Consider the following 72,089-nt stretch of genomic DNA (forward strand, 5'->3'; position numbering starts at 1 on the left):
TGGATTAAACGCACGCCGGAGAATGGCTGATGGATGGCCGATGGATTAAACGCACGCCAGAGGATGGCCGGTGGAATAAACGCACGCCGGAGGATGGCCGATGGATTAAACGCACGCCGGAGGATGGCTGATGGATGGCCGATGGATTAAACGCACGCCGGAGGATGGCCGGTGGATTGAACGCACGCCGGAGGATGGCTGGTGGATGGCCGATGGATTAAACGCTCGCCGGAGGATGGCCGGTGGATTAAACGCACGCCAGAGGATGGCTGGTGGATGGCCGATGGATTAAACGCACGCCGGAGGATGGCCGGTGGATTAAACGCACGCCGGTGGATGGCTGGTGGATGGCCGATGGATTAAACGCACGCCGGTGGATGGCTGGTGGATGGCCGGTGAATTAAACGCACGCCGGAGGATGGCCGGTGGATTAAACGCACCCTGGAGGATGGCTGATGGCCGACTTATTAAGATAATCTGCTTCTTTATTAGATGCCTATTATGAAAAAATAAAACTAAACATGAGAATCTAACCTATATATATCATAAAAATAATAATTTTATATTTGGTGATTAATATAGAAGCTGTTGCAAATATAAACTATGTAAGACTTATATATACTAGGTTTAATTACAATATTAAGCCTAGATTTTGTAAATCTAGATACTGTAAATTACCTAGACTAGGTATTGCTTAGATATATAGTTTATAAAAACTGTAATAAAAGTTATATATAGCTTAATGGATAAAATTCATATACACTAATCTTTTTTATTGTATTAAAAGTATAAATTAATTTTATATAGCATATAATCAAATGAAACCGAAGTATGGATATATTATTAAAAAATATATTTAATTATATTTCTCATTTTATATAAAAACAATGTCACTCAACTGGACAATAAGTTTTACTAGAATAAAAATATTTGTTAAAATATGATCTAATCTAAAACGTCGTTTAATGTTAATAAATAAAATATAAAAATAATCTAACCTGCTCATTTCTAATATTCAGGGGAACCATTTTGTGGATCATATATATTAAAAATTCCTCAGGAGATTGCTGCTTGTCTGCGAGATATTCAGCAACACCTCTAAAACTTTGAAGAGTCGGATCCAGAAGTGCTTTGCAAACATGAGTTTCATAAAATAGTTTCTTTAAGTTGTTTTACTACGAATAAATCGTATTCATTTACACACATACTACTCTCAACTTCTGCCCCGAAAATATTAAAGAAGTAATTGATACAGCAGCATCTATTAACTCAGCTTTTCAAATTTGGCGGCGCAGGGGTCTACGAAACGCTACGCTAAAGCGATTTCACGATGACGCTCGACGCTGGATTCGAGCGTCAAATCTGGTCACGTGATTAGATTCAGAGGGACGCGAAATATAACCTAACCACTGGATTGGCTGAAATCTATCACGTGACCAGATTTGACGCTCGAATCCAGCGTCGAGCGTCATCGTGAAATCGTACCTTAAGGCTACGTTCGGAAACGTCACCCGAGTGCACACGAGTATACGCCTTTCTCTTTCTATCTCAAGCCTTGTGTACATACACTTTAGTGTACACGATACTAGAAATCGGTCCGAGTTTTAGTTTAAGCCAATAAAACTGCTGCTTTTCTGTAAGAGCTGCAAGTTGATTGGCTTAAACCGAAACTCGGACCGATTTCTAGTATCGTATACACAAGGCTTCAGCGAGTTAGAAGGAGAAGGGAGTATACCCATGTGTACCCGGGTGACGTTTCCGAACGCAGCCTAGTGGCAGCAAGTGACAGTGGAAATTGCATGTCTTTAGAGGAAATATCAATTTTGCATGTAACATCCTCAAACACAATTCAAAACTCTGAAGAGATTATTAATTCCACTTCCAGATTAGCACGATTAAGCGACGAATTGGAAGATCACAATAATAATAATGAATCTATTTCACTATCTCATGATCATGCCTATATGAACGATATCAGACAAATAACAGAATTGTCAACCAATATTATAGAATACCATGATGTAATAAAGAAGGTGTGTTCTTGCGCAGCCATTTTTTTCAGCCAATGAACAGAGGTCCCAACCCTGCGCCATTTTCTCGCGCAAATTTTGAATACGACTAAGTTCAAACATATATAAAGCAGACGTAAAAATAGAAAATAGACGTTCGCTAGCTACTGCGATGTAATATTATTATTTTTGAATATTATTATAGCTATTATATATTAACGTTTATTAAATGTTTGTAATTGTATAATTATTATTCTTATTTTAGATATGTTATAAGTAAATATTGAAAACACTATACGTTTACATTACTACAATAAATGGTTATAAAAATGTAATAAATAGTAAATAAGTAATTGTAAGTAATAATAAATAAGTAAATAAATAAACGATAATAATGGAAACACATGAAATACACAATGTTTGCAATCGAATCCTTACATTTTGGTTTTTAATGATGGTAACAATTAATTCAATAATATCAATAATAATAATAATGTAATAATAATATCATATTATGTACAAAGTAGTAAAAAGAGTCCAAGGCTTACTAGCTTATCTAAAAAGCTGGCAAGTAAGAAAGAAGCAGTAACGCGAGAAGAACAGTCACTATCTGACAGTATGGATGAAGAAGCAAGCATTGAAGATCTAGATACTGAAGAGAAGTATGATGGCGAATCTGTGGCTGATGAAAAAGATACTACCATTCTAAATAGTATGAATGAAAAAGAAGAAGAGGCTAAGAGAGCGATAACATACCAAATGGCAAAGAACAGAGGTCTTACGCCTTATCGGAAGAAGGAACTGCGCAATCCGCGTGTAAAGCACAGAAATAAATATCATAAAGCCAAGATTCGCAGAAAGGGCGCGGTATGTATAAAACAAAGATTAAAAACGTTTATTTTATTATACTGACATACGAGAGCTCTTGGGATGTGAGATAAAAATAATTATTTGTTGCAGGTGAGAGAAGTGAGAAAGGAATTGACTCGTTATGCGGGAGAGATCTCGGGTATCAAGGCAGGTGTGAAGAAAGGCATTAAATTAAAATAATTCACAGATTTTGTCCAAAATAAATTACTTGGATATTTTTTCAAATATATGAATATATATTGTATTTAATTGTGTGCTCTAACTGGATATTAATCTCTTATTAATGTACAATTTCTGAGATTAACCATCCAGTATTTATTAACCAGTATATTTCTGAGAGTCCAGTATCGCAAAAAGTAGATTTTCAAACTGTTAGAAAATTATCAGCGGCGATTAATCGCCACATAATTGCAAAGCGCTATTAGGTGTACGAAAATAACGACATAAATACAATAGACAAACGCTTTATTTTATCAGAAAAATGTATGTACATGTACAGTAAGAAACAATGGCATTTTAGCAGCAACAGATTCTTTGAAAAAATTAGGTCTTTATTGAGCTAAACGAATAACTTTCAATTATATTATGTAAAACATATACTCTGTATACATATTTTTTGCTGCTAGTTCGTGAAGTTCTAGAAGAACTTATATAGCATTTATACAAAACTGGAAACGTAACTTAAATTCAACGAGTTAAACCTCTACTTTGGCTAATATATCCGACTCGCGGAACAAGTGGTATTCCTTGTTGAAACATTGCTTATTTACGGAAAAACCTCGTTCTATAGAAAATTTTTTAAGTTTAATACATTCTATTATCGACATATTATTTACTTCCAGCTGAAGCAGATGACAGTCTCACAGTAGTATTGCAAGCAAGAAACTCTTCACACATAGAGATAGTGTTTGTTACATAATCTTGTATTTTTTTTGTATTATCTAATATATTGGCTACTGCAGTCTGAAATAAAAAATAGAAAGTGTGCAAATAGAAACTTGCATATTGCTTCCTTACAATTTTTAAGTGTGCAAGTAGATATATGCACATTGCTTCCTCATAGTTTTTAAGTGTGCAAGTAGAAACCTGCACATTGCTTTAGTTTTTAAGTGGGCAAGTAGAAACTTGCATATTACTTCCTTACAATTTTTAAGTATGTAAATTATAAAGCAAAAGTTCCGGAGAAGAATTAACGGTTGATTTTTATGAATATTGCCCATAGTGACTTTTGATCAGCATCACATAAACTATTTATTTCCAAAGTTTCAGCTAATTTCGCCGAAACCCAAAATACGTATGATTATGGCGAGGTCCTTTGCAAAAGTTCCGGAGAAGAATTAACTAACTGATAAAACAAAATGGAAATAATAAGTATCCACAATTAGTAGAAATCATTTTAGTAAAAACATTAATTATTTAATTGATTTTTGTAATAGTATAACAGATATTAGTATAACATAACGGATATTAGTCGCAACAAAACTTATCACAATAAAAAAAAATGTGCAAGTAGAAACTTGCACATTGCTTCCTCAAAGTTCTTAAGTGTGCAAGTAGAAACTTGTACATTGCTTTCTCATAGTTCTTAAGTGTGCAAGTAGAAACCTTTTTATTGTGATAAATTTTATTGTGACTAATATCTGTTATACTAATTTATGATATACTAGCTGGTTACCCGGGCTTCGCCGGGAGTCGTTTTTTCTTCAAACGACTTCATTTGTGTTTCAATATTCTTAATCGAAAAAAATTCCTTTATCAGTTCAGATACCGATTCCCAAAAAGATCGGTAACGAAAAACTATACAGTTTATAGCACTCCCCGGGAAATTCTACTCCTATTTTATATACAATTCTTTAAGATTCAATCAATTATTTCCCAAAAAATTCGAAAAAATTTTGATACCGGTTTCCAAATAGATCGGTAACGAAAAATTATACACTTTATGGCACTCCCCGGGAAATTCTACCCCTGTTTTATATACAATTCTTTAAAATTCGGTCAACTATTTCCCCAAAAAATTGAAAAAAATTTCGGATACCGGTTCCCAAAAAGATCGGTAACGAAATACTATTCACTCTATAACACTCCCCGGAAAATTCTACCCCTATTCCCTATTTTATATACTTTTGGTAAAAATTCGGTCAAATAGTTTAAGAGTGTATAAAAAACATACATACATACATACATACATACATACATACATTCTATTTTATACATATAGACTATTACAAAAATTAATTAAATAAGTAATGTTTTTACTAAAATGATCTCTACTAATTGCGGATATTTTTTATTTCTATTAAAATAGTTTAATCGGTTAGTTAATTCTTCCATGGAAGTAATGTGCAACTTTCTAATTTGCACACTTTTAAATTATTTTTTCTTATTTTGTATCGCGTTGTATTTTTCACTCAAGTAAGGTAGTACAATTTTTTTATTTAGGGGAGACCGGGGCTAAGCCGACAACGGGGCAAACTTGACACTAGGCTTTTTGCCAATTTAAATCTATCGTAGAAACTTGCCTTTCCTACTGTAAATGCGTCTTTATGTGCCAGTATTATCAACGGAATTTGGTAACATTCTGAGTTATAGTGTAATTTTTAACGCGACATAAGCGTTTTTGATAGTGAAAAGTAATTTTTCTGATCTCTCGAAAATGTCTACTCTTTCATCGAGCTTTACTCTTGCGAATCTACCGGTAAGTGATTTTGATGGGAAATTTGATGCTCTATATGAATCCGATAATCGTTTTTGCATATTTTCAAAATTTTCATGTTTTTGAAGTGACAAAAGTGAAAAACGACGTCCGGGGCAAAGTCAACACCACGCCGTTTTGTCGGCTCCCAGTAACAAACGATGCTTGTCATGCAGCCGTATGGCTCATGACAAATGTATGCGCACGTCCGATCGCGAGTTTACCTGCATTAATTGTTTTTCAGACATGAGTTTAGATGAAGATAATTGAAAGTTCAACAATTTTTGTTCTCATTATTTTAAATGATTGTTCTAGCTACTTTATTCCGAATTTTTGTACTTTTTAAATACACAATAAACAATGTATTTTCATTTTCAGACAGTAAAAAATAAGTTCCAGATCAAATTGTGTCGATCAGACAAAGTGTTGAGTTTGCCCCGGCGGGGTGTCGAGTTTGCCCCGGCATTTTTCAATTCGAAAATTTGTCTTCGCGTCACTTTTTCTTTCCTGGCGGCAAAACAAAGCGACGTACAGCAAAACTTCCTGAATCAATTTTGTACCTGAAGAAACACTCTTTAAATATGTACCATTGAATTTGCCTAAAAATTTTAATTAAATATTAAAAATTGCCTTTGAAAAAATAGTGTCGGCTTAGCCCCGGTCTCCCCTACTCTCATTTTGATAAAAATTTATATATTGCTCAACTTTCTTTAATTATACTTTTTTGTTTATATTAATTTTGTTTTTGATCGCATATAAAGCTGGGTCTGATCAACCAAATCTTAAAAAATTATATATGAAATAGGGGGGCGAGAAAAGACTGAAAAATATAATAAAATTAGAAATAAATCGATATCTCAAGCGGAAGTTAGAGCAACCACGGACATTTCTAAAAAAATTCAAAATTTTTTTAAAAAATAACCCCTTTACCGATTATCGCCAAATTCAATCCCAACCTTTCTTACATAATACTCTATCGATTAAAAAAAAAAACATCTTAATATCTCAAAAATTACGGAAGTTAGAGCACATATATACGGACAACACACACACACACACACACACACACACACACACACACACACACACACACACACACACACGGACATTTTGTGCAAAAGTGATTTTTCGACGTTTCAGAACATTCTAAACACGTTGCCAAAGACATCTAAAAAAATTATTTTTCACGAAAACAAAGCTTTTATGAGGAAGCAATATAAATAAAAAAAACTAGCATGTAGATTTAAAAAAAATATATAAAGAAATTAACATTCTGTGAGAGATTATCTCTCGTAATTCCAAATCATTAATATGAACTATATTGTCATATAAATAATACTCACATTTCGCGTGTCGGATACCAGATGTAACTGTTTATTTTCTTCAGTTAGTTGTACATTGCGCTTAGTTAGTTCTGCATTGCGCGTGACCAGTGACTGACAGATCCGTTTTCTATTCAAAAGTTCTGTGGCCAAGCAACTATTGTTTAATGTCAATTTCTGGCACACTAAGAAGAAATAATTTTGTCAAAACAACAACGGCAACATGTCGAAGAGAATACAAAATAAAGCTAGAAAATTCTAATTTTCTCACGTGATTTATTGGATATCTGTTTGACGGACTTCTTCAAGCCCTGCTTATCTTTAGCCGACACATCAGCCCTCTTGGCTTTTTGAATCGGCGTTTTTGGCATGTTGTACTTATTTAACTTCCTGCCCAACGAATCTACATACAGACAATAGGACAATCGATAATGCTTAAAATTTTACATATTATATTGAAAATTCGGTAATTATGCAGTAATACGGACCACCCTCCGATAACATTGAACTTGACATATGTTGTCAAGGTCTTGCCCTCCTGAGTGACCTTCAGAAGGTTTTAGCCGTCGCTCGTGTTTTATTAAAAAGTTATTAACAAAAAAAGTATCGAAAATATAGCAGTTATTTTAAGTATTGAGAGGCATAAACAACTAATATCACGTCTTTTTTTTTAAGTAGAGAATATCTTGTTTCGCGTGAAAGTCGCTGCTTTACCAAAACACAACATTTAAATTGTTGATAAATTGAATTCTTTTTGTTAAAGCAGAGAATACTTTATTTCGCGAGAAAGTCGCTGCTTTACCAAAACAAGTAAATTTTCTTCTGAGGTTATACTTTATTCACTGCTTTAAATGTTGTGTTTTGGTAAAGTAGCGACTTTCACGCGAAACGAGGTATTCTCTGGTTTAAAAAAAAGATGTAATATTGGTCGTTTATGCCTCTCAATACTTAAAACTTTTTAGACACAAAAAATAGTCTTTTTTTTAGGAAAGAGAATACCTCGTTTTGCGTGAAAGTCGCTACTTTACCAAAACACAACATTTAAAGCAGTGAATAAAGTATAACTTCAGAAGAAAATTTACTTGTTTTGGTAAAGCAGCGACTTTCTCGCGAAATAAAGTAATCTCTGCTTTAACAAAAAGAATTCAATTTATCAACAATTTACTGCTTTAAATGTTGTTTTGGTAAAGCAGCAACTTTCACGCGCAACAAGATATTCTCTACTTAAAAAAAAAAGACGTGATATTAGTCATTTGTGCCTCTCAATACTTAAAATAACTGCTATATTTTCGAAACTTTTTTTGTTAATAACTTTTTAATAAAAAACGAGCGACGACTAAAACCTTCTGAAGGTCACTCAGGAGGGCAAGACCTTGACAACATATGTCAAGGTCAATGTTATCGGAGGGTGGTCCGTATTACTGCATAATTACCGAAAATTCTCTATCTCATTTTTCAATATTTCTTCCGATCCCACGGAACAAACATTTCGTGACAAAACAATCGTTTATTACCGAAACGTAACCTGCGTCTAATATTAATGAGGATACAAACTTCCCTTTCCACTTATCGAAGAAAAAAATGTACCTCGTAACGTATAATCATAATATCGACTTACAAACTTATTGATAACATGTACCAATATTTAACACAAAAACATTCGCCTGCTTCGTCATGTACTGTAATAACGAATGCAGATAAACGCACATCATGAGCAACTGAACACCCGATAGTGACTTATTGTTAATTCAATATGGCCGCACCCTTCACTAACACTTGCACCTTGCGCTCGCATCAGCTTTTCGGCAGTGCGTCCATAGATGTTAGTGGTCTAGTATAAAAGTCTGTGGATATTATATATTTATAATATATATATATATATATAATATTATTATATATTAATTATAAAAGAGCTATATACATATATACAAAACGATTTATTTTAGCTTAACAAATATGTTTGTTTTATGTATGTATGTGTGTGTGTGTGTGTGTGTGTGTAAACAATTTACTTTAATTTTTAGATAAAATATCTCAAACTTGCTTCTGGAGAAACGGTGAAGGAATTAGTGCCATATCAGTAATGAAGTTGCTTTTGAAAAAAACTGTTTCAATATATTTTAGTGGATGTGGAAAGCAAAAGAAGCGTGATTTTTCTGCAACCAAGGTTGCTGCTGCAGTATTTGGTAAGTCATTTTTGTATTAGTAAAAATTTTTTTGTTTCAAAGTATACTGAATAAAAGTACTAACAAAATTAAAAAAATATTTCTTTAAATTATACATAAGAGATGCAACAATTAGATATATATTAAACATGAAAGTCTTCTTTTTTGTTCAAATATATATAGCTATAATATATTAATCAAATTTGTGTAGTTATATGTACGTGTTGATATATATGTTTATAGCTTACTGTAAGATGTAAGATGTACTTTACTGGATATAATTTTTAAATTTTATAAATATTATACTTCTTTATGTTTAGTTTTTAGTACAAAACACATAAATTTTTTATATTACTAAAAAAAAAAGGACCGGTTGTTCTAACCTGTTGATAAACTAACTAATAGTTAAGTCATATGTCTATCTTTGTCTAATGTGAAGGAAAAAAACATAATTTAATTATTAGTTTATCAACAGGTTATAACAACCAGCCCCAAGTAATTAAGAATCAAGTTTGGAATAAAAAAACTTATATACAGTTCAGTAATAAACTTATTTATATATTTTTCTGTTTGTAGAGATTGTTTCGAATAAGATACCAATATATCAAAAAGCAAAATTCTAAAAAAATTATCGAAGTTTCTTGCTGTGAGAGTGGAGACAGAGAAGGAAGAAGAAAAAAGAGGGCACAGGAAGAAGAGAAGAACGCGCAAAATCAAGACTAAACTTTCTTTAAAAATGTATAAGAGCAGTATATTATTACTTATTAAGGTTTAATTCATTTATATATTCATTATATTCTATATATTTTCAAAACTTATTTTAAAGTAAAATATAATGCCATAAAGGTAATTTATTATTCTATAACTTACATTACATGTAAGTATAAGGTATTTCTTACATTATTAATATTATTCTTTTATATAATATAATCTTTTATATGTACATGTTTAAAACTTTATGCAGAAAACAAGCTCTGAATAAAACTAGAAAGTTATCATAAATTAATATTATTTGTATGTTTATTTTTTGTTTTAAATTGTTTAAAATTAAATAACAGCAGGTTCTACATTTATTTTTAGCCAATAATGAACTCTATGTTATAAATTAATGCATTAACTACTTTTTTAATCAATATTGGCAAAAATTATTTTTTTGTCATGATTTATCAATGTCTCTATTAATATTGATAGAGACATTAGTGTACCATAATAAAAATTAATTTTTGCCAATATATTGAAAAGAAGTCGATGCATTGGCTTATTAATAAAATTCAATATTGGCTATATATAAAGAAATAAAATTGTTTTTACAATATTGATTCAAAATATTAGAAATTGATCTGTACCCAATATAAAGGAATTGGATACGTATTATTAACCAATCTTGGTTAAAGATGAAATCAATATGTTGATCCAATATTTATAGAATTCAATATTGGCTCAAGAAGAAAGAGCGTCTACTTTACGATATTGGACCAATGTGAAAAATTAATATTGGACCAATATGAAAAATTGGATATATATTGTTAGCCAATATTGCGCATAATGTATAATGCTACTAGGGGCGTGTATTGTAGACGAGGCTTTATAGGCCCAAGGAATTGCGCGGATCACTTCCCCCTGCGGGGCCGAAGACAAGAGACGCGAATTTCGAGGTTATCGTCTCACTGTGTGACACGCGGGACGACGATTCTTCTTCTTTGTGATATGGCCTTTGAGCAATACTGCTCTTAATATGGCCAGGACGAACCAATTGTCGTACGAGCCGTAAGGCGTGTCTTAATTTTCAGTTGCACTGACGCAATGAATTTAATTGGACTCACAATGCATACAGTAACAGTCGCAATACTTAAAAAATTTTTCCGGGCAAAACACGTCCGAAATGGTCCGTGCCCGTTGCGGCTCATGTTATGATTACTTTATGATAGGATAGAATATCGACGACGATTCTATTAAGACTCGAATATATCGCGCTTCGAAACACTTATTATTCCTCACGTAAAATTCACTCACCAATCACGGAACACCGCAGCAGGAGACCCGCCAAATCACAGCCGGGATCGGAGGCTGGCACGTGGCCACGTGCGGCGGTCGGCGTCGGCACGTTTATCTTCTCGTCCAGCGTCCTGCGACAGCAACCCACTCGTTTCAGCTGGCCTTAGGACACAAGAAGGAACAGATTATTCGGCGCACGTTCACTTTGCAGCACTCCGTAACCGCGCGGATCTCTTTTCGTTCACGATCACGAGAATTTACGCGAGCGACAACGTTTCGTACCGTCGTTGAAGTCGTTGAACGTATCACGTATTACTTGCGTGTACGCCGCGTGCCGCGCGCCGCGCGCCTGCTTCGTCGCCGCCGCCGCACAGTCGGGCGAGAGGTCGAACGCGATTGGCTCGCGAGTCGAGCCCCCGAATCCGGCCAATCACGTTCGGCCGCTCCGAGCCGCCGGCGCGACGCAGCGGCGCGCGGCGTACCTGGTGGCGCACTGTACTAGGCGCGACGTGGGCGCGACCGTTGAAAGATACAATAGGTGTTTTAAGGGGATCCTGCAGTGACAGGCAAACTTCCTCGATGTCGATAATGTCAACCTTTCTAATTTTGTTTTCCCTATATCTGTCTTTGTCTAACGAAATGACATCTGTCCTTGTTTGATTGCTCGCCATCTCTCGCAATATTCGGCAACTACTGTTGCTGCTCTTCTTGTCATTCTGCATCCGTATTTGCATTACTAAAATAAAATTCACATTTTTCTTTTATTGTACGCATTGAATCTTACTTCTACTTGCACGATATTATTCCTACATGTTTTCCTAAGGATAGGAGACAAACATTATGTATGTATAAACTGCAGAATTTTTGTTTTAACCAAATATTGTCGTCAGGTGACAGCTGTATGTGCCCAAATAAGTAACATTTTTAATTTTTTGGTGTTTTTTATATAAAATCGCGTTTGCTAGCCTAGATTTTTGTGCGTACTTTAATTCTGTAAAAGATTTTTGCAATTCTATAAAGCCAGTTAAAAGATTTATGTGAAAACGATAATGTCGGTAAATCATACGGCTGCAGGATCCCCTTAAGTCGACTTGAAGTCGACTTCTACCGAAACTGACTTGGCAGAGAAGTCGACATTTTTACCCCTGGTTTCCATGCACGCGTTGACATGCGTTATAGCGCGCGTTTGACGCGCGCGTTTGAGCTGATAGTGTTTCCATGCGCGCGTTATATAAATGTGACAGCTCCCAATTTGATTATAAAAATACATGCGTATATATATGTAATATTTAATAATAAAAAATAATATAAACAATTGTAAAAGGAAGAGAGAAAAGAAGAATATTAAAAAGTAAATAATCTATTAACTAGCTTTTAGTAAAAAAATATCACGTATACAATTTTCTAAAAAAAAAATATTTTACGCTTTCTCAGTAAAGTTAAAATAAATATAATTTATTATTTAAAAGATATTACTAAAAATGTATAATATCGTAATATTTGTTTTCTAACAATGAGGTTATTTTATATAATATGTATGAAATTAATTTCTATATAATAGATGGATGATGAAGAATTTAAAATATTTCTTCTATTATGGTTGTGGAGAAAACGACAACAAAGAATACGACATCGAAGATCAGCTCCACGTTGGTGGGTTCGACCTATTTTAACCAATAGACTTGAGCAGGGAGCTTACAGTAATCTTGTTGCCGAACTATGCAATGATGTTGAGCTCTTTTTTAATTACCACAGAATGACACCAAACCAATTTGATACCCTACTACATAAAATAGAGCCCCGAATTTCTAAATTATATTTAACTAGAGAACCTTTACCACCTGGATTACGATTATCTTTAACCTTACGATATATTGCTGCTGGAGACAGTATGGCTAGCTTACATTATCAGTATCGAATTGGACGAGCTACTACGTCAAAAATTATTGCGGAAACTACAAAAGTGATATGGGATATTCTACATCCGGAAGTATTACCTGTATTAAAAGAAGAGGAATGGGCTAGCATAGCTCAAGACTTTGGGGATATTTGGAATTTCCCAAATTGTGTTGGAGCTATCGACGGCAAACATGTAGTTGTACAGTGTTTCAAGAATACAGGCTCTACTTTTTATAATTATAAAGGAACATTTAGGCTGCGTTCGGGGAGCGCGCTATTAGCGCTATTTGCTTATTCTATCCTTGTTCTACACTTGATGAGCGATAAAGATAGAATAATGCAATAGCGCTAATAGCGCGCTCCCCGAACGCAGCCTTAGTATAGTACTTCTCGCAGCCTGTGATGCGCAATATAGATTTACATATGTAAGCATTGGATCAGCCGGAAAAGAGAGCGATGGTGGTATTTTTCAATCATCAGATTTTGGAAAAGATATAATTGAACAAAAATTACCCTTGCCTCCACCAACTGTTCTTCATGTATCAAATACTAGAGTTCCTTTCGTATTTGTCGGAGACGCAGCATTCCCATTATTGGAAAATTTAATGCGGCCTTATCCCGGTGTTAATTTAACACCAGATCAAATAATTTTTAATTATAGAGAAAGCAGAGCTCGAATGTGTATTGAAAATGCGTTTGGAGTAATGACGTCAAGATTTCGTATCTTCAGAAAACCAATAATTGCATCTCTTGAAACTGTACAAAGTATTGTACAATGTTGTGTTGTTTTGCACAATTGGCTTCGGGACAGTGAGCTTCATCTTGCACCAGGACAAAGAAGATATCTTCCACCATGTTTTGTTGACAGAGAAGATCGAAGTGGAAATTTACAAATTGGACAATGGCGTGAAGAAAATGAATTTCTCGGACTACGAAACCTTAATCCAAACGCAGCCAGGAATTCAACGCAAGTGGCCAAAGAAGTTCGGGAAATTTATAAAAATTATTTTATGGCGGAAGGCAGTGTCCACTGGCAGTGGGATAAATTACCAGAACACCAAAAGAACTGGTATTTGCAACAAGCAAATAATTAAGGTATGTTTACAATAATATAAAGTGTACAATAAACTGAGTCAATAAACTGAGTAAATAATATTTTATTTTAACATTGAACATTTAACTATTTTATTTTAACATTTTAATATTAATATAACTTAATTAATATATAAACAATGTAAAATTAATAACTTTAATTAATGTCTTCATTTTCTAAAATTTCTTCAAATGCGCTTAAAACTTTTTGCCTCATATATAACCGCGATGATAAACTAAAATTTTGTACATCGCGAGCAATTGATAAATAAAAATATTCTTCAGCAGAATGTTCTCGATTTAATGAAGACCTTGAAGTCGGTTTATTTTTTATATAATCTAATATAACTTCTTCCACCGGATCACACTCATGATTAGCTAAATTTGGAATTAAAATATTTTTAATTATATATACTATATATATATATATATATATTATATATATATATAATTTCTTAAATAATATTTTATATAAATAACCTTTTGTTTTTTTAATAAATTTAGTAGATGTAGAAGATTTTTCTATAAAGAGTGAAGGGCGCTTAAGGGGACTTTGTCGTGGTGTGGCATCTCTTTCACGAGAATTTGAAGAACAAGATTGTGAAGATGGGCCTTCAATATTTGATTTTAATAGTTCTTCAGCTGTACATATAGAGACTTGTAATTTTATTAAACTGTTAAGTGATTGTTATTATTAATATTAAATGTACGTTTTAATTTTGGTTTTGTTTTAATTATTTTTATTGTTCAGATTATTATGTTATAAAAATATTATATTATAAAAATTTTTACTTTGACTTGGATTTCGATTATTTGGGACATCAATAAGGTTAATAAATTGCGAATTTTCTTGTGATGCAAATGATTCATTATGACTCGTTTCTTTTATCGGTGAGACAGACTTTCTTATATTGCTTTCGGTTTCATGTGACATATTCGTTATTGTTCTAATAGAAAAAAATGAATTAAATTACAAATTATATATTATATGTATGTAGTAAAGATACTCAATTAATTATTGTTTCTCAAATGATTTCATTATTAAAGATAATTATAATATAAAAAATAATATGCTTACGGCCGCGGTTGCGACACTTGTTTTAAAAATGCCATGCTCTCCCATAAGGGCCAAGTTGAGATTTGTGTAGCTGCTTGTCCACTTCTCGTTATTAATTTTTTATTCTCCCGGAAATATCTGTCCCGAAGAGATTTCCATCGGGTTTTTACAAAATCCTCTATAAAATTATAGTTTTTGTTATAAATTGTTGTATATATATAATATATATATTATTTTTTATATTATTTTTATAATATTATTTAAATTATTTATCTTAATTATATATTTTATTTTTTCCTACCAGTTACATGTAATTCATAGGCTATTTCAGCCCATAATTTCCTTTTATGTACATTATCTTTATAAAATTTGCTATTTAAATCCCACAAAGCACTGCGAAGACGAACTGAGTTTATAATTAATTCATTTACTGATTCGTCGTTTTCGCAAGAATTATTAATGTTTATTGACATTATGTATGATTAAATATGACAAGCTGTCATTAATGCCGAAATTCGACTGAAATTAGCCGAGTTCAACAAAACGCGACGCGATCGTCGCGCGTCTGAAAGGGTTAAAAATTTTTAATTTCAACGCGCTATGACGCGCTATCGCGCGCGTCAAGAAAAGCACGCATTTAATTGGTGGAACGCGTGCAGATGCGCGTCAAACGCGCATTATAACGCAAGGCAACGCGTGCATGGAAACCAATTTGATTGGTGAAACGCGTGGAGACGCGCATCAAACGCGCGCTAAGCGCATGGCAACGCGTGCATGGAAACCAGGGGTTAAGGACGAAAGTCGACTTGAAGTCGACTTGAAGTCGGCGAATGTCGCAAAAACCACCGACTTAAAGTCGACTTCCCGTCATGATGAAAAGTCGACTTCCCGTCATGACGAAAAGTCGACTTCCCGCCAACTTTTAAAGTCGATAAAATAAACCGCCGCGTACGTCTGGAGGTCGATTGTGTATCTTGAAACGAGGTAAAAATAACAAAAGTTAACAGATTTTATTAGATTTTGATCAATAAAATCGTAGATACGCTAATGAATTTTCTCACTTTTGTAATTTTTACCTCATTATTTCAAGATACACAATCGACCCCTTGCTGGAGGGCTAAAACTGATGCATTTCGATTTTTTTTCATATATAAAATAATTTAATTATCTAAAAAACTGTATAATTACAATCCTAATGTTTTATTCTTAATTACAAAGGCGGCCATATCTGTGCCACTTCTGCGTGCGCGGATTCCGGCAGCCACTTCTGGTAAGCTGACAATAACAGAACTAAAATTAAAACATTCCAGCGTTAATCGCGAAACAATATGCAAAATTAGCTATATAAATATATATCATATTATTATCATAATGTTGTAAATATATAATAATATTGTTTTATATAATATATATATATTATTATAAATATATAATATCCACAGACTTTTATACTAGACCACTAACATCTATGGACGCACTGCCGAAAAGCTGATGCGAGTGCAAGGTGCAAGTGTTAGTGAAGGGTGCGGCCATATTGAATTAACAATAAGTCACTATCGGGTGTTCAGTTGCTCATGATGTGCGTTTATCTGCATTCGTTATTACAGTACATAACGAAGCAGGCGAATGTTTTTGTGTTAAATATTGGTACATGTTATCAATAAGTTTGTAAGTCATGCCTTCGACGTGTAGCGTACTTGGATGCCTAAATCGAACCACTACTCCTGTAGTATTAAACCCTTTCTTTTGGACATTCTGTATATGCCAGACTATTGTATAGAAATCTTGTATAAAACCACTTGTATAGAATAGTAATATAGCATATCTTGACTAAAATCAACATGGCGGCAAGCATCACGGGCGAGATGTCTGTCAGCGGTCTAGTATTGTATAGAAGTCTATGATAATATCTAAATATTATTTTATAAATTAAAATCTCACATTTTTTATCCGAACCCCAGATTTCTAGCAGTTTGTGTTTGGACACGACTCCCTGCGACTGCAGCGTTTGTACTATTGCTTGAGTGCGTGGTATCAACCTGAAAAAATCGTATTGAATTGATATAATCTATTCGATGAATCAACGTGAAATCAAAAGGAGATAGAATAACGATTTACCTGGCCCATGACTTGGTGATGCTCCCAGGTGTCGTCAGCAGCGACGGGACAAATCGTTTCAGCTTAGGGCACACTTGACCTTCCAAGAAGAAATACGCTAACCACTTGACACCGTCCACGGATGCTCTATATCCATCGATGGTAGTGCCCATTCGGCCTTTCCGAATGTACTAGACACGCGGCAAATGATCTTCCCGGTTCATTGATTATATCTATAAATATCTTTATAAATAAGTAGGAAAAACATTATAAAGCAACAATTGTGATAAAAATACCTTGGCGGTGGATCAACCAATGGTTCACTAAGATGGCATAGCATGGGCGAATTTCGGCAATCATTCGGGTTCTATCACCGTGACACCTCGCATGTACATCTTATTCGTTTCGTACACCTCTTTATAAACCACCTATTCCGGACTGATTTTCCGTAGAACGCACGAAGAATGCATGAACACAGGTTCCTTCATTTCTGGTGTTCTGAAAGATGATACAGAATGGAGAGGTCGCATTCAATAGGTCTTAATTATCGATGATAATTAATAACACACCATACCTAACCTGTAAGCATGTTTCCACTTGGCCTTATCCTGATCCTCTTTTACCTCGTCGGGCAAAACCTTTCTCGCGACTTGATCCGCCATATCTGCAAGAACTATCTGGCGTCGTATCGTGTCCTGTCTCGCGGCACGTATTCCTCGCACTCGCGTAAACTCTGGTCCACTCATCTGGTCCTCCAGCCTCCTCGAGATTCGCCGCCATATTGATGATGCATGACGCGCCGCTTGACTGTTTTCCGTCTTTTTATAAGTCGACTATTTAGAAGTCGACTTTTAGTCGACTTTCCGCCATTTTTAGAAGTCGACTATTTAGAAGTCGACTTTTAGTCGACTTTCCGCCATTTTTAGAAGTCGACTAGAAGTCGACTTATAAAAGTCGACTTGCCGTCGACTTTCCGTCAACTGTGCTCTTAGGCCCAGTTTCACAGTGGCCAGTTAGCTTAACTAGTAGTTAATTCTCACTCTCTGTCTCTTTCTAACCTAAAGGTTAGAAAGAGACGGAGAGTGAGAATTAACTACTAGTTAAGCTAACTGGCCACTGTGAAACTGGGCCTTAGGGAATCTCAATCCCAATCCGTAGTCTGATACGGGCTTTAGCATTACTACCTACTCTAAAACAAAGAAAGCTCGCTACTGCGAGGGATCACGGGGAATCTTTTGTGAACGCTTTCCAATACTGTGTTCTGATAGGCTGTTCTATGCCAGTCGCTGGTTGTGGTTGGGCGTGTTTATGCGACTGTAGCCACACATTGCACCAGTGTGCACTCCACTAGTTCAGCAGTGCAGCAAAGCAATAGAAAACATACTTATTTCTATACAGACTGATTATTGTAACGCGCAAATTATATGTATACGTGTATTATTTATCGTTTTCGCAGTATCGTTACGGCAATCGACAATGTTAACCCTTTGTGTTATATTGTTATTAAAAAAAAAAGAAATGTATTTTCATCAAAATTTTAAGTGAAAAACAAATTGGGTTAGGTTATTTTAGGTTGAATATTTACCGTATATTGTTTTAATCCTTTCTGTCACGCTTATCTCTTCTTATAACAATTATAAAATATAATAATGCACATTCCTTTAAGCAATTAAATCATAAACAAATGTAAAATGCATAGTGAAAGCGAAGAAGAAATTGTATCGGACTTTGAAGAAGATTTTGCAAAAGAATTACATAGTTTGCCTCATGTTTTAAAATTCATACGTAAACTGCATGACTGTATTAGAAAACAACGCAAGAAAATTGACAAACTACGAAAGAGACTAAGTGAGCAGGTATATATTTTCACTAAAATTGATATCCTTGTTTTCATCTAATCAACTTCATTTAATGTATGTGTACATATTTTTTTTGTTCTTTCTTAATCTTGTTAAAAATCATGACACGGTATTTTATTGTTCACAGAAACAACAAAACTTGCTCTATACGAAACCATATATATCCCACTGTGGGATTCAGACGGATCCTTTAGATTTTAATAAATCATTACCACAGGATTGGAGTGTTAGTCATGATGACGAGTCACTTGGTATAGTAGATCAAGTAAAGCAAGTCGCAGAATCAGCTTTATTACAGACTGGTTTTGTTTATGAGCAAACATCAGGAATGTATTATGATTATAATACTGGATATTATTATGATACGGTACGTTATATAGCGTGTACATACATACTTGATAAACATTATAACTTTATGATATAGTTTTTTGTATGTAGTATGTGTGTGTAAAAAAGAAAAGAATGACAAGCCCAGAACTCTATTATCATTTTAGAGGCAAGGTTTATATTACGATGGAAACACTGGAATATATTACTACTATGATAAAGCTAGTAATACGTACCAATTCCACAGTCGAGTCTATATAAACGAGACTACTCCTGTAAATCTTCCAACTTGCCAAAAAAAGGAAGAACAAGAAATTGGGAAAGCGTATAAGGTAAAATAACATATATCTAATTTTTCAAATATTTTGTAAAAAAATATTTGAAATTTTATCTTAAATTACAGGTTTTGAATGAAATAGATGAATTGATAAAAGGCCTTTCAAATATAACGATTGAAAGATACAAGCGACAAGCTTTAGGTAACTATGCTTTTAATATGTATACGTATCTCTCTCTCTCTGTCCTTGTAGGATGACGTAAAAAAGCGAAAATTTTCAAGCGATGAAGACAATTTGGAAAATAAAGAAGAAAAAAATCAAGAACCCGAAGAGGGCGAATGTTCGGAAAGTGAAAATGACGATATTTCTGACGAAATTATTCCCGAGGTGTCCACAAATAGCGAAAGTGACGGTGAAGAACAAGGTTTATTATTCGTTTATTATTCAATATTTTCTCAATTTTGTTCCTTATGTTACCGTAATTATTTTACCTTACGTATACGTATCTTTCCATTTTGTGGCGTAACTCATAAAGCAGGCTAAAAAAAATTAATAATATAAACTTCAACGAATTTTCTTGTAATATTTTTTATTACGATATATTTCAGTCCGGTATAACATATATTTGTATTAGTACATACACATTCTTTTCATATTATTAATGTTAATTTAAAAGTAATATCAACATTCGTTGACAATCGTAATGTATGTTGAAAGCCAAGTGATTAATAAAACAGTGTTTAACGTAAATATTTCAATACGTGTGAGGCAAATCGATAAATCTATCTGCCTGCTGCTAACTTTACGTGAGAAATCCAAACTTGTCATAAAATTCCAACTATGAAACGTCTACGTAACTTTACGAGACTCGTACAGTCTTGTTGAAATTTTTCAACGGATTCAAAATTCATCTTATTGAAACTTTACTCTCGAGACTTGAGTAATTGAAGGGAAAAAAAGAAAAAAACATGCAACGTTACGTTCAATTCTCGTCGAGCTAAAATTGATACCGTTAATTATTTAGTGCAAAAAAACGCTGCGCGATTCGAAAAATCATATTTATTTCAGATTTAGCGAAAGGTTATCCACCATGTATGAGAATTATCGTCAAGGAAACAGATTTGGCAGAGTTAAAATTGGGCTCCCTTTTTCTCGTGACGTGTACGGGAGGTTCCCTAGGTCGACAGGGAGATCATTCGGTGCTGATACCGGATATAAATATTAGCAAGGTATATCGATGAAAGATCAAGTCCAAAGTTTCTTCATCCATGTACTTGAATTCATTTTTTATCACAATGTGTTTATTATAATTGTATAATTGTACTTGCAGTATCACGCACGTTTTGTGTACGATGAAACTGAAAAACAGTATCGAGTAATAGATTCTGGTTCGAGAAACGGTACATTTATAAATGGCGGAAGATTGTCGGTAGCTAAACAGGAATCTGAGCCTCACGGAATAACGCATGGATCAGTTATAAAAGTTGGCGGGACGAAATTACTGTGCCACATTCATGATGGAAACGAAACGTGTGGCCATTGCGAACCAGGTCTCGTTCAACGAAACATCAATCTCAATGAAAATAAAACTTCGAAGACTCAACTTCATAAGGAAGAGTTGCGACGTCTGAAACATAAATTTGGAATTGAAAAGGATAACGTTGTATCTAGCAGTCAATTAGCTTCAGGTTATCGAGATAGAGCGCAAGCTAGGCGGCAGCATGTAGGTTCCTCGGATCCTTATGCTAAGACGCAACAAAGTTCTGTTCACACGTAAGTATTACGTGCTTCTAAATGTAAACGAGAGAGCGCACGCGCGTCCCGAAGAAACAAAGTAGACAGCGCGCGTCTTGTGTAAATAAATTAAATTCTAATGAGATCAACAACTTGTTCATAGATCAATAACTAAGGACAATAAAGGATTCAAGTTGCTCTCGAAGATGGGTTGGTCCGAAGGTCGCTCCTTGGGCAAAGATGGAGATGGAAGGACAGAGCCCGTAAGTTTCTTCTTACATTATTACATTATTATACTTGACTTGATTCAATTATCGCAATATGTGATACGTGCAACGATTATAAAAGATTTAAAATCTTTTTGCGTTCGTAATCTTAAATAGAATTTTATATTTTTCTTGCAAAAGAGCTGAAACTAAAAATTTCACTTAAAAAAAATTTGACACGAAATTTCTTACCAACGTGAAGAATCATGATAACGAAATCCAAAGCTTACGATTAGATATCACACAGTATAATAATACGCAATAATTTGGCCAAGAAACGAAAAGTACAGCGGTAGATCGATAGGGCCACAAGTTTCATTTCCATCGTGAATCGGTCGTTATTGGATGTATACTCGATTCATTAGTCAATCTTTCCTATGGCTGGGGTCTGGGTCTGGTCGCACCGCACCGTATATCGTACCGATTTAGGCCCTCCGCGGGTTCCTACCCGTCGTATCGCATTTCAACGGCGACGAAATGAGCGCCGTCGGTACGAGTCACTACGAGTAGAGCATTCGTATGATAACGAGAGTCGCTCTGCGAAATGCGAAATGGCGAGAGAAGAGACCGCGCGCGGATCGCGGACCGTGAACAGGAGAGTAGCGCTCTTGAGTAGCGCTGAGAGTAGCGCCCCGGGGTAATGAATGCAAATGTATTGAAATCCAAATCATTATTTTGTCTAGACGCATCGTATGCCCCATTGCATATACCAGGATACGCCGGGATACATCGAAATACATGTTGGCGGTAGTGCCTGTGCACGTAAAAGGATTAAAGGGTGGGATATAAGGGGAGACTGTGTTATTTTCTCTCGTCTGCACTTGTGTGTGTCGCTTTCGCTGTCGCGCCTCACTATCCATTTGCTCGTTCTCTTGTCCCAACACAGTCTCCTCCCCATCCGCCTTTTTCCCCAAATTTATCTGCCGTTTTAACCGTTATTTCCGCTAGATATGTAATATATGTATAGTCGCTTACACTTTTTGCTCGTAAAGCAAAACAGCCACTGTAGGAGAACCAGAGTTGGAGATTATATTTTCTACACGGAGAAAATTTTTTGTTATATTTTACCCTTAAATTCACTACAAACTTGGGACAACTTGGCAACCAAGGAATTTTTAAAATATACAAAAGACATTTTACAAACAACGTGATAAAAATTACCAAGCAGATTGGTAAATTTTGAAAAATTATTGAAATTTCCTAGATATATTTTAGTCAAATTAATCAAACATATTTTATATTTTAATGTAATAAATATTAATATTTTTTATCATGGTAGATATTAATCAGAATAACTCGCATAAAATTCTTGGTGCTCCATGTTGTCCCACAACTACCATGATTTCAGGGTAAATTTTAAGAGAAAATTCTCTCCGTGTATATAGAACGTGAATATAATTAATTCTGTAATAGAGGTATCCCTTAAATATGAAAGGCACAAAATACAAGACGTGTTCAAAAAATAGAGATATTGGATAGTTGCAAAGCTTGGAACATTACAAAAGCGTTGGAATGAGTTTCAAAATTAACCTCCGATCGTTCGCCAATCTTAACCGCAAGTACTTGTCGCATTCAGTATTATATATGTATTGTATAATTATTCTACTTTTACATTGAATTCGTTCTTCTTTTTTTACATTACTTTTTCTCTTAACTCGTACCGCTCACCGCTCGTTGTAAGTTGCAGCCGCAGCCGCGTAATACACGGCATGGCAGCATCTTTGAGTGCGTTTCACAATGATATGACCTATATCGTAAACGATAGAGACAGAGAAGGCATACGAACACAAAATACGGAAGAAAAACATTCGTTGGGATGATGCGCCTCTCCTCTCCTCTCCTCTCCTCTCCTCTCCTCTCCTCTCCTCTCCTCTCCTCTCCTCTCCTCTCCTCGTTGAAAGCCCGTAAACCAGACATTGTTAAGTTCGCGAATGTCGATTGCTAGTAAACCACCAGGTATAAAACCGTCGCGGAACCGTGAGCTGTGTAGTCTACGTACGCAAAGCTATACTATACCCACTTTAACGACTAAAATCTCGACGGATTCATTTATCTAAGTGCTTTACCGAGCGCTAGTTTATTCGACATGTGCGCGCGCGGATCACCGCAAGTTACAATTCTTCACCATCTTCACATCTCGAACGAAATGTAAAATCATTTATGAGTTTAATATTGCCAAAACGTTGTCGCGACAACTTTATCGTGATGAAATCGATAATAAAAATCCGTCAAATACGTTGATTAAGAAACGCGAGAAGATGGATGGTAATTTAAAAGTGTTTCAAGTTGGACAAAAAAAATGTGTTGGATAATGTTGGATAATAATCGCAAAGTAGTTGTTATTTATCAAGTAATAGGTGCATGCTACGGTTTTGAAATATTTTACATAGACAGATTTAAACATTGCTGTACAAGCGAGGAACATTTGTTTGCGAACGCACGGATCGCAAAGTAATCGCAGACTGCATTTAGAAACTGCAACTATTTCATTTTATAGACTTCCCTGAATATCGACTGCCGTAAGCCATTTTACGGACAGAGTGCAAACGTACATCTCAGTGATTTCTTTTACGATTTACGTCCATTTCAATATTACATCTGTTTGCGGTTTACAATCCTCGGAGAAAAAACTCGTTTATTGACAAATGACGCGATGAATAATTTCAAATTGCTGATTAAGGACTTTTCGTATTTCCACCAAGTGGCAAAGTACATTTATGAAACAAGTACGTATTCCTTTTCAACTCAAAATGAACGATTTGTTTATGTATCGATGCAAACATGACGTAACATACATATAATATAACTATAAAATAACACTAAATGAGACGATACGAACAAACTTGTCTGCGATCAGTGAACATAATTAGAGCAGCGCACCATTCTCTGCACTGTATCGCGAGAGAAATGTGCGCTGCTCTATAATGAATCGGAGATCCGAGTTCTAATTCAACCAAAAATCGTTGGTTTTTTATTCGATCGCCACCTCTCGTCGGAAAGTGATGGCGATCCACCGAGAGTATCTTACCGCGAAAATTCTTCTGTATTTGGAGACAAAAACCGGTCGACCCAGGTTGGGCAGTTGGGCAGTTGGAAGTAGGCTCTGACAACCTACTCTCTAGACTCCCAGAAAACAAATTTTGTTTCGGAACCTCAAAATTCTGAGGAAGCTCGACGGCCGACTTGGACTGCACAGTGCCGCTGGATGGATGGATGGATGGATAGCGAGAATGTAAAAGCTATCCGTAAAGAGATCTTTTTACAAAACAATTGAATCAATGTTAAGTCTGCGTTAAACAAAATAGTAGATATCAATCGATTGACTTAATATTCAATTTGAATTGTATCATTTGTATGTTTGAGCTCGAGCGCATCGTGGAATTGCGACTGCGTTTATATAACTTTTATAGCCGAAATGTCTGACGTTAATCGAAATGAAGAGTTGTTTTGAAAGCATATCGCATCTACACTCGCGCAAAAACAACATAGTCACGCACACAAATAATTCGTATCGACTATCCTTTGATACGGATTTATTCGCGAAAACTCTCTCTCTCTCTCTCTCTCTCTCTCTCTCTCTCTCTCTCTCTCTCTCTCTCTCTCTCTCTCTCTCTCTCTCTCTCTCTCTCTCTCTCTCTCTCTCTCTCTCTCTCTCTCTCTCTCTCTCTCTCTCTCTCTCTCTCTCTCTCTCTCTCTCTCTCTCTCTCTCTCTCTCTCTCTCTCTCTCTCTCTCTCTCGCGTTGCCATTCTTCCTCTTGTTTTCTCTCTGTTTATTTTCTTACTACAACACCGTATCGTTCTTTTCCGACGAAAACAAGTAGCGGTAGAAAGAAGGAAAGAAAAGGAAGAAGGGTTTGCTTTGCATGGCAGAAACGGAATACGAGATATATGCGAATTTACGTACGCGTCTCTACCGCGGGTGTCACATTTAGAAGACGGTAGCAAAGTCGTTTCGATATTACATTCGATAATAGAATATTACGCGATGCAGCAAGGATTATACAGACATATAGAATAGACGGTACAAATAGTACAATTATACACTGTGCATTGTCTTCTTTATGACGATTACGTCGAGAATTCAGCATTGTCACTGGAAAGTCGAAATGATTATGGCTTATTTTTAATGAATAACGGATAAAAGAAACAGATTTCGTTGCAAACATTAAGATTCTTTTCACCTTTTGTCGCACTTTTTATCAAGTCATTTTGTCACAAACTTGGTTCATATTTGTTGTATTATGGAACATGTTATGTGTTATGTACTACGATACATAAAAAATTTAACGCCATTTCGAAAAACTTTATTCTCTTATCTCTTCACTTTAACGCAATATCAATATATTTATATCGTACCTATACTTACACACTTTCCAATCGATATAAAATCCACTATAATCCCAGTGGGGGAGAATGTTTTGAAGGCCGTGCTCGTGTGAAAACAAGGTAGGCACATATAAAAGCAAATAGCGAATGTTGACTTAAATTCCATGCCTTCTTCATGATTACGCGATAACTTGTTGTTCCCATCCATCTTTCGTTCTTTCTCATCTTTTTCGCGCTATTTATTCACTGTGTTCTTTTATTTGAGAGACGACACGAAAACAGTACAAAACAAAAGGAAAAAAAAGTACAAACGCGTGCGCGCATGCCTATTACAATGCGTACGAATCGGTCCACGAACCACACAAGACAAACAAATTTTCCTTTTTCTACATTCTCTAATACACCTTATAATTTACATAATATATCGAGGTGAAATTTTACACATTAGAGTCCAATCTAATTTTGACAACACCCCAAGACTCATATAAAAAAGTGTTCAACAGTTTATTTACTTGTAATGCATATTGATATATTACAGATGTGTTTACAGATCGCTCGCCATCTAAATTTTAAATTGCAATTCGATACAAGTTGTATATTCATATGCCAGCACTTGCCAATATTTTCCCTGCGTGATATTTCGAAAATGTTGACAAAAATCGACCGAGTGACCGAATATTGTATAATATATCTATATAGTTTATGACACGTTAAAGAGATAAAAGATCAAGATAAAAAGACAGGATTAAAAAAGGGATCAAAGAAAGAAAAATTCAAACAACACAAACACAGAAACAGAAGAAAAAGCGGAAAGGACAAAACTTTGTAGTAACGTGTTCGGAAGAGAGACAAGAGGCAACAGGTGGGAACTTACAGTCACAAATAAATCCAACATCCCAATATCGCTGTCTAAACAGCTGTTGGTTGACTAACTAAAGACAATGAATAGATTAACGCGATCTCTTACTCTTATTCATTTGTCTCCATTCTTACTGTTTTTTTTTACATCTCTGTTTATATACGTCGGGTGCGCGCGCGCGTTTTTTCTCGCAGGTTTCACGATATATTAAGTGAGGCAAAGGTACTTGCGAGATATTTTCAAGTTTGACGGTTCAAAAGTCAGAGAGAGAGAGAGAGAGAGAGAGAGAGAGAGAGAGAGAGAGAGAGAGAGAGAGAGAGAGGGAGAGGGAGAGAGATAAAGACGAAACGAAATTAACCAGAACTCAACCAGGAGGAAGCAGACGCGAATGCATAATTCTGTGCACATACGAGATCCATACACGCGCGCATGCACATGTCAGCTTAACAGTCGGCGTTCACGCGTATACGTTTGTTTGTACGTCGGTTGTCCGTAACGTTAGTTAGCTAGGAATACAATTCAGTCAGAAGCGGTCGATTGGTCCAGACGAGATGTATGTATATGCTCGCGCAATACAAACGTGTTGAATAATCGCCCGGTATCGACATACAAATATGTACAATGAGATTTATTAATTACAACGCACCGGCAATGCAATTGCCAATGTTCAATGCATATGTCTTGCGGTCAACATAAACCGTATACAATAAACGTTATCGGATCAAACGCGATACAACGCAACGCGATATGATGTGATGTGATGTGATGTGACGTGACGTGACGTGACGTGATGTGACGTAATGAAGAGAATGTATAATTCATTTCGCACATACGTTTTTTATTAACTCATTTTTTACAAGATACGTTCTTTACGTTACTTCCTTTATGTTTTCTTCTTGATTAATTGTAATTGCATTTCATGTAACATTTTTTCGTGATATTCTAAACGCGAGACACAAAGGTATAACGCGTAAAATAATTGCGCTATACATTATCTCATTGCCAAAACAATTTTTTATTACCGAGCAATGATTCGTTTGCTTTTATAATCGAATATTATTAATTGCTGTTTTATGTGTGTATATTCTTTAATGATCAAATCGAACCAATGTCTCTAGTACGCGATCGCGTACTAGAGACATCGGTTGCCCTATCATCTCGCCAGACAGCTTCCGTCTGGGTAAACACATGTCGATATAGACCCAACAGTCTGGCCGGTAGGGCTTACCGACCACCTATATAGGAACATCTATCACAGGATTATCGCGGAAGATCCGCTCTGTCTTTATTTATATCTAGTTTAACCTAGAAAATATAGTTTGTAAATGGCCATATGCATATACGCTAATTCTTCCTACATAAGCATTTGCAATTTACATAAAATTAATAATTGGTGAGATTGTTGACTTCTCCAAGTCTAAGTGATCGGCTATTACCCAACAATTACCCAAATTTAAATACTCTTGCTCCAAATTTTTCTATCCTTAAATTCTCTCCTCTCGCGTATATCTCGCTTATATAATATACACCAAAATTTGCAACGACACGATACGCTGGATAATTTGTAGATTAAATGTCAGATTAAGTATAATTCGACAAATTGTTTCCAATTGCAATTAAAGTCATTGTGTCTAAAATTTTCTAAATATTTTTTTCCAACGATTTAGAATAGAAATTTCTCACTAGAACTACGTCACCTTTCTAAACATATATCTCGACATACGACAACATCTGGATATGAGAAAGAGGAGGCAGAAAAGGGTTAAAGAACAATTGAGATAAAAAGAAGCTTGAAGTTGAGTCGCGGTATGATGCACAGTCAACGTGTATTCAGTATGGTGACATTGGTAGATGAGAAGCAAGGGAAAGAGGGAAACGGAAAAAAAAAGAGAAAGAGAAAGAAGAGGAGGTGATGCTGATGACGATGGTAGTGGCGATGGTGGTATAGTGATGGCGACGGCGGGCGCGGCGGTCGATGGTCGATGGTCGACGGTCGACGGTCGACAGTGGTAGACGTACAGACTACAGCGTTGTAAACGAGCAAAGTTTCAAACCCAATATGCGCTGTCCAGCACGGGGTGCTTGGAGCCCATATTCAAGCTGTCAAGGTGCGGCGCACGTGCGTCCACATCGCTTCCCGGTATGCCAGACGGGTAAACCGGGACAAACTTTCCAACTGGCACAGACCGTCTGTGGCACCCTACCACCGCGTCTCAGAGAACCCGCGAATTCCTAATATGTTATTGTACGTCGGCATCGTTTTGTTCGCACGATCGACCACACAGGTGTCTAGGTGTCTAGGTTTTCGCGACCTAGGAATTTCCTTCCTCTCTATTAAGCGTATCAAAAGTTTCCGCACTAAACGCCAACTGGAACTAAGATTAATTGCATATAGTTGTTTATTCTTCCTTAAAACACGAAATCTCTCATTAAATAGCCTCTAACAAATGTTTGCGACACTTTCTCTATTCGCAACTATCGTTCGCATATTTTCACACAAGCCCAATTAATAATAAGCGCTGCTCTCGACATATCGGTCCCCGCGGTCCCTCGGACCATGCGATCAAAAGTTTCACGCTTCACGCACGTTGAATAGTACGTATATACATACGTACACGTATACACAATCGCGGTGCATCTCGCGATGAGTTAGCGTATGCATACGCATTACAAGTGTCTGGGCTTGAATGATGAATTAAGAGAGAAGAGTGGAAAGGGCCGGGGACGTGACAGACGTCGCGACATGTCTACACCGTCTAATCGGTAATCATGATGCATTGTGTCTTCGATCGTTTGGCCATGTTGTTCGATCAGTCGATGTGACCTATTTGTCTATTTTCTACCTTTATTCAGCTTTCGCTTTCACGCTAGATAAGATTCTATCGATTTTTTTTTTCACTCAATTGGGAAATTGATCTTATGCTAAATTATAAAATTCAATTTTACATGCATTTCTTGAAGCCGATTTATCTAAACTTTTCACGTTAATTCACGCAAGATATTCGATAAATCCGAAAGAAAAACGGAGCGTACTCTCTCATTTTATTAATCTTATTTTTTACCTCGATTTTAATGTGTGTAAATAGATTTGTACAAATATTATATGTACTCACATTATTGTTAAACTGTTTTAACCTCCCTCTTCTAATAAATCTACGAAATCTATGTAGGTCGTAGCGACTGCGACTGGACAAAATAATTTAACAATCCGACGATGATATGCGACGAGACGCTGTTTAATGATTATTTTACACTGTTCGTCTCTTCGACATAGTTTGCTGTAGACTTCTCCCTCCCCCTCTCTCTCTCTCATCCGTGATATCGATCAATCTACGCGTTAACTCTAATTGTAAGACTAGTAAATATCCCACTTAATAGTTTCGAAATAACTGTAATTTAAACGCGATAAGCATTTAAAAAATATAGAAATATCTTTATTTGAAAATCAATGAACCAAAAACAAGGTGTCAGTTGTATATAATGACTAGACTCCATGCTCACGATGAGCTGTTGATAGCTAATTATAGAGAATTGAATTAGAACATTGAAATAAATATTGGTAGATATTTGTTAATTGACGACTGCTTATCAAAAATAATGAGGCAAAAGGTAAACGATCCTAATGAAATTAATAATATTAATAATAAACGCCACTCTCTTTCTACGAGTCTTCTTTAGACTTGCGTCCTGGGACGCAAGCGGAAAGAGAAAATGAACTGGAGCGAGTATCATTGTGTACGTGCGCGCGCGCGCGCTATCATCAACGAGTGAGAAAATAAAACCAGAATCAAGTCTTCGCTCCTGAACAACTCTTAAGCTCATCAATCGAGTAATGGATACGAGTAATATATGTGTCGTTGGTACCATTGTTAGAGAAATTAGCCTAAAGAATTGCATACGATACAAGTTGATGCAATAATTTTCCGTAAAACGGTGAAAATGTGATTTTTTATGTTGGGAATTACATCTGTCGAGAATTTACGACAGATCTATTCGAGTTAACGACTTTTGGATAATATATTTTAATATTTAGAAAACCTAAATAATATTTTGTAATAACAAATTACTACTTCTGTATGTTACAGTTACTTATCACGTGCAATCACAACAAAGTTGGTCTTGGATTAAAGAGAACGGACGTTCCTAACATCGAATTAGATTCCAACACGAAGAAGAAGCAGACAGTGTGGCGGAAAACACAAAAACGTTACAAAGAAATAGTGGATTAACTTTTTGACGAATGAATAATTAACTTACGGCAACAAACTAGTTTTATATAGCCACCTAGTCGCGCACTATAAAAAACTAAATTAATTTTTTAAATTAAAAAGATTTATCGTTTATTGTTTCGTGAATCCGAATGATAAATATCGAGAACTTTTCGAAATATAAAAATAAATTGCGATTTAAAAAAAGACTTGATAACAAAATGCAAAATCGCAGTGCATTGGTGCACATAAATTCATGTTTAATTTAATTCTACATTGCTGAAAGAGGCCTTGATCGACTATCGTATAGCTATTATTTTCCACATACATATTTGTATAGAATAATGGTCAATGGAAAATACTATTGATAATTAACTTAATAATTGTGAAATCTCCATCTCGCGACAAATACATAATATATTTATCATTGAGATTTATACTTTTATTCATCGTTCGTGGTGTATCTGTTTTTTTTTTGTTATTTACATGAATAAAAATAATTGTAATTCCTACTGCCCAAACAAATGGTTATTCGATGACCTTTTTCATTCAACTTCTTCCATCAACGAACGTACATTATCGAAAAGAATGTGTTCCCTTTGGCTTTCGACATACCGCGTTTATATGTAAGTAACGATAGAACAATAATTCGATATTCGGAGATGAGACATTCGGAAAGACATCAAATATTACATGTTGGGCTGCGTTTAAAAATCTTGGAAAACATCGTTGGCTCAAGTCCAGTCGCTTTCTCGTCTACCGCGATAAAAAATCAATTTTATATACCATTTGGTATACCTGAAGCTAATAGCGTCCATTCGCAGGTTTCGTTCAAGCCCAGCGCTACACTATTTTTTCCGCTCTGGGTCGTACGCGAATTTTATAGAGCTTATAAAATGCTGAACCACGGCATGGCGGGACCAAAGGACAAAAGGAATCAGACATCTCAAATCTCAAGTCTTGAACCGTATCACGGATTCGATCGTTGTACGAAAAGAATTCAGCGCGAGTTTTTGACCAAGATAGAAATCATAGATTTCATAAAATTTTGTTTCAGCTTTAAATATTATTAACCTTACACAAGCAGCAAACTCAACGCGACCTAATCCGCGACAACTCGACAAAAACTGCATCGTCTCGCGAGACAAAAATAAATGTGTTGCCCTTTTAATTAAAAGTAATTTCTTACATACGCAATATTAGTCTACTTCCAAGTCTGCATTTAATTCATATTACTCGACATACGCTTCAATTTTAATCGATGCGCGATATTTTATGGTACGTTACGTAAGTTACTGAAATTTAGACATCTACTATATACGTGCAAACATATATGAGAGAGAAATGAAGCCGATCGGTGAAGAAAGAAAAAGCGAATGAGCAAATGGAAAGAAGGCGCACGGACAAACGAGAAGACAGGAAATTGGCCAGACTAGCAATAATTGGCACAGCTATTTACGAGCTATTTTCTTCGCGCCTTTTAATTATGTATTTCCGAGCGCGGTAACAAATTATACGTTTTTTATATGCGTTTTATTCAAATTAAAATCTACTAATTCTAGATAAAAATGGAAACATGAAAGTCCAACTATTTCGAAAGCTTTTTCGCGTTGACACGTTTTATTCCAGAAAGTAAAGTTCGGCATTTCGCCTCTGCGAAAGAAACACTTCTTCCCCAGTAAAACTAACAAAGTTTCTAATTCTCAAGCGAATTTTTCACAGATCTGTGTTAAATTTTTCGCGAATTGTTTGCGTTAAATTAAAAACCAATTGGAATTAGTTTCCGCGTATTCCTCTACAAATTTTTTTCTTTTTGACGATAACATTTAATATTTAGCGCGTGATTGTTTCTGGGATATTTCTTACGTAAATGCGAGCAAGTTGTAAAAGTATAAAAATGAAGGAGTTTACGGAAACGTACCGTACCGGGTGTAATGGAAGAGAATCGCAGCGGATCTGGGCGGCGGATCTGGACATTGAGTGTCTAGACACGGCGGCAACGTCAGCAGCAAATCGGTGCTAACAAATGGCTCTCGTTTGTTGTCTGTCAGCCATTTTTTGGCTCTCTGTAGTCTAGTAGACTAGTGGAGACAAGCCTCATCTGGCCTCGATGCATCTCTCTACTCTACGATGAAAGAGGAAAAGACAGAGGAGAATCACATAGCTTGGAATCTGATCTGGAATTGGATTCTCATTTTTCCCAAAACGAAACGATCTATCCATTTGACCAGTCGGATTTGTCGATAGGTCTATTTTTCACGTGTTATGTGCCCAGCTGTCGCGTCAGAGATTCAGTTACATAACAAATTACAAAGAAAATCTATTAAAATCTATTGTGATTGTTATTGTTATTGTTATTGTTAATAGATCACATTACTACCATTCATATACATTATTAATAATGTTCGCACAACATTGTGAGACGAAACAACTGGAGGAATCTGATCATGAATATGAATATCGCTCATGTCCATCTCACGTCGTATCTCGTATGTATCTGATACGATAACGAAAACGCGTTATATAATAATAGTATTTTAAGGTGATGAGATAATCGGAATATTATTCCGCATTTCGAATTGCGTGCAACAAGGTAAACACGAATGACAAATTATGGTAGCGTGGCCTCGTCGCGCAATTCGAGACAATATTTAGCCTACATCGTGAGACAACGGTTCAAACGGATTTGCGACCATTATATTCGTTACCACTAACGATAAGCGTATCTGATAAACACACTTTACTTACACTACCACTTGCGCGAGCTTCAAAGTCACAAAACCTAGCTACGATACATATATCGGTACAATTCTATATATATGTATAATTCCTACATTTATAAAAAGAAATTAAATCCACAAAATGGATATGTATCATATAATAAATAGATTATCACTGACAATTACCATAAAATATGCTATACTATTATACTCTGACACGTACACAATGTATTTGAAATGTTTCCTTTAAACTCGTAGATATGCGGTTAATAAACAAAGTCAAGATCGTATTGCACATTCTAATTAAACTAGGTACTTAGTTTTAATAATTATAATAACACTTGTGTGATTATAAATACCTTAATGATGTGAAATCGACTGTCTGCATGTGTATAGACGAAAGAAGAAACTGGTGATCAGATATACAATTTCACACAGCTAATGAGCAATAATAAGGCGTGTTTCTACGATCCGCGAGTGCAATAATGCGGCTACCATATGTGTCCAGCGAGTAGTAATATTATGTTTCCAATTGCTTTGGAAAATCTATCGTTTGTATCGTTCGTAAGATTTTTAGTGTTCGTCCAGTACCTCCCCTCCCCCCCCCCCCACGCATGCACACGCACGCACGCACGCACGCACGCACGCACACACACACACACACACACACACACACACAATATTATGCGTTAATTGCAAACAGGTTTCCTCGCAAAAGATACTTTCTTAAGCTATTATTCCTAATATGTACATATCGCGGCAATGATAACTGTTAAGCTAATCATTCAAAATTTACAATTTACATTTCAAAATACGTTTACGTTTCAAAATCGAGCAACACAGTTTCTCTGTAAATCTCCTTTTAGAATTAAGTAAAAGAGTTTTACATAATGTAGAAAGGGACATACACAGCGATAGCGATAAAGAGATGTAAATCGTAAAAGAAAGGATTATATTATTAACTGATATCAGGTCAACTATTATTTTTTACTTATGGCTAGTTGTATGATACTTTAAGATAAATATCACATCAAGAGACATCGATGATAGTGAAATTAACGTACAACAGAATTGTCGTGTTCAAAGTACAACATTGAGTACAAGCATTCTACATTCGAGAGATCAATGTTGACAAAAAATTCGTTTAGATTCGAAAAGACTTTAGAAATGAAAATGATACCGTGCAATGATCGACAAGCCGGATGTCGAGTATAGCACCGACAGAGACAACAAAGGCAATCGGTTCTGGCTGGGTAATAATCCGTAACCGTTGTTAGCATTTGTCCACCGAGCACGTTCTAATAGACAAACGTGTATATTCGTATACGTATGTATATGTACGTGTGAGTATCTTTACGCGGTTTGTAATTGTAGGAGCTAGGAATGCGGACGCACGCATGAAGTAGCAGCCGGTAGACAGTGCGGGATACGCTTTACAGTGTCTCTCCTCCCCCGCGCGTTTATGTATGTCCCTATTATCAAAGACCATGCGTGGGCTGTGTACCCGCATTAATTAGCAATAGAAAAACAAATGCTCGCAGTCTCAACCATAGATGATATATACTGTATAAATTATACGACATACTTGATGGCTTCTGGCTAATACGCAACAAAAAAATGTGTGTGTGTGTTACACATGTTTTTTTGTATTTAATATATCAAGAAAGGGCGCGGGAGGGAGGGAGGAAGAGGAGAGGGGGGAAGGGAGAGGGGAGGGAAGGGAGAGAGAGAGAGAATGTACACGAGTTCCGTATATCCCGAGTTCAACTACCTCGAGAGAAGGGCACGTCCACGTGTCCACTATTACTAAAGACACGTCACGACAATATTAGTAAATAGATTATACGACTCGCTAAGTCGTCACATGCGGTACATAGATTACTCCCACAAGATCACATGTGCCTACGAAAGGGCCGTCCAATCTATGAGACAAGTAGTTCTTCCTGTTTTGTATAGACTACTGGTCTATATTCCATCGTATTCAGCCCTATTCAGGCTGAAAAGCAATGTTTCTCATCAAACTCTTTTATACTATTGTCTATACGCTTTGATTTCAATAAAAAGCTGCCGCCACTTAAGCCTATCTCTTTTGATATCGATGTACTATTTTCTCACTCGGGAAATTCATAATTGTCACATCAGACATGTGAGAACTCGATCGATATCGTATTCGACATCGCGAGCAAACCAAATCAAATATCGGTTAGTTGTTGACTCGGTAAGCTGTCGAGAGACAAAACATGTATGACATAAGATCCATATTCGAGATAAGATCGATATTATAGACATTAATACTACATCCTAAGGCATAACTTAAAAACCATGCGTAATGTGCGCATCCGCGCGCGCGTGCGCACTCGAGAACCTGGACGAATATTGTATATACGTATTTGTCTTTAAAGATAAATTGATCGCCTTTCAGAGGCGAAAGACAGAGGCGTTATTTGCGAAGAAAACTAGTACAGCTTTTTTTAACAGCTAAATAAAGACCAAAACTTTTATACTTGATCAAAATATCGCATCTCTAGAAGAATAGTGTCACTACCAAAAAAAATTCACAATTTTCAGGAGAGAAGAAAAGTAAATTTAATTCAATTTTTTAAAAATTATGAAACAACTTACGCAATTACAATTACGATATTTTGTTACAATAAAGCTTATATATACTATTTCTTGAAGAGATCTGCTGTGATTCACTTGTCAATTCATCTTACGACACATACTTGATAATCTACATATTAAACTGCAATATAATCGCAGTTTAAAAGAATACTTATACTTGTGTTCCTTGCAACGGATTTCGCAAAAGAGACTGACGGTATTAATTACACCTACTATTACGGCACGTAACATTTTAGGCATATTTTTTTTATGGCCTCAACTCAAAATCGAAATTTTTCGCAGTTGTGACGGTATTCTTCTACGAGTGCTATACATATATGGTCTAAAACTATATATTTAAAACACGTTCTAAAAATGACATAATAATATAAATATTTACTAATATCGATTCTGCAATTTTTTCAGTCAGTAAAATACTTGATAATATTCCAATATATGCTATATGCGTATACATCAATTGATCGGTACGTATCGTGCTTGTAATAACTAATGGGTAAAACGGCTACTCGAGATGCAAAAACGTCATCATTGCCTATAGAAATGTTCGTAATGCATAGATAACCTGTTTTTTCAACACATCACAAACCAAAGTTCTATATATAAATAGTTTTGCGCCGTTGAAGGAGTAGAGTTCCAAGAAGACGACCCATATCCTCCACGATACAAGCGCTTCTGACTCGTCGGAAACAAGAATATCACATAGGTAGGTGGCCGCAATAGGATGAAGAGGACACAGCGGCATAACTGTTTAGTTAAGGAAATAGTAGAATTAAAAAATTAAAAGCTATACGATCGCGATAGACTCGATCAATTTTATTTCGATTGCGGGTTATGTCAAACGCGTAAATATCACATAATAAAATTTGTCATCTGCAAACCATATATTCAATTTTAGAGAGAGAGAGAAAATTCACGCGCTCAAACATTTTCAAGCGTTTTGGTTATTATTTGATAAAATTATCATCTTACTTCTGATATTACCATTTCTGCTACACTATTTAAAATGGAATAATCGTGTTACATTTTTCATTATTACAAATTAATTGCTACACATAGTCATAGCTTTCAATTATAAATGGTTTTTACTCTTAGAGAATATCATGTTCCGTCATTTTCTATTTTATCCTATAAAAGATGATGACTTTATTTATAAAGATGCTTTGTGTTGATTATATATCATCGGAATAAACTAGATTACTATTCACATTAGTATTCTTCGAGACTGCAAAATGATTCCCTCCCCCCCCCCCCTCTCTCTCTCTCTCTCTCTCTCTCTCTCTCTCTCTCTCTCTCTCTCTCTCTCTCTCTCTCTCTCTGTGCAAGTTCGGTGAAATTACAAATTGTATATATGCTTCACGCGAATATCGTTGTCACTCTAGAATATCCGCACGAATTTGATCGCAAGATACTCGATTAGGAAAATTTCTTTATAGCTGAATGAACAAACTATGTAAAATAAATTAATTTATCAAGTTTATTAATACTAAAAGATGCAACAAAGGAAAGGAAGATGAGCAAAAGGTATCGTTTGAATCTTACAAACATAAAAATGCCTAATAAATTTAAGAAATCAAACAATATCTCTGCAGAATCTTGGCTTAAATTTGTGTTTCTGCAAAAGAAATTGGAAAATTTCTCAATTCGCAAAGCATGCACGTGGATACCAGCAGACACGAATATTATATATAACATACATATATATATACTATATATAGCAGTCGAAAGCGGCGCGGCACGTCAAATCGATTTACAGAGTCGATCGCGTAATTAGCAACAGTTACGTCAGCTAAAGCTAAAATCACTCGGCGTATGTACGAGTGTGTCATGTACGTAACCATCGCGCCCAGTGCTTGCAGCATATGTATATACTCGTGCGCAAGCAGCACGCATAACATAGGTAATACGATAGCTATGTAGCGCAGAGTTACGCGAACCCAATAATACGTCTGACGGCCGTCTAGACGGGGCTACATAAATGCGGCACATCGCTCCGTGTGTAATCCCGTGTACGCACGATCATACGTGCTGTACGTACTTACACGTGACCGTCGCCGCGTCGTCATCGTCGATGTAACGCCATGCACACAGCGTTGCGAAAGCGAGTTATGTGTGTGTGTGTGTGTGTGTGTGGCATGGCTACTGCATTCTCACTCTCGCTCTCGCGCCACATCTCTCTCTCTTTAGTTGGGATTTGCGTAAAGGGAACAGAAATCTTCTCGTAGATACAAATATAGAGTTTTAGCTGTAGAGAGAGATGAAGATGTAATATATCGGTTTTGTAAGGAGACGAAATATAAATAAAAGGAAGAATATATAATGGAGAGAGAAAAAGAGAGACGAATATACGGATAGCACGCCTACTTTCTATCTTGGGCATCCACAACGTCTAGAATCAGCCATGTGTACTTGCGAACGGAATGAGGCGTGAAACCAGTTTGCTTGGAGAACTTGAACGGTTATTCTTCTCACGGTACTTGAGCAGCTATTACGACTAGTCATAGATAGTAACCGTAATTATTCAGTAATACACGTAATTGGCTCTCGGTATAACTGGTCTGATCTTTTTCTCGTCCCGTCATCGCACTTTTTTACCGTCACTCTTTTCCTTTCGTTATCGCTTTTCGCTTCTTTCTTGGAAATTTGAAATACTTTCTCCAGCTGTCGTCACGTGAATCTCATATGCTTAAGGTAACATTGGCTTGCATTCTTCGCACACACTCGTATTAAATATGTGTACCTACATTGTATACCTACTTGACGTTATGTATTCTTGCAAAAAAGTCAGACTGTCAAATCACCTCTGTTTATATCAACTATATACGAATCAGCTTGACAACTTGAAGTAATCTTCCAGAAATGCAACATTGTTTACTCGCAATTGGACTGAATATATTTAATTTTACCTAGTTAATTATATATTTACATAATTAATCTATATAATAAATATTTACATAATTATGTGTTTATTTATAAATATTTTCAAATTTGCATTTTTGATCAACTTTATTGACTAATTTACTTGACGATAAACAAAAACAATTCCTGCTTCTCAATGAGAACAAGTGTTTATAAAAGAAATCAACAGATACACATATTGCACATATCCACGCGCGTGTATGCTATATCTACATAATATATTTTAATAATTACACACGATTATGACGATATTTATTATTACTAAGAAACAATTGACAAGATATAGACAATTAGGTTTAAAAGTATATTACAATATCGATGACAAATGATCAATTTGTTGTAATCAAATTCGATGTAAGTTACTGGCACACAATTTGACAGCACTAATTTCTGACCGCTAATAAAACTATAATTCCTCAGAATTTATATTTCTTTACAAAAACGGTTATCCATTTAATTTTTATTATCGATTAATATTGTGATTATTCAGTGATGCAGCATTTATTTTTTTAAGGTTCCGCGCTATATTAAAAATGCAACTTCTTTCAATATTCAACATTAAATAAAAAGATATTCAGAAGCTCGTTTCTCGTTATATAGCTTGATACACGTATAAAAGATTGTACACATATGCATATTTATACATTATCCAAAGCATATAATCATTGAATTCCTTCGTTATATGATAATTCCTCTGTTGTAGACTATTGCGCCTATGTCGGAAAACAAACATCCCATGGATTGTCTATTGTAGAATATCTTACAATTAGAAGAGTACGTGCATCGTTAGAGACTGTCAGATTACGTAGATGGTCACAGTAGACGTGGATAGATGGACCATAGCGTGGGGAGCAACGACCATGGTCCTTGCAGGCATATTCTTCCCTGCCTCCCCCTCCTCTCTCTCTCTCTCTCTCTCTCTCTCTCTCTCTCTCTCTCTCTCTCTCTCTCTCTCTCTCTCTCTCTCTCTCTCTCTCTCTCTCTCTCTCTCTCTTTCACTCTTTTACATTCTCTTCTCCTCTTCCTTTTTCAACGAAAGACAACACGCTACAACCTTGTTTTTTACTCTGGCATTTCCATAATCTTTTATTTCTTAAATAATTGTGTTGTCATGTTGTGTCTCCTAGTTCTGTATTTCTACATAATACATAGGAGAACAAACAGTATGCTCTTCTACTCGTATATTTCTTTAACTTCGTTACTAACTCAAAACTTTTTCTGCGTTCTTCCGCTCTTCTTTCTTTCCTTTATTGACGCAAGAAAAACTATCCCACCAAGTTTCTAATGTATGTCAATTAGTCAGACCACTGTTGACCCTCAAATACTTTCTGTTAACTCTCGCACCGTATTGGAATGATTTTTACGCATGGCAGCCAACCAGCGGCACATAAATGCATGCACTCAAGCACGTGTTCAAGCATGTACATAAGTGCAACGTTACCGCGATTCCTTGACGGCTCTCTCCGCTGATGTTTAATATCCATTGAAACGCGATCTACCTCTCTCTCCGTGCCTAACTTGTCCCCCCCCCCCCTCTCTCTCTCTCTCTCTCTCTCTCTCTCTCTCTCTCTCTCTCTCTCTCTCTCTCTCTCTCTCTCTCTCTCTCTTTTCTTTTTAATGACTTCGTCGAATCACTGACTGGCGTCTCTCATCTTTACAAACACATTATTATTGGCGGTGATTTAAACTGTAATCTCTTGGCGAACAGTTTTGAAGCTAATTGCTTGCGTGAATTATTGTTAAGCTTATCTTTATATGTTGTCAGCTCGGATGCTACGTATCACACTGCTACTTCTGACTCGTGGCTTGATGTTTTTTATTGTAGATGACTGTGACAAGGTTCAAGAGTTTTCCAAATCCCTGAGTCCATTCATTGCTGGACATGATCTCTTGGAACTTTCATTTTCACTTAATTGTAAGCTCGATATTAAGCGGTCCATGTTGCGACGTAGTTTTAAGAGTATGGACACTTCTGAGTTCCTTGAACATCTTCAATCTGTTGCTGCTGTGGTTCAGACGGAGATCGATGTGCTCTTGGATGAGTCTAATGTCGACGAGTCTTGTACCTTACTGTCACGTACTTTACTTGGGGCACTTGATGTTTTTGCTCCTGCTCGCATGTCTGTGTTCAGGAAGCCTCCTGTGCAATGGCTTTCTGATGAACTCAAGTCCAGGCTCCGTATTCGTAACCAAATGTATAAACAGGCAAAGCGTTCACGGAGTCTATTAGGCTATGCTAGATACAGACTTTTTCGTAATCAGCTTAACAACGACATTAAACGTGCCAGAGGAGAGTTTCAATATGCGTCACTTAGTAATATCACTGACCCTGCTAAAATGTGGAGGGAGTTGGCTCGTCTTGGACTAGTCAAGTCGAGTTTAGTCTCTCCTCTCCGCTTTTTCACACCAAATCAGCTTAACTCATATTATGCCTCAGTCTCTAATTCTCTACCTCCCTGCTTGTATGCAGATTTCACTTCTGCCATGTCTTCTGTTTCTCGACCTTCTCATCGCCCTGAATTTGTCTTTTCTACTATTTCGTCTGACTTGGTGTACAAGATCATAACCAGTGGACCGCTTCACTCTTGTGCGTCGGGCTTTGACGGCATTCCGCTTCATGTTCTTCGTATTGCTTGGCCGGTTGTTTCTCAATGGCTCTTACCGCTGCTTAATCGCTCACTTGAGTCTTCCTTCTTTCCTTCAATGTGGAAACGCGCGCTGATTCGTCCTCTATCGAAAATTCGTACTCCGCTGTCTCCGTCCGATACGAGACCCATCGCTAATTTGCCGGAAATGTCTAAAATCCTTGAAAGAATTGTAGCCTCACAAATCACAGATTACCTAAATAAATACAACCTCTTGAATCCTAGACAATCTGCGTATCGGGTGGGTCACAACACTCAATCTGCACTTCTACGTGTCTGTGACGATATTAAGAGCGGAATTGACAACAGACTAATTACATTAATGATTCTATTTGATTTTAGTAAGGCATTCGATACTGTCCCACATCTAAGACTGCTCATCAAGTTGAAAGAAATCGGTTTTTCTGATGCGGTTCTCGCGTGGATTTTCTCTTATCTTACTGGCCGTTATCAAGCTGTAGTGGATGATGAGGGTAATTTTTCTGAATGGTTATACACGTCTTCAGGCGTTCCTCAGGGCTCTGTACTTGGCCCACTTTTATTCGCTCTTTACATTAATGACATTGGTGGAATCCTGTCTTTTGTTTATCATATGCTATTTGCTGATGATATACAAATATATCTGCAATGTTCTTTGGCTAATATTCGTCATGCTCTGGAGCTTATTTCAAGAGATGCAAATGCGTTGTTCAACTATGCCAACTTGAATGGTCTTAAACTTAATCCGGCTAAATCAAAGGTAATCATATTCGCTAGTAGGTCTTATACTAATGATATTGACCTCGACTGCTTGCCACCTATTATTGTAAACCAGACGCCTTTGCCCTTTGTAAGTGAAGTGAGGAATCTGGGCGTGACATTCATGTCTAATTTATCATGGAAAAAACATATCTTACATGTCTCTCAGAAGGTTCATCATGCTTTGTACAAGCTTAAGTTCAATAAAAATTCTCTTTCTATCGGGTTAAGGATAAAGCTAGTATTGTCTCTAATTATGCCTCATATCGACTACTGCTGTCTGGTTTATCATGGCTTGAGTGGAGAGTTGAACAATGCATTACAGAGACTTGTCAACTGTTGTATTCGTTTCATTTTTGATCTTAAGCGTGATGAACATATCACTCCGTTTAGACGCCAACTGAAGTGGCTTTCAGTTGAGAATAGGAGATTGTATTTTCTCGGCTGCCAAACGTTTCGTATACTTTATATGTCTTCTCCTTCTTATCTGAGGGAGCATTTCACTTTACTTGATCCATCGTTGAGGAGATCCGACCGTCATGCATCACAAACTTTTCATGTTCCTTCCCATAGAACAACCACATACAGAAACTCTTTTCATCTTTCCTCGATCTATTTCTGGCATTCTCTTCCTTGTAATATCACTTCGGCTTCTTCATTCCCTTCCTTCAAGAATCTTCTTAGGAAGTTTCTGCTTGCTAGCGAACTGTGATGCATTGGTCTGTCTTTCCTCAATTTCTTTTTTATTATTAGCTTTAAGTGCGTTAGTTCTTAGTTTTATTTCTTACTTGTTATATTAGTTTTAAGTGCGTTATTTTATACCGTAGTTATTCTATTTGTACTATCCAATATTGCAGTTTTCCTTGTTTCATTGCATTTCTAGTCTGCTAGTGCAATACACTGTGTAATTATGTATATTTGCCCTTTAGTCATGCTTGGGCATAATAAATCATATCATATCATATCATATCTCTCTCTCTCTCTCTCTCTCTTTCTCTCGCTCGCTCACTCTTTGATACTATATAACGGTGCGACAATCGCATATCGTGTGGTTTTCGCTTGCGTGGCCATACTTTTTTCGGATGGCGAAAATTGTAGGACTCCCCTCTCAACAATCGTACGCGAGTTCAGATACTTACTAGCTGAAAGTTGATCAAATGAACAATAAAATAGATATTTTCCAGTGAAGAAATAACCAAAACTGAATAAAGACGTAAAGAAACTCTACAATACTACAACAACGCAGAAAGTTAGAAACTAACAATTTCATAATTATAACACATTGCATCTAAATACGTAAGAAATAAGAAAAAAATTAAAAATTAAAAAAATAAGCTAAAACTTACTACTGTGGACGCATCGTGGGAAGAGAAATATGCACGTCGGTAAGACGTATCGAGAACATCCAAGGAGAACGAACTTCAGGGAACCATCCGTACGGCGGAGCAGGGTAGAAACAATCAAGTTTTGAAGGGTTGACTCGGTCGGGGGCATCAAAGGTTGAACGAAGGGGCGAGCGGTTTCAACAACCCCACTGAGTGGCTATTAGGCACCCCAAGCCAAGCAAGAGCAATTTGCTATAATCATTACCATTCAGGATCTCCGAGCCGAGAGGGCCCATTTCTCCGTTCGTCTTTCGCCCTCTTCGGCCAAGCACCTATAGCTTATGCAAGTACCATTGTCAATGGTGGGTAATATCTGACCACAACCATATGCGCATCTACGCTAAAGTTACGCGGCATCTAACGGTAATCAACAGTTTTCGGAAATGATGTTCAAATAAGCTACCAGATACAAGATACAAGATAAAGATAAACTAGAAAATGTCCTTTGAGTAACAGAAAATAAGCTCTTTCATACTTTTTACACTTAGAAGTCTATACATAGAGTAGATTGAAACATTTTGTACGATGTTAAAATACGCGCAGGCTACGATTGTTTCATCTTAAAGGAAAAATAAGCGGAAAAAAAGAAGAAAGAGGTAGGAAGGAACTATGGAGTGTAGAGGACGTTTGAATGTGGCAGCAAGAACAATTAATAAAAAACGGCACGAGAAACAGTGCGGTGCGGTTTGGACTTGTTGAAAAGTCTATCTGAGACACAGCAGGTGCGCGTCGCGGATGCAGCTGGAAAGTTACATAGGTACACTGTTGGAAAATTTTTGTAGTTTTGTTAAAAAAGGTCCTTGTTAAAATTTTTGTGTAAAATAATCAACATCTACGCATACATGTGTAGATTTAACATATGCCTGCTATGTTAATTAAACTTTGCAAATTTAAAATGTAAAATTATTAAAATAATTTAAAAAATATGTTAAAGTAACACAATTTGAACGTATTTATTAAATGTGTCAAAATTTACGGAAAAAGAGTGTTGATTTTACTCGATAACAGAAGTGGGAATAAAAATTTACAGAAAAAAAGTGTTGATTTTATCTCACAATCTCAACTTCGACATAAAAGTTATGTTAATTGTACACATAATTAACCTTAAATTACCATCGGAATAACATTTCCTTTCTGTTGAAATATTTTAACATAGTATCGGTGTTTACCATTTAACACGTCCATATTATGTTAAATTAACACAAAAATTTGAGTGGACCGTTTGGGACATGTGATTTTTTTATGTTATATTTAACACAAATTTTCCAACGGTATATGCTATGTTGTCTTGGCTATAGATATCCTAACGTCTTTCTTTTTAATGTTTCTTCCTCCTCTCAAATTATCGACTACTCGGACTACTAATAAAGTTATTAGTGCCCTGAAGAAATGCCGGGCCCCACGCGTGAAAATATATAGATATAATCATCGAGTAAGAATATATTAATTTAATATATAAAACATAAAATAAGGAATAATCTAGATAGGAAAGATTGAAAGAATTTGTAATACGACTCCATGCGTGATTCCACCCGCGTATACGTACCGCAAAGTATCAGTCGTGCATAAAGCATAAAGTGCGCGTGGAATTTTGCGTAAAATGAAACCAAACTTAAATGAAATCTAACTGGTCTGAGGTCTGAGGTCTGAGGTCTATAAGATCTGAGCAGAAGTTACCGGTTCGAATCCGTCTACCTGCTTGCCGGTCACAAAACACGACATTTCGTGGACGTTTCGTGAACGTTTCGCGCCGCCCTAAAAGTCTCTTCCATTCGGTGACGTCGGATGGCCGGACTTGAGGACTCGGCGAGTCTAGACTGCCGGCAGACATGGCAAAACAACGATATATTCAGTCTCGCTTCGCTCGCTGACCGCAGTCAGCGAATGGTTGCCTTTACACGGCACGATGTTACTTTCAACGAAAGGACTCACCACGAGAAAAGAAAGGAAGACGAATAGGATGAAATGTATTTACTAGAAATTTACAGGCTTTCTTGACGTACACAGCCAAGGACAAACTATTGATATACTTTGGCAGACATGCTTCTGTTCTAAAATTATAAAAGGTGTTTGCGGTTTCGCCTCACAATCAGCGTCACTTTTTTGTGGTTTCGATTGTCCCGTATAATCTCAGTCTATTGGCCTAGATGTAGGTAAAAAGGTTCAAAAAACATGGATTTCAAACACAAGAATACATATACGCAACATTCTTTCCTATAGATTGTATAAAATTCTATAGATACGACAAATATATGACTATTACAACATTCATGCACGTGCGTGCGTGTGTGTGTGTGTGTGTGTGTGTGTGTGTGTGTGTGTGTGTGTGTGTGTGTGTGTGTGTACGCGCGTGCACGTACAAAACATAAATTTCATGATTTTTCACTCATCAGGTTCTTTTTTCCGTAGATTTGTTTTGATTCTTGTGGTCAGGTCACCGCATGCGGATTCTTTCTTTTTGCAGTTAATGCGAATCTAGAAATCGCATAATAAACGGGTGATTCCATCGAATCTGTATCCATATTTACGAACGACCTCGACAGAATCTCCTCGACTAATTCGTATTGTAATAAATAGCAACACGGGAAGAAGAACGGAAAGAGAGAAGTAAAAATAACGAGAAAGCACGTTGTAACATGTCAAAAGAGATGTTATTGCCATATTATCCGCCTGCTTCTCTACCACGTAGCTGTATGCATTATTCATATTTAGAGCAAACCTTCCAAGCTTTTTGTGAATCGGATATTCAACGTTAATTCAAAATTAATGTTATGCATCCTCTCTATTTCTATATCGACAATAAAACGACAATACGGACAATACAATGCTCGTTCGCAATTGCAATTTGATCTCTTATGTCAATCAAGGACAGAATTGATCGGCACATTCCATCATGGTGCGTAAGGTAATAGTACGATGAATAACGTCATATAATAAAAAAAATCTCGACAATTTACTTGCCACCTCTTGCCATCAGAGTTTTCTCCTTTTTCTATTGTAATACTTGTTTGATTTAAATAAAACTTTGGGAAAAGTACCAATATCATAAAAGAGATATTTTGTGATAACTTTTCCATTGTTTTTTTCGCTATATAAATACATAAACGGAACGCATTGCCAACTTGCCTCTTGTGCCAACGAGCCCCCCGGTCTCCCCTATCTACAGACGACATCTAATGTATGTCTGTTGTATCACGTAACAACTCTTGTACATTCGTATAAAATACTCTATTAGGATATTCAAATATTTCTTGCCACGCACGATAGAAATAACATTTAGTATTCCTAATACCATCGTGTCATTGAAAATCATCACTTAATAATCTTAAAAAGACGAACGTAATTCCTTATATCGTGTAAAAAGTTCTGTTGTCTTGTTACGCGAGATGCATAGGAAACATTGGTGCATTGCGTTGGCATGCACGTGTTCAACGTAAATCTTTAAGCATTACTGATGCGGCCGTATGTACAGCAAACAGCAAAGGGAGGTTGACGCCAGATATACTTTCAAGAATAGGAACAGAAGCCTTGAGACATTGTATGTACCTTTAAGAAATCTCTATACCGACATGAGAACATAAGAATTGCGTAGTCAATCTCAAGCTATGTTCGTTGGCGGGTGTTCATATGTGTGCATATACAGGGTGTTCTATTTAAAACAGTACGGTCGAATAACTTGTTAAGGGAGTTGATGAAAAAAATGTGCCGGATGAAAGTTGTATGGTTCGGAAGGGGCCAATATTATTAGATTTTATAGATCCGAGGCCCGTGTGTTGGGCTCCGGTAAGGCCCAAGCCAAATTTTTTAAATAGAGATATCTCTATTTTTACTATATTATTGTTTTCCACTAATTAATTTTAACAACTTTTGTCTGAAATATTTTTTTATTTGCTTAATATTTTTTAGATCCAGCTCCAATATACACACACACACACACACACACACACACACACACACACACACATACATATATATATATATATATACTTTGATGTCACGTAATGATATCAATTAGTAGATTGCCATGACAGAAAGGAAAAGAAAAGTACGAGCATCGATAGTGGCATCGATAGTTTAGCGGTAGTTGTGTAGACGGGATGTGTGTTGCAAGGAGAGTACACGGTATCTCTGGTAGGAAATCCGGTATCGTCATGTGCCCCCAGGGACGGTACCGTTTTATCGGGGGTCGCGCCGAACTGACCCGCGCCAAGTCGCCAAGGTACAAAAGAGATATAGGCCAGCGGTTTATCCACCAATCACCCCATTGCATCTTACCACTAAAACGGTGTGTTGTGTATTGTACCACCTTCCTGCCGAAATTTCTTTTCGTATGTACATGTATTACTTGAGATAATTTACCGCGACGCGATTAACGACAAACTTACACAATAGGTATCGTTTTTCACTTATTCTTCTTTCCCCCAACTTTCGAAATGACAATCGGAAGCCGCTGCTTCAACGTTAATTTCCTTCGTGTCTTCGGTCAGTGCGAAACATGTAAGATTTGAACGAGGTTTATCTTTCTCAATTAGGTATTCTTTTCTTGATCAGTTCTGTAAGATACAATGCGTTTGTTGCAAAAATTATCAAGTTTCCATTCAAGATTTCAAGCTAAATATTGCGCTTGAATACTGTCGTTCTCAATATCGCCCCACTCAACAAGTTATGAATTTTCCGGTCAGAAGAATACAAGTTATCTCGGTACAATTAAATTTCATTCAGTCAACATGTCGCTTATAAATGCGTTATCATAAGTGAACGAGTGCTGCCTGCAAATCTACGATCAAGTGCTTCATATAACAAAACTGATGAATATAATCTATTAGGAATATATAAATTTCTTTGTATTATTAAAAAATATATCAACTAAACTATCTTAATCGACATTAAATTTGAATACATATAATCATGAACCAAGAATCGGGGAGAGATTTTAATCTAAAATGTCACGAGAAATATACCCAATACACAACTGCATAGACCTGATCCAATTCAGATATTTCAGCTATTTTATGGAAAATAAATAAATTGTTTAGTTTACACATACTTTGTAGCAGTAAGATCAAATGGAAGGTTGAAGCATTGTAAAGTCTATATTTCCTATCGGTACACAGGCATGTAAAACACACAAGTTCCGCGATCGAGTAACTCTTCTCGAGTGCGTACAGTCAGTGAAATCGGGAAATTTTCTGTTATAAACTTCCGCACGAGGAACACAAAAAGCAAAAGGAAGACTACAGAATGACTACGGAAAGGTTCTGTATCCCGTAGGTAAAACGAATGGAAAAGAAGAACGAAAAATACACAGATGCGAAAAGAGGAATGTAAATAGTATAGTAAACGATAGAAGTAGAACGATGATAAGAAGGAAGAGAATAATGAGAAGAGAGAAAAAGAGGAAAAGGAAAAAGAGAAGGAACTGTAGTAGTAGTAGTAGTAGTAGTAGTAGTAGGAGGAGGAGGAGGAGGAGGAGGAGGAAACGTATGGGCATGCATGCAAAGATGCAGGCGTATATAGGCATACAGATAAATAATCGCCGCAGTCGCGATCACGCGCCCACCACCGCCGTCACCGCCGCCGCCGCCGCCGCCGCCGCCACCACCACCACCACCACCACCACCACCACCACCACCACCACCACCACCACCACCACCATCACCACCACCACCGCCACCACCACCACCACCGCCGCCACCACCACCACCACCACCACCACCACCACCGCCACCACCACCACCACCACCACTGCCGTCAAAGAAGGGAAGTGGGGACGATACAACACAGCGCGGCCGCGTGTGCAAACTGCTTTTGCAGAGCTTCGCTCGGCATACGGCGAAACGTTTCGCCTTGTGCTGCTGCTGCTGCTGCTGCTGCTGCTGCTGTTGCTGTTGCTGTTACTGCTGGCTGCCGACTACCAACTGTCGACTGCTTCTCTTAGTCTGCCTGGCGATCTTTCGCGCGCTTAGTTTCGACCGCGGACGAATCTGCGCGTCGCGCCGCGAAGCAAACTCGTGGAGGATCGACAATCATGTCGTGAATCTAACGAGCACTCCATCAAAAACCGTGGATAGCTAAGAAAGACCGATATCTATCAACGCTGAGGATGCTGAGGTAAATCGCGAGAAATCCATCCATGTGTATTCTTGGAAATATTACGAAATTGGCTGCAAAAAAAAAAGAGTCGAGCGTGGAAGGCGCGCAAAGGATTAAACTATGTGTTGTCAAAACACGAGGATCCTTCAAAATCGCTGCTTGTGCAATGTGCATTTTGTTTTGTAAAACGCGCGTACACACCACGTGTCGCGATAATTCGCGACTGGTGGGTTCAAAAGTGTCGTGCTTCGACCGATGAATCAAACGAGGATATAAATATTCGCAAAAAGCTAAGGCGCAATGGGACAAATATAATACGCAAACAATACCACCGTTACGTTTAACGCGAAACTTTCAACCAGCCACAGGTGTTTGAATCGATCCATTTTCGCGTCTCATGGGGTATCACGATACGTAGTTGTCATAATCTAAGAACCGCGTACAGGTATTTTACAAGATTCAATGAGATTTGGCATATAAAGAGAAAATAGTTGAATCACCCGAAAAAACTCGTTATTATTTGCATATATAAAAAGGTCTTTTAATAACAAAAGAGATTTGCCGGGACGGACAAATAGATGAGATCATAAAGTTCCGTGACGTTTTAATCATGACGTTTGAATAAACGAGAAAGAAAATACATACCGATCAACGGACAAAAATATTCAATATAAATATTCAAACAATTCAACATGATGATTTAGCGTTGAATTTAAAAATATAAATTTTACACTAACAATATCAACTTTTGTAGTCTATATAGTAGAGCATGTGCACATGCGTGAAATCACGGTGACAATGTGAAACAAAATTCAGTTTTTTATTGAAACACAGAAATCATCTCCAACTTGATGCGAAAAGATAATGATATTATAAGCGTTTACATAGAAAATATAATCAACTAATAGAAGCTGATTCTTGCTTCGGACAATCGAGAAAGATACAAACAAAAAGGAACGGTAGAGCAAAAATTTTCCATTTTTGAGATAAAAAAATATCGATCAAAAACAGAATAACGACGTGATGTTACTAATTTAAAAAATATGTATGTAAACAATACAGGGGAATAACCCTCATTCAACACACGAGCCGATATATAAAGTGATGATACGTATCGTAATTTATTTTAATTTTCACGGATACAATAGGCAAATTTTCTGTTTTGAAAAAGTAAATTTTACACTAACAATATCAATTTTTGTAGTCTATGGTAGAGCATGTGCACCGAGCATGAAAACACGATAACAACGTGAAACCAAATTCAGTTTTTTATCGAAACACAGAAATCATCTCCAACTTGATGCGAAAAATAAATTCCCATTCTGAAACATTCATATATATATATATATATATATATATATCTGTTTTGATGAAAGCATGTGTGCGATGCAGAAAGCAAAATCTATGACATGAATTTCGTTCAACAATTTCGTTCAGAGAGAACAGTGAACTGATATTGACACGTAATTCTCACCATCTTCCGCTATAGTTTACGTGGTGAAAACGAAGATCCAAATTGGATAAGAATCGGCACAGGCAGATGAAATGTGAAACACCAAGTCGGCACGTTGCAGACCTGGCGGGAACGAAGGCGGAAGTTAAGAAAGCTGAGGTGAGATTCACCGCAGGGATAGCGGCACGTCGGGAGAGCACCTGGCGCGGGCCGCCTGAGATGACGGCCTTGCGGCAGGATATCACGATATCCCCATATAGAACCTTCCTCTTGATGTCACTAATCGGATTATTGGTCCAAATCCATTCAACGACGGGTAAGTGTTTCTCCTGACGGTATTTATATTGACTCTATAGCTTCGCCTCGTAGCGAATCAATGAGAAAAAGCTTTAATTCCAACATTACATTTTGTTGTAAATCTTGTAAGAAATAATGATGTAACATGTCACATTAACGTATGATATTACATATCATAATGATGTAATTGGTACAACATTGTTACTTGATATATGATGTATGATGATAATATTTCGCCATCTTTCACATGCTTACTGTTTGCTTCAATGAAGCTTTGGGAATAAAGCTTCATCCATTACATTCTCCCCGTAATCGAATACACGAGTTGCTCTCTCCCTCTCTCTTTCTCTCTCCCCTCCCCTTTCTCTCGTGTAGCGTTGCGTTAGTAAAAAGAAAAAAAATATCTAAACAACAACGACATTAATGATGTAGAATTTCCTGTAATAAAAGTTTGTCGTCAAAAATTACGTCAAGATTTTTACTTGGGGAAACTCGCTTTATTTTATTAATTGAAAACAAAATTTACATAATTTAATTAAAAACTGGCTAAAACAATATTATTTCACGGTGACCGTGAATTGAAAAAGTTTCTCTCGAAACACATATAAAGATAAACTACGTGTGTCGTTAGATACAGCATTCTCCTTTGTGATCTGAGGTTTGGCCTTAAATATCACGAACAATTTGCAATATTGTAATATCTTGGTGTACAATTTGTAATTTGTGATTTCACAGAGCTATAATTTCCAACATCGTAATTTGCTGTTGCGGGCGCGCGCGGCTTAGCTGTTACATGTTCATCAGTTTAGTGCTTTGCGTTGTAGCGAACAATTCATGAATCGAACAAAACAAAACGCGATTGTGTCCGAGTATTTGCATATTAACCTTATGTACGGCAATTTCACACATTAGTCTAATACTGCACTTTTAGCACAATCTTTTTTATTTTGTATCAACACCTGCGCACATAATTATCTATCTAGCTGGCAAAGCAAAGTCATCGTTGGTCTTTTTTATTTTGTTTTTAATAATCAGAGAAAAATTAAATGCTGGATAGTGGCATCTAACCAACGATATTCGATTTTCTACAATATAATACTTGTACGATATAACTTTTGCCATTCCTCCTCGATCAATTTGCCTTTCGACAATTTGAATCTAAAATCATTGTAAAGCGCATATCACTTGCATCCTAACAAACCTAATATATACCGCATGTGTTTGCTTCTTTACGTTGAATTGAATTCGTGTCGGCAACAATATCGACAACGAACAATCTCGACCGACCGACCGACCACCAATTACATGCAATGCCAATTAAATTAGTTCTATTGACATTGCTGATTATTCGTAGAAATGCATAAAACGATTGACCGTCTTTGGACACAGATGCGGGTAAAGTGCAAATTAATTCAGCGTTAATTCAACGTTTGTACGGCGGCAACGTTTACATGCGCAAGCACAGACAACTGGAACGCGAGCTTATAATTTAACGAAGCTTTAAAATTTGACCAACATCCAAAGCGGTAATTTTAGAAACACGTTTATAGATCATAGATTTGGTGGATGAAGATAAATCTAAGCGGTCTTCTTATCAAAATCACCAAGGTACATATTCATTGAGATATCAGTCTAGTTCAACGTACCATAAATTACACATTTCACTTTTTATTCTTATCAACTAAATTTATTCCTTGCGATTTAATCTCAGCACAACGGTACGTCATGCAGCACATACAATCAAGTCGCATAAAGCAATTTTACAAGTAGTTCGAAAAAGCTCATCGAGAATAATTAAGGTTAGCAGATTGATTAAAGACTCGGATAAAACTACAGACGATACAGCGCCGGGCTGTTTTAGCGCTCTCTTGCCGAATCTTTGACTCTTGGCTGGCCGATCATTCTGTAGAGGAAGAGAAGAGGCTTTGCCGAGTCTGATATGGATGCGGAGAAGCTAAGTAAAAGGGACACGCTGAAACGTAAAGAGAGAGAGAGAGAGAGAGGAAAAGATGCATGCATGCATCCATGCATGCATACGATACATACATGCACGCACGCACGCACGCACGCACGCACGCACGCACGCACGCACGCACGCACGCACGCACGCACGCACGCACGCACGCACGCATGGACGCACGCATGGACGCACGCGCGCGCATGAAAGAGAAAAGAAAGAAGAAATAAAGGGGGAAGGGAAGGTATATATGAAGCAGGGAGACAGAGAGAAAGAAGAAAAGATGAAGTGAGAGAAAAGGGGAAGGGGGAAGAAAGCCTGGTGTAATGGAGGAACCAGTTTGCGGGTCAGTGCTCCGCATCAACGAGAGGCGCTTCAGCCTCTAGACGCACGGACGATGCCACCGCGACCGAGTGAAAGAAGGACGGGAACGGGAGACTCTGTGGGTCCTGTGAAGGACGTGAAAGAGGAAGAAAAGGCCCGCACGTGATAGATAGAGAAATCATATTTTGAGAAACTACTGCGATTTCGAAATCAGTCTGTGCTGTGCTCGCCGGCTTTCTATATTGTAAAAAGTAATAAGAAAAACTTAAATATGAAAAAAAATCACTTGAATTGAGATTCATTTGTTAAAAAAAAAAAAAAAACCCAGTACACTATAACAATTTTAATCAAGCCATTCAATCTCGCACTCTGTCGATCCAAATATTTACATGTTACACTACGCAATTGAAAGCTCCTTGTTAACACAAGATCTGAATATGAAAATACAAAGACGTGAAATATTATACAATATAATATTAGTCTTACAATTAGATAATATTACATACCGATATGTCTTGACTTTGAAAAGAGAAGATAACGTAAATAAAAATGAATATCATGTAAAAAAAAAGAGAGAAAAACAATATTTTTCAAAAAAATATGCCAGTTTTCAGTACGCATAAAACTGGTTCTATTAGCTGGGCGTGTATAGATGCATCGGATTAGCACCTCGGATCCGTATCCGTTGGCATGGGTAGAGCACGGTAAAAACAGTTCGACGAGCATGACCGAAGGCGCAGCAGTCTTGGGAGATGGCGAGCCCGCGATAAAACACTTGAGTTATGCGTACATGTGTGCATGCGTGCGTGCGTGCGTGCGTGCGTGCGTGCGTGCGTGCGTGCGTGCGTGCGCGCGCGGGCGCGTGCGGCTGGCTTCATATCCCATACGAAGAAAGTTAATATTTGAAAATCTCTAAGATATTGTCACGCGCGAGGATACCAATATACTAATTCGCTTCATTCGATGCAGATTCCAAGCATCCTCAAACAAGGCAAATCAAACGTAATTAATCAAGTTTCAAGATTCGAATCTAATTGACGATCGACGATAAAGCATGAAATATAGTTGGACAATGAAATAAAATGCGTTTACAATCGAAAGATTTATTTTATAATTTAATACTTGAAGATGATGTAAAATTTTATTGACGAGCAAGTAAAATTAGAGAGAAAATGAATAACGCTTTTCGCTAATCCTATAGTTGTATCAATTTTTCACGAGCGTCATCGTGTCAATGTGTCGAACGTTTATCCGGAAAAAATTCTACCGTCATTCGTAACTTTAAGCAACAATCTAAGCCAGGAAGCACAGCTTATATACTCTAGTCTCTAGTGGAATGTATTCCCATATGGAAATATTCAAGTGGATTCGTAGACTATAAGAATTAGCGATTCAGAATTATACTCTCGTTTTTATTCATCGTGTTTTCGCTAGCAACTTTGAGCATTTTCATCAAAATAATTATCTATTGTATATATGCCCTGAAAAATAATGTCACAGATGACATACTTTTTTCCGATGGACTTTTCGAGATTGCTAGAGAACTCGCGAGAATCGGAAGTGGTGGAAGAAGAGAAAGAGAAGAACAAAAGGGAGAATCTTGTGGTTTTGGTCAACCGGTCGAGTTGCGCCGTGTACGTGGGGACAATCTCTGAGCCTTGATGACTAACCGCGTGCCCGTCTTGTCCGGGCAAGAACTCGTCTCCCCTACGGCACGTCGCGAATACCTGCCCAGCGCTTGCTTCGGCAAGCACCGATCTTTTTACCACCTGCTACCGCACAATCTCGCGACATCCCGTGTTGTTTTGCCGATACATACCGGAACAGCCCAAGATTAAAGTTTGTGTACGAGGTTCGTAACCGAACGGAAAGGATTATATATCTTCATATACGTGGTATGTCTAGAGAGTAATGAGACTGAATTTTTTTTCTCAACAACTGGTAACACTGTAAAAACGAGACTGCGGTAGATCGAGAGCTATACATTAATACTCTACCTTCGGTGAAAATTTCAATTTGATAACATTAACTGTCCATTAACACATGTGATTTTACAATCATTTACATATATATGTATAACTGTATGTTCGTGGGTGACGCGACACGAAAATGTAACGCAAGAAAATCGAGCAGCGTTATGCCAAGTTTGACACGGCAAATTCTGCGTCAAATTTTAGGATTCAACGCGACGAAAACATTTTTTAAAAAGTTGAAACAGACTTACAGAGATATCGAGTTCTATCCCGGGCACAAGCTTTTTTGGTGACACAAGGCATTTTTAGATGGCCGTGAAACTGTGAAAGATGAACCCCGTTCTGGGCCACCAGTGACATAAACAATCTGATGATTCAAATTTAATTTAATTTAATTTGATCACCAATCATTCTCACTGTCAAATGTTGATCAGATCTGATGAGAGTCCTCACTTTTGTCACATTTTCCTCGGGTTCGTGCAGTGCTTGGTTGTCCAGAACGTGGTTCATCTTCACAGTTTCACGATCATTTAAAAATGCCTTGTGCCACCTAAAACCTTTAGCCCGGGGCTTAAACTCGATATCTCTGTATAGTCTGTTTCAACTTGTTAAAAAATGTTTTTGTCGCGTTGAATCCTAAAGTTTGACACGGAATTTGCCGTGTCAAACTTTTGCATAACGTTGCTCGATTTTCTCGAGTTCCATTTTCGTGGCCGCGTCAGCCACGAACATATACAGTTATACAAGTGATTGTAGAATCACATGTGTTAATTAATGTTATCAAATTGAAATTTTAACTGAAGGTAGAGTATGAATGTAGCTCTCGGTCTACCGCTCGTCTCGTTTTTACAGTGTTACCAGTTGTTGAGAAAAAAAATTCAGTCTCATTACTTTCTAGACATACCACGTACATGATAAACGGATTTAAAATAATTTTCGATCATTTTACCGTATTTAGACACGTTCTCGAATTGGCACGATAGATTTTAGAATTATCGGTAGTAATTTCAAAACTATTAGCCATTTTAAGCCGTTTATTAAGATTAAACGAAACTCACAAAAGCGGTCTCTGGTTTCCATAGTAATAAAACAATGCGATACAATTAATAAAACAATACAATTAATATAATTAATACGAATCCTCACATGTGACGTTTCAAGTACTTGGATTATATGAGAGATGATTGTACATGCGCCCGGCACATAAGCTGACACGGTGAGCACACACCGAGAACGCATGGGCACTTTAATCGGCAGGTTGCATTTCGCTGCATGCCAACATGCCTATAATGGATTCTATCTGCTAGAGCCCGTATCGGACTACGGATTAGGATTAAAATTGGATTGAAATTTGACCAATCGGAGCAAAGTTCACTAAACTTGAGATTAGTTTTCTTTATTTCAATTGATTAAATTTCAATCTAATCTCAATTTAAATCCGTATAGTGTGACAGAAGCCATGAAGACATTTTAAAAGTCCATCGCAATATACCTGTATTTAATTACCGTAAAACAAAACAACCAATTATACTACATTTTCATACTTTCCAACTAAATACGGTTAAAGACGTTTATAGCTTATCACGCAACAGACAACATAGACCTCGTATCAAGAAACCAAGTAATAAAAAACAGTGTTCCTAATTCTTGTCATTATCGTTTGTTTCAATGGAATCCGTAGTACGCGCCACGAGTAATTATGTTAAAATTTGAAATATAAAATGTAAAAAAGTTAATTTGCTGTATAAACTCTTTCATTTTTGCAAAACATGCATATACACGCATACTCTACGCGAGAAAAGAATTTGTCGTATATATTGAATCAATGTAAATCAAAATCAATTACGTAAGCAAAGAAATGTCGCAATTTTAATTTTAATTATCGTTATGTAAATAAAATAATTTGTAGTAAAATACTGGAAAAACTTGTTTTTGGTTGATGCCATCTGCTTTAAGTGACCCCCTAAAGGGGCCATTTCACCATCGGATAGACATATATAAACCACGCGATACAAAGTTATACTGTGACCTTGACAAAAATTTCCTTTCAAATCGTTTTAATTTAACAAACATTTTGAGACTTGAGAAATAAAAAATGAGAAAACTCGGCGAGAAAGGAATAGGATTTGAAGAATGAGTAGAAGAGAGGAAGAAGAGCGTAACTGGGCCAAACGGTGGCTACGCGTCGCAGTCTAGACACGCCGAACCGTGATGCCATTCGGCTCCGCACCATGCTTCTCTCCTCTCTCCTCTTTCTCTCTCTCTCTCTCTCTCTCTCTCTCTCTACTTCTTTCCCATCCTCCCCACCCTAACCTCCTCGTCCCTCTCCCTCCTCCTTCCTTCCTCTTCCCTCTTTTTCATCCTTCTGTCTTTCTCTCTCTCTCATCTTTCTCTCTTCTTTTTTCCCTTTTCCTTTCCTTTCCTTTCTTTTCCTCCCACCTTCTTCCTTCTCTTCTTTTTTCAATATCTCACCTAATCGCGAATATCGAATCCAAAAATTAATGTCAGACTTTTCTTTTCGCCCCATTAACAAGATAGTGGTAATAGTTCCACCGTCTCTTCCGTCTCTAACCGACGACGCGTGGCACGCTTCGTCAATTTGGCAAATTCGTTATTAAATAATTACAAATCGGCAAATAGAGCGGTTTCGAATATATTTCAATATATTTTCAAAGCATCAAGCTATAACAAAAGCAATAAGAAGAGAAAACTTTTGCGACATGCAAAACATGACAACACTAGTAACACATTTATACTATGTAATAAATGCAATGTAATCAACTATACACTATATAGCAAAATCATCGACGGAAAAAATGAGAGAGAGAGAGAGAGAGAGAAAATACAAATACAAGTAAAAGTAAAAGTAAAAATAAACATGTTACTAATAAAGAAAGGTATAGGCGATAATACGCAAACAATAAGAATGGTAATAGAAACAAATATTGCCTGACTTTTATGCAAAAGACTGCATATATATTATAATCATACGGATTACGAATTTAAATCGTTGGCCTTACACAATCGACCGATTGCAAACCTTAAAATATATCACGTGTTATCACGCGTGAATCATCAGGCGCAATTGGCACATGATCAACTAGTTTAGTAACGTAAATGTGGAAATGAGCCAACTTTCGAACGTGCGTTATTACGATTTTCAAACAAATATATCAATAAATGTGCGTCAACTATGAATATATCGCAATAATGAATATATCATAAAAACAACTATGAATGATACATTATTATTGTATCTAATCTTGCAAATAAGATTACCAGCTCTGCACTTTATTTTTATAAATATTTATTTTTTTATTAATAATTAATAAAAAGGATTATTTGCTCTTGTTCAGAGTCTCTTGTTGAATCTCCTTGGTATACAAACTTTTAGAATCGCGCGTGCTCGTCAACTAGTATATGTAAACCAATAGCGCAACTATTTTTCGACAGGATAGTCATACGAGGGTTGTAAATAAAGTAGTGGCAACAATGTCGTAAGACATGATATATATTTGAAACAACTCCAACTCTCTTACTATTGATCTATAGAGAAGCTAATTTTGCATTCATTATACATTCACACAAGGCAACACATCTGATTCTATTGAGTGACTTCGCGTGAGGAAAACGTCAAATAGAACTGTGTCTGTACGTGCAACGCCCTAAAGTATATTCGCACGATTAGATCAACGATTCTAGATCGAGATGCAGGTTGCAAAAGATAAAACTACAATAAACTCCTTGGGCCTATCCAGACAAACTTGCATAATTGCGCAACTATATATGCATACAGAAAATTTCTATATGCATACAGAAAATGATACAATCGCATTTCTATCTCAAGGACGCGTGTAAAATGCGATTGGATAATTTTCCTTATGTACACATTATAGTTGATCAATTATGCAAGTCTGGATTAAGCTCTTACTCGCGGGCAGTCGAGAATCCTGTAAGAATCCACAACAGTGTCCTATCGTATCAGACTGTTGCGAGATAAGTCAATGCCTATACTTTAGGAAACTCGTAGGAAAAGAAATCGATGAAAGAGCAACTATTTTGGCCAAACGTCCGTTCACACTAACATCCACCACGTACCACGTCACATCATACCGCGTGTTATATCGCATTCTCACTACGAGTATTATACAGTTGACGCAAATGCATGCTAAACGTGGCATTCCCGAAAACTGGAACGTAAACAAACGAGGCGTGATCATTCAATGTGAGAAGGAAATTAGACTATTAATACCGCGAAATGAGGCATTTGTCGGTTGCTTCGTCATTATTCCAAGCCTAAGCAAACATCATAAACGATTTCAGCCAAGTTTTACTTAAATTACCAACTCGGAAATTGTTATTTTACATAACTAATCGAATATCTTTCTATTTCTGTAATATTCCGTATATATAAATCTATATTTATAATATAATATATTAAAATCTATTTATAATAATGTTTGTTCTTTTATTTGATAGATAAAAGAAATTTGAATCTTGCATATATTTTATGAAGATCAATCTGTGTTAGGTGGTATATGTTGGTCGTCTATCAGTAACGGCCGTTGTAAAGAACTTCTATCGCAAGGTGTTACGAAAGAAAATTGTTGCGCATCTAACGCAGCAGCAGCGACTGCCTATTCCGACGAAGACCTGGACAGTGGAAGTCTCTTCTTCTGGAGAGTTCTTGGTGGTGGTGTGCAGTGTCGTCCTTGTCGAGGTACGTAACAAACTGTTACGTACTACTACTCATTGTGACAATCGTACAATAATTAAAATCGGCTTTAACTTTCATTTACTATTTTATCCAAATATTACTGCGTGCGTGCAGCATGTGTGCGTGTGTATGCGCGCACGCGCGCGTCTGTGTGTAACGTGCGTGATTTCAGTTTATTACTAAAAAAAAAAAAAAAAGAAAGAAAGCAGAAATTCCTTATCGATTCTATTATTTCTACATTTGACTAGTAACAACCGCGTTATCTCCAACATTTATTGGCTACGTTTACACCCTAAATTTAGGCCGCGGCCTATACCTCAAATTCGACCTAAATTATTTAGGCCGCCTGCTGTAAACACTTGATAGGCGACCGCGGACCTGGCTTCGGGTCAAGCTGCGTATTTTAGTGACCCGACCTGATGAAATAGGCCGTTATCATTTGCGATGTAAACGCGCGATCACGCGCGACGCGTCCTAAAAGCTTTATTTGTTTGTTCGGATTCGCTGCGATTCAGGGCGATCCCAAATACGACCCGTCAATTTTCAAGGTCTCATTCGGTGTAAACGAATGATGACTATCACCTACTTCGGGTCACAATATCGGGTCAGGCCGCGATCAGGTCGCTGGGTGTAAACGTAGCCATTATGGTATGTAAACCCAAAATATATAGTTACGAATCGTTTTCATTCGACAGAGAGTTGCGCGGAAGTGAAGTGCGAGGAAGGAAAAAAGTGCGTGGTACGTAGAGGAAGACCGAGGTGCGTGTGCAGTCCAGAGTGTAAAGCACCGCGTGGTGGTGGGCCGGTCTGCGGAACGGACGGCAAGAGTTATAAGAGCCTGTGTAGACTCAAAAAACGAGCTTGCAAGAAGGGCAGTCACGAACTCGCGGTTGCCTACAACGGCCACTGTCAAAGTGAGTATGTATAGATAAGTTGATCGCCTCCGTATTGCCTTGCAAAAAATGTTTTGCTTTAATTTGCGAAAAATCGCACCAAACCATTTTATCCTCGTTACATATTGAAATTTTTTGTTTACGTTGTATTACAGCATTATTCCTTTCGCCGAAATGACGATTGTGGTAATTAGGACGTAAACGCAATGAAACTGATAAGGAAGGAAACGATCGGGGTGGGATTGGTCTCTTAATACGGCTATTTATCGACACAGTAATTATTTCGTATTCAACCCTCGTGATTTAATGACCGCACATGCGAGAAAAAATATTTTTATCTCGTAAAACGTTGAAACACTAATAAATCATGGCGAAACGTGTTCGCACGCGATAACGACTCACGTGCATCCTGCGATCAATGCAAAAATCGGAAAATTGCACTTAATATATCGATAATATTAATTCATTCCTTCAAAAAATTCCTTTAAATGTCGTTATAAATCTCACAACTTTATACAGCTTCTCATTTTATCGTGTGTCTCAAATTGTTTACATTTACAAATTTAATATACTATAGTTTAATATCTTACATGGCTTATTTTTTAAGAGTAAACATTTAAAGACTAGACGAGCGCTTCGCGCGCGCTAGTTAGCTTTAATATTATACTGTTACTAATATTATACTATTAATCCCTTATAATACACATGCATACACATAACTGTCAAAATATACGATGACAGTCGCTCACGAAATAAGCGCGGCAAGAGAACCAATCGGCATCGTGGAAAAGCGACAATAATAAACTTTGATAGATTCGAGTATCGCGACTTTACATGTTTTTTTATTTTATTTTTTTTTTTTTAGAAAAATGGACAATGTAATAATGTTATAACGCTTTAACTGCGCACACGTATTAATCACATATGCCAATGAAGCTTGGAATGAGCTTAAGCGTCTGAAAGATGCAAACTAGCTGACACGCAATAAAAGTAAGAGAATAAATTATGATATTTTAAATCTAACATCTTTAAGGATTTTTAAAGTGGCTCGAGCCACATAACTAAACGAACGGGACATAATTAAATGAACGGAACCACGCAATTATTGTAGAAACCAAACAGCTGGTGACTGAAAATAAAAGTAAAGAAAGGCAATGCGTCTATCACGGAGGCGGTTTACGACTGTGCGTAATAACGTGCAAAGTGTCGAGCAGGTTCGTGCGCACGGGTCCGGTGCGGCCAAGGTCGGAGCTGTCTGCTGGACCAGAACCTAAGCCCTCATTGTGTGAGGTGCGCCCGCAGGTGCCCCCAAGCACTCCCGCACCAGGTCGTCGGCGCACGTCCCGTCTGCGGAGCCGACGGAAACACCTACAAGAGTGCCTGCCACCTGCGACTCGCCGCCTGCCGCGCGGGTCGCGCCATTCCCGTCGCTTATAAGGGTCATTGCAAACGTAAGTCTCTCTCTCTCTCTCTCTCTCTGTCTCGCGCGCGCGCGCGCATACATCCAAGTTTATCATCTTTTCTCGAAATTATTTATGAAATTTTTTTAATATCATAGAGAATAACTTTCAAAAAAAGTCTATTGCAAATTTGCGATCTAAACCGTTTTAAGAATAAAATAATCAAATATACGCAAAGGCAAGTCATTTTTTTTAATTGCTTCGCATTAAGAAATGAATAGCCCAGCTACGATTTTCTTAATATTTTACAGTGTCACTGATGGAAAAAAGAAGCATATATATGAAAAAAAGAAAAGTTTGTTTTATTGAGCAACAAACGAATAGTATAGTCAATCGCGGCTGCTGTTTCTCGTCGGAAAGGGCTTTATTATTCCATGTGTTATTTTGTACCAAATCCGACGAAACTTGGCGACAGGTATTATAAAATAGCCAAAACACGATGTCTTTAAACGTCAAGTCTTATGGGAGTAATAAAATTCAACAGCAAATTTCCAAGTTATCTTGGATTCAATATAATCCAACTATTGTCTTTTCTGCATTTTTAAAAAATGTGTACTGTTACAAAATTAAACAAAAGTTAAAAAATATCATTTTTTTATAAATTGATGTCTAGTTCACATACTTTATTGCCATTAATATATTCCTCCTTTCAATATGGTATCCTGTAATTATTCAACTAGGAGAACTGTGCCTAATATCGCATCCCATTTTTGAAAACCAAAATTTTGACTGAAAACTCCTATAAGAATATGACTAAACCGCATCAATTTATTCCAGGATTATCGTAATATGATCTCCATGAATGTTATTAAAAATACAATTATGACATACAATATATGCTGGAAATAGAAACAACTCAAAATAGGGCACATAAGATTGGTAAAGATATCCTTTTTTAACGATTAAGAAAGCCTATGGGCTATTTCACAGACTATTATGGTGGGATGATGTGGTCAGTGTATCCCGCCTGGTCGATTTACTGTCGGAAAAAAAATCTTTTTACTCATTGGACAGGAGGCTGAGGGAGCGTCAAAGGTATTCGCTAGAGGCAGACCAGTTAGGAAAAATGCGCGGTATAATAAACATTCCTAGAGGATGGAATTAGGAATACCACAAGAAAGAAACATAACCGATTAGAGCATCACAATAGTGGTTAGCAGGTTAGCAACGAATATTTCTCTATTTTGGAATGAAATTAGACACAATATCATACAACATGTTTTCATGATAGAAATTCGTTCTTGGTACATATCTTATTTTTGCTGTATTAATAACAGAAGACACCTCTTGCAAAATTTCGAAACCTCGTTGAAACTATAAACTGTCACGCTACATTTTGCCTGCGTTCGTTTATTCCCATTGGGAGCTATTGGGAAAATAAAATATATAATATACGTAACGTGTATTGTAGATTTTATTTTCCCAATAGCTCCTAATGTGAATAAACAAACGCAGGCTTTGTAAGTGTTCTGACTGAAATAAAACAAAAGATCGTCCAAAGCAGCGTTATTCAACAGTTTTTTACTGCTCATTGACAGAATGCAACACGTAACAGTCTCAATATCGTAGGGTGCGGAATTTGGAACAAGGACGATATTAGGCACAGTATTAGGCACCCCTATTATTATGTTATAATATTATAATATTAACTTGTATGAAATCTACTTATATATTTTTCGGATTCAGATTACAGAAAACAATTTTAACCCTTAAATGCCACCCGGGGTCCAGCGGACCCCAGACCCTTTAGAATGATATATTTTCAAATGTTCCCTCCAAAAATGGAGCTCATATTTATTTATTTATTATTTTTTATTTTTTTGATTTTGGAGCCAATATTTTAACTGTTGGCGATCTTAATTTTTTATAATAATAAGAGAAATAGGATCGACAATATACAATCAATTAGAATTAAAAGCCTTGCGATCCAAGCCTAGTTCTTTGACGGCTTTATGTTAGTTTCTGTATATATATATACTATATATATACATATAATTTTTCCAACAAACTGCGCGCCGATTACTGTCGGACTTTAAACCACAGTTATTGTTAGAATTAAAAACCCTTCCCTCCCCGGAATTAAATCGACTCGATTTAATTATCTAAAAACTGTAAAGAATTTTATTGCGAAAAAAATTACCTCAGCCAGGGTTCGAACCTGGAACCTCCCTCATTCCGTGTAGGGCGTCGTACCAATTCGACCACCGAGGCATGTGGTAATGTTTATCGCAATAACCGGTGATAATAGTTTGGAACGTCTTTCTCAGGCGACGTGAATAAATAATAATAAGAGAAATAGGATCGACAATATACAATCAATTAGAATTAAAAGCCTTGCGATCCAAGCCTAGTTCTTTGACGGCTTTATGTTAGTTTCTGTATATATATACTATATATATACATATAATTTTTCCAACAAACTGCGCGCCGATTACTGTCGGACTTTAAACCACAGTTATTGTTAGAATTAAAAACCCTTCCCTCCCCGGAATTAAATCGACTCGATTTAATTATCTAAAAACTGTAAAGAATTTTATTGCGAAAAAAATTACCTCAGCCAGGGTTCGAACCTGGAACCTCCCTCAAATTATATGTATATATATAGTATATATATATACAGAAACTAACATAAAGCCGTCAAAGAACTAGGCTTGGATCGCAAGGCTTTTAATTCTAATTGATTAATTTTTTATACTATGTTGAAATTGAAATTTTAACAATATAAGCATTTTATTCTCTTTTCTAAGCCTTGAACAACATTGAAAATAATTTTCATAACTAAATATCAAAAAATCAATAAGTAAGGAGACATTTTTCATGCTGGGGTCTTTTAGACCCCATGTGTCATTTACGAGATTCTCGAGAGGTGTGGCATTTAAGGGTTAAATCATTATTTAGAATTTTTGCGACTCTACGAATATTATCTTAAAATTAACGATTACTCCGCAAAATCCATAATTGCGGTGATGAAGAAAAGACATAACTATACAAGGTATGACTTCTGTTGTCGTGCTTTTCACGAGTGTCTGATATTATAAGAGAAAGAGAAAAGGCGTAAAAGTAAAAAACATCATTAGGAATACCACAAGGCAATCCGAAGATCGTTCCAGGAAGTTCATCGACCGGAGCGCGAGTTGCTGAGTCGCGAAAGAGAAAAAATTATTTAAAAAATGGAAAAAGATAAAAAAACGAGAGACAAAGAGCATCGTTTTCTGTACATTCCTATCGAGAAACTGCCATAAACAATCAACTTCGAACACGACACAACCGCTGATTATCAGTCAGATTGACAGATTTTTTTTTCCAGGAACTCATCGGGGATCCTTCGAGAAATATCACGCGATCCACACACAACCACCTGGCATCTTGATTATTTCAGATAGCATTCACACACACATACACACAGTGCCACGCGCGTGCAATTACTCTAAGAAGATTTATCATTTTCTCTGACAAAATTAACCACTTTGAAATGTTGTCACATATATACATACATAACGTATATAAACAAACAGAAAAGTATAGATTTAAAGACCGGTTGATAAACTAACTAATCATATACTAGTTAAATCATATAAATGTCTTTGTTTTTCCTTCAAATTAGACAAAGATAGACATATGATTTAACTATTAGTTAGTTTACCAACAGGTTGAAACAACCGGCCCCCGACACATAGTTATAAAGAGAGAAATCTCCCTTTCACGGCTTTCTCTAAATTACTCTGACAATACCTATAAAATAATCGATTATAGTCTTGATATTAATCATAAAGAAACAAGACTGTACTTATTATCAAGCAACATGTCAAAAATTAAAACTAAAGGAAAAAGATATGGTTATTTATCGATAATCTTAATACAATATCTACGAAACACGCACATATACATTTTCGTCGTAAAGGTAAAGCATGTAGAATGTTCAAAACGTATAAATTGTTATACAATTCGCGCAGGGTGTAGGTGCATTACGCTTGTTTGGGATTGTCGTCACATTTAAATGACTAAACTGCAGGAAACAATTCTGTCTGTTCGATACAATCAAAGACCATTTTTCTTAGTGGGTGAACAAATTTCGCACGTACTTATTTCGTAGGCTACTTAAGCGATGCGACTCTACATATTTTTTGGTTACATTTATTGTTATATAGACTCATGGAAACGCTGATGGAATCAGATGTGCAAGCGCATATAACATGACAATTATTGCACTTGTTAAGTTTAATTTGGATTCTCCGAGTGTGGACGCTTCGCAAAAAACAATATTATAATCATTTAATCAAAATATCGTCACATTCTGATAATAAATTTATCACGGTAATCTCTACTTGTATTTTTTAGCCGTCTCTTTTGTTTTTTATCTTTAATTTTTTATTATTACATAAGCATACCATGAGCAAAAAAGTATAGAGAATATAAATCTAGAATGTGTGACAATATGAAGAAAAGTAATATCGTTATCACAACCGCAAATGCAACCAACGCATGTTGATATGCTTGCAAATGTATATGTCCTTGTAACGTCCTTGCCCTCCGGGTCATTCACCGTATACATTCACGCACTTTCGCGCGCACGCGTGCACGCGCGCACACATACTCACTGATATACTTACACGTATGTATCTTCACATACGTGTGCACGCACTGAACGTATGTAATGTAGCGTGGCTACGCAACCTATATATATTAAAACCCGAGACACGCGGTCTTTTACGTTTTCGACACTTATCCTCGTGCTCTCCCACTCTTTGTGTGTGTGTGTGTGTGTGTGTGTGTGTGTGTGTGTGTGTGTGTGTGTGTCCCTGACTAAACTAAAAATAACTTTCAGCTAAACTGCTAAAAGAATTCGGTATGCATCGATCAGCATTCCCATCAGAGAACGAAAGTTCGAATCGATCATTGCCACATAAGAAATATGACCGTGTAATTAGATCAATATAATATCGTGCAAACTAGAATCGCAAAAACTAGAAATTTCATAATAAAAATCCTGTATAAAAGTCGTGCACGTGTAAGGTGCACACAAGTATTATATCACCTAGTGTTATATGAAAATACCTGTTTTCTTAGGGATATTCTTAGGGAGTGTTGACGGGGAACTCTGTTTCTTTTTATATGAGATCTTGCGAAACGATTACATGAGAAGCAATATGCCTACATTACTATATTCTGTCTTTCTTGAACCCCAAATATAACAGAGAAAATTAAGAAAAAAATGTCAGTTTTCCGTCGTCGAAACGAAATTAATAACCATAAAGTTATATTTCAATTTTAAATTCTTAATTGTCTTCTCGATGTAGCGAATATTGCCATAAACACTTGACAAAATGCTTTCGATATGCGCATAATAATTCTTTGTGTGTTTATGTATTTGTATGGCAATTTCTTCGCAAAATAATTACAAAATTATCATAAAATAACATGAATTTATTTAAATTAATAAATAATTCCGTTCCTCTTTTTCAATGAGATTGCTATCATGTTACTTACTTAATTTCAATAATTTTTAATAAACTCGAGCGTTCTTGTCTCCAAGAATTACGTAAACTCAGATTTGTAAAAAAAATATCTAATGTTATAAATGTCGATTCTATATATCGGAGAAATTCGGTCGAAATTACTTACAATAGTCCATTTGTTTAATCACTTGAGCACTTTGTCGTGTGTGTGTGTGTGTGTGTGTGTGTGTGTGTGTGTGTGTGTGTGTGTGTGTGTGTGTGTGTGTGTGTGTGTGTGTGTGTGTGTTTACGAACGCGCGCTCGTATGTCACATATATAAATTAAATTTTTCATTCGGTTTTTTCACAAGTTTTCATATCGTAAATTTAGTTGGAAAAGTGAAAGTTTTCTCCGTACACCATTTATTACATTTGTTTTTCGAATGCTCTACTTTTATTTCACGATTTTTTGGAAAATTGTTTCAGTCATTTAGTATTAATAAAATTAAAGGAAAATATCCATAAACACACACAAATACGATTGAGCAACGCTCTTGTTTTCCAACAGCAAAATCATCCGTAAAATGTTCTCTCTTCCTCCCCTCCCCCCCCCCCTCTCTCTCTCTCTATCTATCTATCTCTTCTACAACAAAACTCATCTCCATTTTGAGGAAACTGATGAGACGCATGACGTTAAGGTTACCGAGATCAGCTATGTTTATTACTTAAAAAATGGGGTAAAGAGGAAGTCCGGAGTTGGATGCAAACAAGGGAGCATCTTACATTAGAAGGTTTACATGAAACAAGCCTACGTATGTATCGTCTGTCTGGAACTCAAAAATAAGATAGATAGAGAGAGAGAGAGAGAGAGAGAGAGAGAGAGAGAGAGAGAGAGAGAGAGAGAGAGAGAGAGAGAGAGAGAGAGAAGATGAACGTCGACGATCCAAGAACCAGAGAAGAATCATGTTGTTGGAACGATGCAGAAGTAACGAAGACAAAAAGTGGCAAATGCGAATCGAAGAGAGCAGAAGAACGAAGAAGGGAAAGAAGAAGGAACAGAAAAGAAAGAGGAAACAAGATAGAAAGCATAAAAAAAAGAAAAGGGGAAGAATAAGGCGGAGCAGGGCGAGTAAAGTTTGTACAAGAAACCGCAGCAGCCCTTCGCGAGCCTGGACATGGTCCTCGGTAACAGTATTCAGTAACGCCATACACACTGGCACGGTATAGCTTGGCGAGGCCACGGGCGCCTGGCCAGTGCCAAGCTCGTCTTTTTTTTTATTAGACTCTGGCACAAGATTCTACTGTCTTCCTTTCTCTGTCTCTCTTTCTGTCTTCTTTTCTTTCTCCATACCCTTTCTCTGCGCTCTCTCTCTCTCTCTCTCTCTCTCTCTCTCTCTCTCTCTCTCTCTCTCTCTCTCTCTCTCTCTCTCTCTCTCTGCGCTCTCTCTCTCTCTCTCTCTCTCTCTCTCCTCATTGGCCGATGGACCGACATCGCTTCGCCTTGCTCCACCGTTTGCCTCCTCCTTCTCACAACCATATCAACATCCACGTGTCCGCGTCTCAACATCGACATTCACCGCTGCATGCCTCCAGCCGAATACCCTCTACATCGCGAATCAGCTCTCTCGCCAGCGCACCATGGTGACACCCATCGCTTACCTTTTAGCACATCTCGCTCCCACTAATTATCTTTTTCACTTCGCGCCACTTGAATTTCTATACATCTATCCCTATCGCAATGTCATGATGCTCGATACTGTAAACAATCCACGAAAGACACCTTTACCCGTTTGCAAACCATATATGCACGTCGTGACTGTATTAACATATCGTCGTGACAATAAAACGATTGCGTACACGATACTCGTGCAACGACCGTCAATGTCGCTCTACTTTTGCAAAGTACCCTACGTGGTTGGTTGTATGTATTCGCTAGTCCTAGTGTATTAAACACGTTCTCGTATTTCGGTTATATTTTCGCGTATGTCTTTTTCCTAAACAAACTGTAACATCCATAATGAAAAATTACGATTTGATGCATTCTCAATCTGTAACATTTGTTTCAAGCTCTCTCAGAGTTAATATCATAACTCATCGCTTTACATATTATCCACATGGTCGTTAGACGATTCTGCAAATATCGCGAACCAAATTAATTTGGCAAAAATTTACTGGCAAAAAATATTACTCTTGTTGTCGTTAAGCACACGTCAAGCACAGGCTTGACGAGGAGAAGAGAGCTTGTCTTTATGCGGTATGCATTATTACGTTTCTCGCGCGAATATACACAGTAAAAAATAAAATGTTAATTGTAACATTTTTCAAATGTCCCAGAAAGTCCACTCTAAATTTTATGTTAAAATAACTCATTCATCGTGTGTTACTTGTTGACAAATTAGAAATGTTAATTTATTGACACTATATTTTACATTTATATGTGTTCTTTTAACTTTAAGTATAATGTAAAAATAACTTGTACAAAATGTCGATATAACATTTTGCTCCGTCTGATTTAATGTAACTCTTACGAAATGTATATTATACATTTTATTTTGAGTTATATTAACACATATTTTAGTAAATTTGATTATTTTATATGTCAAAGTTTACGATTATTTGAAGATTTACTTTAACTTTTGTTTATGTTAAAATAACTTTAAGACGTGTTGATTTTTTGAAATAATTATGGTAAAAGAACTCAAAATAATATTCAATTTCTAAATGACATACATAAAGTGTTAGTTATCACGTTGACATAAATATAACACATGAAAATGTTACGAAAATAATAACATAGCTGTTGTATGTTAATTTTACATTGAAATAATAGTCAAATCTTGGTAACACAAGAAAATTTTAACATTTGGACGCACGATTTTTTACTGTGTACTTATACTCCAAGTATCCCTTGCAAGTGAATAATTCTGAATTCAATAAAAAGGCACTATTGTATTACAGTTGCTGTTATTGTCGCATCATTCCTATCCTAGTTGATATAGCTTCGGTCTACCACACTTGAAAACTTCAGCTCTCTATATCAATCTCTCTCTTAACGCCCGCGCAAAAACGTTCTCGTGCGAATAGGAAAAAGCAGAAAGGTAAGCTAAAGACATCGCGGTGCAGAGAAGGCACGACATACACAACACGCGCGTAATATAAGTAAATAAAGCAGCCGGTTTAGCGACGAGGTGTCGCGCGATGCAAATACTTAATCGTCTTTCTCCGATTCGAGGATCCGAGGCGCGAAAGTGCACGCGTCTGTAAATATGCATACGGTAGTATGCGCACGGAACGTACATGAGCTTTTCTCGAGCCTCGTCGTCTTCTCTCGCCACCTTCTACCTTTTCTTTCGTTCCCTCCATGCCCATCCGTTTCATCCTTCCCTGATATCTTGTACTCTCCA

The 72,089-nt window shown here is 36.7% G+C and overlaps 5 protein-coding genes and 1 long non-coding RNA gene across 8 annotated transcripts in view; 4 read left to right on the forward strand and 2 right to left on the reverse strand.

Moving 5' to 3' along the window:
* Window positions 1-3,327: 3,327 nt before the first annotated feature.
* Window positions 3,328-11,411, reverse strand: LOC139771736 (uncharacterized). The gene is made up of 5 exons (XM_071704720.1): window positions 11,339-11,411; window positions 11,075-11,218; window positions 7,168-7,299; window positions 6,918-7,081; window positions 3,328-3,842 (listed from the first exon to the last, which is right to left on the reverse strand). The coding sequence occupies exons 3-5, from the start codon at window positions 7,265-7,267 to the stop codon at window positions 3,708-3,710; spliced, it is 399 nt and encodes a 132-aa protein (XP_071560821.1). The 5' UTR covers window positions 7,268-7,299; window positions 11,075-11,218; window positions 11,339-11,411; the 3' UTR covers window positions 3,328-3,707.
* Window positions 11,412-12,617: 1,206 nt separating this feature from the next.
* LOC139771825 (uncharacterized) lies at window positions 12,618-14,613 on the forward strand. The gene is made up of 2 exons (XM_071704914.1): window positions 12,618-13,210; window positions 13,329-14,613. Exons 1-2 carry the CDS (start codon window positions 12,618-12,620, stop codon window positions 14,047-14,049), a joined length of 1,314 nt encoding a protein of 437 aa, XP_071561015.1. The 3' UTR covers window positions 14,050-14,613.
* Window positions 14,614-16,241: 1,628 nt separating this feature from the next.
* On the reverse strand, window positions 16,242-18,121 carry LOC139771738 (probable ATP-dependent RNA helicase DHX37). 2 transcript variants are annotated; one of them, XM_071704724.1, is made up of 5 exons: window positions 17,776-18,121; window positions 17,498-17,699; window positions 17,223-17,434; window positions 17,046-17,143; window positions 16,242-16,379 (listed from the first exon to the last, which is right to left on the reverse strand). In XM_071704724.1, exons 3-5 carry the CDS (start codon window positions 17,372-17,374, stop codon window positions 16,315-16,317), a joined length of 315 nt encoding a protein of 104 aa, XP_071560825.1. In that variant the 5' UTR covers window positions 17,375-17,434; window positions 17,498-17,699; window positions 17,776-18,121; the 3' UTR covers window positions 16,242-16,314. The 2 variants fall into 2 exon arrangements, with proteins under 2 accessions (XP_071560825.1, XP_071560824.1); XM_071704723.1 differs by having other exon boundaries at window positions 16,242-16,394.
* LOC139771739 (uncharacterized) lies at window positions 16,254-17,039 on the forward strand. Its single transcript, XR_011717974.1, has 2 exons — window positions 16,254-16,374; window positions 16,547-17,039. It is a non-coding gene; the product is annotated as an uncharacterized lncRNA (long non-coding RNA).
* Window positions 18,122-18,544: 423 nt separating the features above from the next.
* On the forward strand, window positions 18,545-31,583 carry LOC139771737 (angiogenic factor with G patch and FHA domains 1). Of its 2 annotated transcripts, none has more exons than XM_071704722.1 (8): window positions 18,545-19,057; window positions 19,188-19,427; window positions 19,555-19,719; window positions 19,918-20,077; window positions 20,734-20,894; window positions 20,996-21,438; window positions 21,563-21,662; window positions 30,936-31,583. In XM_071704722.1, the coding sequence occupies exons 1-8, from the start codon at window positions 18,893-18,895 to the stop codon at window positions 31,077-31,079; spliced, it is 1,578 nt and encodes a 525-aa protein (XP_071560823.1). In that variant the 5' UTR covers window positions 18,545-18,892; the 3' UTR covers window positions 31,080-31,583. The 2 variants fall into 2 exon arrangements, with proteins under 2 accessions (XP_071560823.1, XP_071560822.1); XM_071704721.1 differs by having other exon boundaries at window positions 18,546-19,057; window positions 19,918-20,089.
* A 17,567-nt stretch (window positions 31,584-49,150) lies between these two features.
* LOC139771740 (follistatin-A) overlaps window positions 49,151-72,089 on the forward strand; it is a 31,110-nt gene continuing 8,171 nt past the window's right edge. The window contains exons 1-5 of the mRNA XM_071704725.1: window positions 49,151-50,195; window positions 51,667-51,946; window positions 60,713-60,901; window positions 61,594-61,812; window positions 63,006-63,242. Coding sequence (XP_071560826.1) covers window positions 51,718-51,946; window positions 60,713-60,901; window positions 61,594-61,812; window positions 63,006-63,242 — 874 coding nt within the window. The 5' untranslated portion in view covers window positions 49,151-50,195; window positions 51,667-51,717. The remainder of the gene's footprint in view (window positions 50,196-51,666; window positions 51,947-60,712; window positions 60,902-61,593; window positions 61,813-63,005; window positions 63,243-72,089) is intronic.

The sequence above is a fragment of the Temnothorax nylanderi genome, unplaced genomic scaffold (assembly GCF_030848795.1).
Source record: "Temnothorax nylanderi isolate EJ_2023f unplaced genomic scaffold, tnyl_v1.0 TNYL_tig0044_pilon, whole genome shotgun sequence".
Taxonomy (NCBI): domain Eukaryota; kingdom Metazoa; phylum Arthropoda; class Insecta; order Hymenoptera; family Formicidae; genus Temnothorax; species Temnothorax nylanderi.

Bases quoted from the DNA above. Each gene is read 5' to 3' on its own strand.
- LOC139771737 (XM_071704721.1), top strand. From the start codon at position 18,893: ATGCATAGTGAAAGCGAAGAAGAAATTGTATCGGACTTTGAAGAAGAT. The intron at 19,720-19,917 runs GTAAAATAACAT...CTGTCCTTGTAG, and splicing joins AAATTGGGAAAGCGTATAAG to GATGACGTAAAAAAGCGAAA. The intron at 20,895-20,995 runs GTATATCGATGA...TTGTACTTGCAG, and splicing joins CGGATATAAATATTAGCAAG to TATCACGCACGTTTTGTGTA.
- LOC139771738 (XM_071704723.1), bottom strand. From the start codon at position 17,374: ATGGGCACTACCATCGATGGATATAGAGCATCCGTGGACGGTGTCAAG. The intron at 17,144-17,222 runs GTAAATCGTTAT...CGATTTTTTCAG, and splicing joins ATCACCAAGTCATGGGCCAG to GTTGATACCACGCACTCAAG. The intron at 16,395-17,045 runs GTGAGATTTTAA...TTTTAATTTTAG, and splicing joins CTGGGGTTCGGATAAAAAAT to TTCTGTTATTGTCAGCTTAC.
- LOC139771736 (XM_071704720.1), bottom strand. From the start codon at position 7,267: ATGCCAAAAACGCCGATTCAAAAAGCCAAGAGGGCTGATGTGTCGGCT. The intron at 7,082-7,167 runs GTGAGAAAATTA...ATTTCTTCTTAG, and splicing joins ACAGATATCCAATAAATCAC to TGTGCCAGAAATTGACATTA. The intron at 3,843-6,917 runs GTGAGTATTATT...TTTTTATTTCAG, and splicing joins TGGTATCCGACACGCGAAAT to ACTGCAGTAGCCAATATATT.
- LOC139771825 (XM_071704914.1), top strand. From the start codon at position 12,618: ATGGATGATGAAGAATTTAAAATATTTCTTCTATTATGGTTGTGGAGA. The intron at 13,211-13,328 runs GCTGCGTTCGGG...CCCCGAACGCAG, and splicing joins AATTATAAAGGAACATTTAG to CCTTAGTATAGTACTTCTCG.